The sequence below is a fragment of the Leucopleurus acutus genome (assembly GCF_964270905.1).
Source record: "Leucopleurus acutus genome assembly, chromosome: 11".
NCBI classification, from domain to species: domain Eukaryota; kingdom Metazoa; phylum Chordata; class Mammalia; order Artiodactyla; family Delphinidae; genus Leucopleurus; species Leucopleurus acutus.
The window spans coordinates 80,305,792-80,377,880 of NC_139152.1; the positions used below are offsets into that span (position 1 = coordinate 80,305,792).

General features: G+C 37.8%; 1 long non-coding RNA gene across 1 annotated transcript; it reads left to right on the forward strand.

Annotated features, from left to right (window-relative positions):
- The first annotated feature begins 39,744 nt into the window (after nt 1–39,744).
- Nucleotides 39,745–50,440, forward strand: LOC309969402. The gene is made up of 3 exons (XR_014326630.1): nt 39,745–39,806; nt 49,963–50,126; nt 50,224–50,440. It is a non-coding gene; the product is annotated as an uncharacterized lncRNA (long non-coding RNA).
- The last annotated feature ends 21,649 nt before the right edge of the window (nt 50,441–72,089 follow it).

Below are 72,089 nucleotides of genomic sequence, written 5' to 3' on the forward strand. Positions count from 1 at the left end.
GTACTCAACAAACAATCAGGAAAATATTAATACTTAACTCCTATTATTATGCTTATAGAATCACAGGTTAGTGTAGAAACAGTTCTGAGTCAAGAATGCCTAGGTAATCAGTGATGAATACAAATCTTCTAAATGAATGACTGCTTGCAAAGAATTCGGGTTTTGTCAAAAGTTGAAAGAAAAATTGACAGCTGCATAGGACTGTGTTTGGATTTCTTCTACTGTAATACAGCAAAGGCTTGGATATGACAACAAAAACTGAAAAGGTTTACAGTGGAAACTGAGAGTAACACTTGTCTTCTGCAGTAATGAACATCTTAAGCTTCTTACTGTGGTTCCTTTCATGAAAACCAAAAGTATATATGGTGACAATGCCATGTGTTACTAACCCTGTCATTCTTTTGACCCATCAGCTAACAAAACATAGTTGCTGTTGCACATTGATAATGGGTGGATAATACACAGGTGGCTCCCATTTTACTAAGATTACTTATTTTTATTCTTCTAGAGATTTCAATATAATACAAAGACAAATTTCAGAATTGGATTTAAGTTTTGATATCACTGCCATGACAGAGTTTTTGAAATGAATTTAAGAATAATTCTACCTATATAGATCTTATTGCCAAAAAAGGTTAAAAGTTTGATTCGTAAATTTTCTGATAGGACAGAAAGAAAATATTGTACGATCTAGGTACCTGAAAAGCAGTTTATTTTCTTACACATCGTCAAGAGGATAAATACACAATAAATTTAATACATGAAGGTGTGAACCATTTAAAATATTTATTGACTTCTGTATATATGAAGTCATTTTGTTACTAAAAATATTTATTTTAATAAAAGTGGCCATTATAGTTATTGTGGATATATTTAGTGGTAAATTATATTCTCAATATATATAAATTAGATAGGTAGACTGAAAAATATAAACATATATGACTACATAAGATTTTATATTGTAATATAATTGACAGTGATGTATTAGTTATCAAGCAATCTTGTTTACTGTCCAAATTTGTCCCATAAATATAGTTTATAAAATGGCTTAAATATCTACTGTCTTTATAAGCTATTTACCTAATTTGTAAAAGTAATCTTTGTGTTTAAAATGGTAGACATATTGAAATGAAAATAATGGTGAGTTTCTTTTCCTATCTGAACTCCCATCATTAATTTTCAGTGATTAATATAAAACATGTATGTATCAAAACATTTATTAACTTGATATTTACTGACTACTTTCTATAACCCAGGTGTTCTGCTAGGGTCAGGAGATAAAGAGATGAGTGAGATAAATTCTGTGTCCTAAAGGACTTCATTGTCAAGTCAGGGTGACAGGAAAATGGGTACATTGTCACACAAGGAATTAGAGAAGGTTTAGTTGGTTTCAGTAACTCTGTGGGGTAACTGGGAAAGGTTTTACCTAAAAAGATGAAATTCAAGCTATTTACTAAAAGATGCAGAATGCAGACATGGGGGGAAAGCATTCTAGGCAGAGAAAAAATAACACCTGCAAAGGTACCTCACAATTCTGGTGGGAATTTCAATATGGTGAGGCTTGGAGTGTATGTACATGTGAAGAAAGAGAGGTAATGAATTAGAAAGATGTGATGAAGCCAGATGGTGATGAGCTTTGAATGCAAACGAAAGGAATCTTAATTTTTAATCTCGTAGAAAATAGTCAGCCAATGTATATGATTGCATTTTTGTTTCTTAAACAGGCTTGCGTTTTGAAATGCTTAGTTGTTGTAATTATTACTATTATATTTAAGATAGTTAACTCTGCCAACTGTGGAAAAATGCATATACTGGCTAAAAGGATAAACAAGAGGGAAAGATAAGGAAGATTTTATCATTTTCTAGATGCCCAAATAATAAAGAGCTGATTTTAAGCATAATGATGAAATAAAGAAAAAAGGCTAGATACAATAAACATTTCTGAGTTAGTACTGATAAAAGTTAGTGACCAATTGAATGTGATGGGACAGAGAGAGGGAACCTTTAAGGATGGCACTGAATATTCTGGTGTAGAAGACTATAATGGATACTAATGCCATTACGGTTAATACTGGAAGAGAAAAATTTACTGGGGATGGGGAGGGAAATAAATATTAAATTTGAAATACTTGAAAAGAATCCTAGTATAGATCTCCAGAGATCAGTAATGTGGGTATGGAACTCAAAAGAGCTGTGACTGTTTCATTCTTATTTGTACCATTTGAGGCAGGTGAGTGTTTATAGTATTTATGTAACAGGCGAGTACCTTTCCCCCAAACCCCCAGTCTAGGGGAAGGGATGAAAGCATGGAAGAGTACCCACAGCTGGAAACTTAGCAAACTGGCTCACATTTAAAGGATGAGCATAATGGAAGAGTCTGTTAAAGGAGGCAGAACGAAGCCAGGGAAGACTTAGGGAAGAATGGATTTTGATCAGAAGGGAATCCTACTGGTGCCACATTTCACTAAGCTGCCAAGTAGTATGGAGATGAAGCATCAGCCTTTGGTTAGGAACAAGGAAGTTTACGGTCGTCTCAAAAAGATTGCATTAGTGGGAATGTAAGCCATATTATAAGGGGTGGAATAATAAATATGACTTGAGGAAGCTGAGCCAGTAAAGGCAAGCAGCCTACATTTTCTACACATTTGGTGTTGAAGGAAAGGAGGGAGATAGAATGGTAGCTACAAGTACTGGTAGGATCAAAGGAAGACTGTTGAGAAAGTAAGGGGTTTGAGAACATTTGTAGTGAGAGATGTTTGTAATGAAAGAGAAACAGATTACCTAATGGAGCAACTCCTGGTGGAGATGGAAGAGGATACTATCCACCTGGAAGAGGGACCTTGGAAAGGAAAATGTATACCTCTCTCCTCCCAGAGAGGAGGAAAGAAGCTCAAGACAGTTGTCAAAGGGTAAAATTAAGAGGTTTCTACCTTTTGGCTCTTTTATTCTTTAGGAAGTGAAGCAAGGTAGTCAGCTGACAGTTGACAAGAAGAGTAGTGAAGCTGCCTGGAGGACTTGGACAGAGAGGTGGGTAGGTGTAAGTGACGGGGTTTCTGAAGTCATCCCTTCGTAGTGGCACCAATCTGCCCAGTGCTGTAAGTTTTTTGAGCATCATTGACTAGCTTTGGAGCAGGAATAGAGAAAGAGCTATTCGTTAAATTACCCCAAGTTAGAAATTGATCCAGGGTTATGACAAAAGAACAGTAGGGCAAAATATAGGAGTCTGAAGGTGGTCATGTAGTTATGTAGGGTGGGAGAGACTAAATAGTCAAGATTTGTAACATTGCTTCTATTTTTACCACAATCTTGGAGGTTTAGGCAGAAAGACTTAATTTATTCAACTCAGCTTTAAAAGAAGACAAATATTTAGACAGGAATCAGCTTGTCTTCTTTACTAGATTCATCGTTGCGTAAGGTAGCATAAGTGGAGGAAACCTAGACTCATTGGCTTAATTTGCTTGAGCTTTTGTAGTAAAATGAGTTCTCAGAAATTTCATCCTTTGAATAGGATTTTAACCAGGAGACCATCATTACTTTGTCTCAACAGGTCTTTGAAATTCCTTGAATTCTCCCTTGCATTCTAGTTAGTAAGGGATAATAAAGATACACCTTTGAGAAAGGATAATTATAAATTTATTTAGGAAGATTCCACTGTAGGCATACAGCTGATACTAGAGTTCCTCTCTTCTGTTGGCATCTTAAGTCAAACCTTCAATTTACTGTCACAGAAATTTGTTGAAGTCTGCCTTCAAATAGAAAAAGCTCTTTCATTACTACATTCTCTGCGGTGTGACAAAGTGGACTATATACCGAACTTGCTGGTCCGATTCTGCTCTCAACCACTTAAATCCAAATATGTTCCTTCATATCTTAGGGCCACAATGTAATCAGCATAAAAAGAACTGCTTTCCTCCAAGGTTCAGGCTGAGAGCCTGAAATTTAGGAGAAATCATCTTATAATAAAATCCTCTTAGATGGACAATTAAGATGGTTTTACCTTCTCTCACTACCTTTCCCTTCCTCCTCCCCCCCTTACTAAATGAGGTTAGAATATTACAGAAGCAAATGTAAGTTGAATCAAGCATCTCATCCTTATGCATCACTCCAGTCCCCAGCACAAGTGCCCTAGCTTGACGTAGGTGACTCTCCTCTTTGCTCCTAGTGCAACCTCATTCATTCACGTGTTCCTGTAGTCAACAAATATCTATCGAGTGCCTACTGTGTGATAGTCACATTTCTGGGTACCGGTGACATCTGTGAACTTAAATGATTCCCTGTAATGCTATATTTACCCCGCTGTGTTGAAAGTTTACGCTCATGTTTATGTCTTATCCACTAGACTTGTACCTACCTGAAGGAAAGGGATTATGCCTTATTTCTTCAAATCCCCATAATCTACTGCAGTGTTTGACACAGAGTGGGTGACCAGAGATTTGCTGAGTAAATTAATTATTGTGAATAGCTCAGTTAACATGAGCACATTTACACTCTGAGACTTATAACGGAGGAGACATATTTACAGAAGACTTGGATTAACTGTCTCTTAAGATCTAGTGATCTGCCATGTGGGAATCAAAGAAATACATTTAATTAACTTGATTTGTTTGGTGACCTCAGAAATAAAGCAACTTTGCAATTTTGGTAAAAGTTACAGTTGAACTGTGAGAAACATTTTCTGAGAGTGCCAGCAACAGATGGAGGCATTAAAAAATCCTATTCATGAAAACCAGAGAGGGGCAGGTTAAAGCCGTAGAGAAAATAAAATCTTCGGTTTTCATCATTGCCATCTAATAGGTGATTTCTATGAGTCACTTATTTACTTTGTAATTGAACAAGTCATAAAAATGAATCGAGTATCCACAAATCTGTTGGAAATGAAGATGAGACCATCATGTGCTTTTATTTTCTAAGAAACTGAATTTTCAAGGCTCGGTACATTGTATGGTCATAATGCCGTTATTCAAACAAATGATTGTCCAGTTTGTCTCAGTAGAATCTTAGCCTATTTAAGGGGTATATTTTTCACTAAATTGGCATTGTTTGAATTCATTGGTCAAAACTGCCTTGATCTTTTATTACATAGGGAGTTACTTCCAGAAACCCAGTAAGTGATGGAAATATTTGTCATGCGTGTTTACTCTATGTGACACCCACCAAAATGGTCAAATTTTTTTAAAAAATTCAATTTATCACTAGTCTATTTTGGCTACTCCCACCACACAAGTAGATGTGGTGAAATTTTTTTTATGCACAATTTTTAAAAGTTAAATTTAACAGTTGATTTGTGATTGTGCAAAAAAATTATTCACATGGAGTCCACGATTGGGATCTTATTTCTCCTCTTGTAAACTTTTTTGTTTCCAACCTCTATCAGCTTCTTCAGTCATAAAGAATGAAAATTCAAAATTTGACATAAATTTCAAATTTGAAGTTTCTTTTATTATTTTGATCTCTAATTGAAACTCTAGAGCAGAGAAGGGAAATTATCTTAAGTAGAATTGTTTTCTACCGAGAACTTATAATAAACTCTTTGGGAAATCATACTTCTCCTCGTTATCAGGAATATACAAATTATTCTAGAGGGTCTCTCTTTAGAAATTCGTTGCCATTTTTCCCTTTCACATTATCTTTCAATTCTCCAAAGAAGGAGAGCATGGAATAGTGAAAAACATATAGGATTTGGTCCTGAGGTACCTGAATTTGAATCCTGACCCCAGAATTTACTTACGGTGTGAACCAGGGCAAATTGCTTCAGTTGTCTCATGTAGGAAACAATGAGTGTCATTTTGAAGAGTAAATGTAATAACTAATTATAGCAGGATTAAAAATGGAATAAAGTAACCTATAGAAAGATGTCCACTTTGTAGTTGAAAACTATGGGGTGTGACAATGACAAAATGGCTTTGAATCCATTGATTCATAGGCTAACCAGAGCCATTGCTTTATTGTCATCTTTTGTTCATGTATATGCATTTGGATATCATTTTAGCTATGGCAAGATGTGATCAAAACCAAGACAATACTCGGCAGATACAAAGCTCTATGTTTAGATTTTTAAAAATCAGTTTCATGAGTACAGAATGGAAGAGACCTGGCTTGTCAACAGTGCAAGTAAGGAAAGATGTAGCAGCTTTAAATGGCTGCTTTGTTCACAACATACATTTACCAAATGTTTATTGAGTGCATACTGTGTGCTCAGTGCTGAGGATGGAGCAGTAAACAAAACAGACAAGATGTCCTGCCTTCATAGAACTTCTCTTCTAATTGATCATGAACTCAACCCAAAACAAATCCAATGAAGCTACTGTGAGAGAGAAGGAAGGAGGGAATTTGCTTTTATACTGCAGTTTCCAACTATAGTAAACAGGGTTCTAATGTATTTTATGCTTATTGAACATACTTGTTTTATACTTTAAATAAACCTACTTTATTTTTGGTGATACAAATGAAAAGGGATATTGATAAATTGGAGTGACTTGGGACGACAATGCCATGAATTTTCTGAATTTACCATGTGTATGGTAAATGGTGTGCTAGGAGAAATGGGTGAAGAAACTATATAGGTTATGTCCAGAGACGAAAAGGGCCGGAAGAAGCGCCAGCTGACATTAAGCATGTAAGGGGTGGATTCAAAGGAAAGGCAAAGACTGACTTTACATTTTTCCAAATATAGGACTAGAAACAAAGAGTGGCAGTTCTTTAAAAAGTAGATTTCAGCTCAAGACAGCTAATTTTCTATTTAGAAGAGTTATTCTGTTGACAAGTGGTGGTCAAGGGTCAAGCTTCCTCTTTGCTGAAGGCCAGTCAGCAGAAGTTGGCAGATCAGGGTCAGGGGTCCTCTCTGAGTGGAAGACTGGCAAGATGTGCTTCTGATTCCCCAACTCTGCAACGCCGTTTTTGCTCCATAGTTAACCACTGCAGTAATTTAAAAGCGCAATAAAAATTGTGAATCACAACATTGTGCACCTGTAACTTACATAATATTGTATATCAACTATACTTCAATTAACAAAACAATTTTTTTTAAACCCCAGAGCCAGTGTATTTCTAATGAGAATATCTCTATAGGTTTCTTGCCTTTAAGGTTTCTTACAGTTTTGCAACTCTGAAAGTATCTCTTTACCTGGTAAATTTTAGAGGAAAAGAGAGTGAAGCCTTTCTTATTTATCAGCCATGTTCAAGAAATGTTTTCTTGGTGTATGATTTCACTTTTGTTTTTTAAAGTGGCGACCCCTTGGAGATTCGCCTGTCTAAATCCATTTTCTCGTCGGGATTGGAGATGACAGGTTATTCTTTTACCTAAATATTAATTTCTATGGCATATCTATGTATTTCATTGGCTGATCTTCTGTGAATTCTCCAAATTTCGATTAGCTTGTCCTAAACTCCTGGCAAGCTAAATTTCTCTAACAGTCTTCAATTCACTGCATTAAATGCCTGCTCAGCCTTGGAAGATACATTGATTTTTTTTCTCAGCAAAGTGACAAATACCATTTTCATGACTATAATAGAGATTGATTACATTTTATGGCACACAGAGAGAATGCTGATCTTAGTGAGACAACCTTGGGGCTTACAAAAATGAAAAAATCGTTTGAATTAATAATGAAGTTAATGAATTCATCTGTTGCTGATGAAGTAGAAGTATTTTGAGAAAAAATGAAGAGTTCTGCAGCTGCACAACCACTAAGAAGAATTAAGACCAGTTTCATTACTTTGGAGGTGCTGGTTTTGTGAAACCTTTTAAAAAGTTAATAGTACTTCTTCTTAAATGCAAAGCTATGGCATTAACCCCCAGCACACCTGGGCAGGTTGTTTCTGATATGACTTATGTAGCCTAAATTTAAAATCGAACCAGTTTCCTTTTTATCCTAAGCTTCTTAATGGTTAGGCTTAAACTAGGACAAGTGTTAATTTTTTTATTATTCTGCCTTGCTGTATATAACCTAAAAGGTGTTTAAAAAACAAACAAACAAAGAAAACACACACACATGTCATAAGCTTAATGCACGTAAAGGGTACGACTATGGTTTTTGAGAGCTAATAGAAATAAAAAACAAAGGTAAGTATTTTAAGGTGTTGAAATAAGCTATGGTGGACCTGGAAAACATTGCTAAAAAAAGATTATAGAATTACTTTCTCTGAAAAAAAAACCTTTAAAACAAGGACACCAGCTCATGTCTCTTTCGGAACCATATCCATTTATTCATCTTTTGTCCCGCTCAGCAAGCATTGTACCAAGCATCCCATCTAGCACATAGGAGGAGCACCACAGTATTTCTTAAATGAATGAACAAGTTTCCCTGATAGCAGAAAGAAATAAAAATCATCATAGCAAACAATGTTGGTCGAGCTACCAATATGTGCCCTGGAACTTTACCTATCTTTTTCTCAATTTTTGCAGTTCTTACATGACTACAGGGTGTTAAGTTCCAGGGCAGCGGTTGGGCCACTAGCATTGATAAAGCTGAAGAATATTTATGCGTATTCTGAAATATATGTTTATATGTTTGTTATAGTTATGAGGAGAAGCAACCAAACCTGAGGACTTGGGAAACACCAGAGAAATTATGGTGAATATTTTTGTGGCCCATTCTTTTATTCTGTGATTGTACTGCACATAGTAACACTGTTATTTAAAAAATATTTTCTAATTGTTTCATAGCTATATGCTTTGTCTCTTCTGTAAGCTTTTTGTTGGTAAATAATTTTTGGTCCATCCTAGATGTTCTTTGTATCAAACTGACTGTAACCTTGGATTCAGAAAGTACTAAAAGTCTTAGTCAGTGAAGGGATGAAATCTCCCGTTTTAACATATTTATGCCAAAATGATGCAGAAGCTACTCCAACAATAGTCGACCATATAGCTAGAGGAAACCTTTTGTATGATTTTATTTTATTGAACTTTCCAGTTTTACATTTATAGAAAGGATACTTTTGTTCGAGAACTCAGTGTTTGCTTAAGTATTCTCAGTTTGTAAAACATGACTTTAAAAGTAATTTAAATAAAATAAGAGCTATACGACTTACTAATTGCTGTCAAACTCTATGAAAACTCTGCAGTAAATAGTTTCCTATCTGCATAGGCTTGGTAAAGCTGTTCCTTTCACTATAACAGAACAGCCAGCAAAGGATACGTGTGCACCATTGGTGCTATTAAATATATAAAAATATGATTTACTTTACATCATAACTATTTTATATTTTACTTTTCCCCTCATGTTTCTTTAAATTAGCTAGAATTCAGATTAAAACCAGTTGCTGAAAACTTGGAAAATTAAACCTGGGAAATACATAAATCTACCTAACTATATAGAATTTCATGATGAAATTATGTGGGTTTTTTCCCTATAATGTTTGAGAGTTCAAAGATATTTCCTGACTTTTAAAAAGATACACAAATTAGTTAATTTTTTTAAAAAATTGCTATGTTGGTGTAGGGAAAAAAAACCCTCTTGAACATAGTATGAAGTTAGTGATTTAACTAGCATCTGTTGGATGAAATTATGAGAACAAATTGCTATTACACTTAAATGTAAAATAAATGTTCATATTCAACATTCCCATATAAGTTAGGATATTTTATGGGAGCTAAGCACCTAATAGTATTAAATTGGAGAATGAGTGAAGGTGGTCTTAATGAAAGGTATCTAATGGATGATTAAGTAGCATAATTACATAATTTAGTCTATGAGCGCTAATATTATGGGTATGTATTTATTTCATACTCTTTAAAAATGTAAATATAAAGTTTCCTCCATCAAGTAGAAAGATTGATAGATTAATTAAAATGGAAAGGTTTTTGTAAAGTAGAAGTCAGCATGTACATCTGTAACTTTTCTGGATGATTTTAAAAGCCTGCAGTTCCATTAAATTTTGAGAATTAATTAAAGTGAAAGGAAGCCAGTTTCCCCTCCACACCACCTTCGAAAGTGACAGTATTTTCAGAAGTTATTTAAAATCCTTGACAAGCATTTAATAGATTGTAAATACTGTATTTTTTAGCTACTTCAAAGTTAAATTTATAAGTTTATTTTTTAAGTTACAAAAGTGTATTTTCTCATTGATAAAAAAATCTAAGTGATACAGACATGTGTAAATTAAAAAGTGAAAACCCTACCCTTCACTTCTTGTTCCATTCTCCAATTCCGCCACAATTGAGCTTTTTCTGCAAGCAAAGAAATGTATGAATACACATTTCTTTTTTCATTAAACATTGAATTATTATATACATATTTTTCTACAATTTATATTTAAAATTATGCATCTTGAATATTATTCTACAATAACATAGATTTTCAGAATTTATAGCTATAACTGCATAGCTTTCTGTAATACTTATGTAACCTGATGTAACTAGTCCCTTATTAATGTTCATGTAAATTTTCTCCCCCTTTTTTTCTGAATAGTAATGATTATATGAGTATCTGTGTGTGTGCACGTGCATGTGATTTATCTATCCTCATGCGTCTCTGTAGTTGCTTTTCTAAGCTAGACTACTAGAAGCACTTTCTCTTTTGCTAAAGAGTGTGGGCATTTAAAATTTTGTTAGGTTTTACCTATTGCCCGTTGAAATAGTGTGTCGATTTAAACTCTCAAAATAGATAGTAATAGTCCTCTTTTCTCAATACCTTCATCAACAATGAATATTATTTATTCTCTTAATTTTTAAACTATGATAGTATTTATAGATGGCTTTCTAATTTCTCTAAGGATTAACCAAACTAATGTTTACCTGAAGGGTTAGAATTGAGTGAGAGCTTCTGAAAATGGGCACCTAAAACAGAATTATCAGAGGTAGAATAGTGTACTTTAAAAAGTTTTTTTTTTTAAGGGAATAGTAATGTCTTACCAAAATCAGTTGATCTTCAAAGTCAGTCTTTAAAACATATTGGAATATTGATATGTAGGAATTTCTGATAAGATTTTGGATTAAGGCCTTTTGAGAGAAATGAAAATATTGCTGTTTATTTGGAGCAAAGGTGATTATTATCACCACACATCTAGGTTAAAATAAGAAATTCTGTTTTGGACTTCTTGCCCAGACTTTCTTCTTGTCTCCCAATTTTCCCTTCCTTAAGTCCTTCTAATATATCCTTCAATTCACTTCTCCCCAAACACTTTAAATGTTCCCTGTTGCTTCTAAGCAATTAAAAATAATATCCTAACTTGCAAACTTGTTCAAAAATCCAGTTTCTCAGTTCTCATCCCTGAAGATTCTGATTCACAAAGTCTGGAGTGGGTCGGATCATCTGGGTTTTCCATAGGGATGCCAGATGATTCTCCAGACTGTATCTTGAGAAAGACTGGAGGAAACTAGTTTAGTACTAACAGAGACTTCTAATAATCACCTTTTAAACCTTTTCAACCTCACACTTAATGTCTCTCTAGCCAATGTCTCTCTAGCCAATTGAACGACATGCTGTCTCTCAAACTGGATTCTGGGTTCTTCTGTCTCTGTGCTTGTATCTCTTTCCCCCTGGAAAACCAATTCTCTCCTCTCCACCTCTATCTTTACCTTACCCCTCATGTCCTAACCTAATCCCACCTCTTGAACGAAGACTTCTATTTTCTCATCCCATAATGGTCCACTTCCGCAGCATTTATCCACATCGTGCATTTGGTGCTACGGTGTAGTATCGTTACTTACGGTTCATGTGTAATTCTCTGTATCTCTTATCGTGCCTTACACATAACCAATGCTAAAAATGTGTTGCTTGGCTGGTTGAGTGAGTGAGTGATAATGTAATTAGACTAATAGGGAGCAGGTCAGAGAATGTACTTCAACCCCATGAAGCCACTTCTTGACATTTTGCAACTTCTTCTACTCCTCAGAGGCTCCCTTGCTCTCATTTCAAATTGGATTGCTTGTTTTGGTGAATAAAACAAAAGCTAATGCTTACCATTTATTTGGCTCTGTTAATTACATATTTAAATCACCCTACATGCAGTGCTTGAGAACATTAATCCATAGCAGAGGCAGAGTTTAAAAATTATATGTGACATCTACTGATGCAACTCCGCACAATTTTTATCCCAGCAGGTGTAGGTTGCTAAAGGCCTAGATGTCTTAGCTTTCTTAAAGTAGGTTAGCTTTCTTAACAGAAAATTAATTTTTGTTCAGAATGGTTTCTTATCAGTAGCTACAACATAATACTGTGATGAGGTCTTTAGAATAAATATAACGTTTGTCACAAGTACAGCACTTGAAGTGCATTTGGTTTCTGTGCTCTATTCTTGCTATTTAGAACCAAATTATACAATTTAGCATAGGTATGAGTATAACCCAGCACTGTGTTCATAAAAAAATGGGATATACTTCGTGCTACTAAAAAACGATAATTTCCTGAAAATGGAACTAGCATATATTTACCAGTGTTATCTAAAATTGTCTCAAGAAAAACACTATTCATTTGATAAAAACTTAATCGCAAGGTAGGCATCTTCCTAATACTGTTTCATGACATAGGAAAATTGGCACTACTTTTCCTCAGTTTTGAAAAGCAAACACTTGGTAAGTCACCTTGGAAAAATGGAGTTGATTTATTAATTCGTCATTTTCCGGGACTGAAAATATCTTGACAAATAAAAAGACGTCCATCGGACATATATTCCGTTCTCTTCAAACTAGCAATTTAGAGCATAAGTGGAACGTCTTTGGCCAGGCTGGTCTCCTGTAGGTCTGACTGTGGAGGAGCAGGTGTGTGCTTCCAAAGTGTCCTTACAAGTGTCTCAGTGGGGCTTCCCTCCCATGCCTCCGCAGGAGACAGCTCATCTGTTTAATCCTTATGTTTTAGTCAACCTTTCTTATTAGGCAGACAGGGCTCTGAGGCTCAGCTGGATTTTGACTCTCTGAATGAATTGATGGGACTCTTTGATCTTAACTGTGTATTGCATCTGTTTCATTTTTCATCTTCACGCGTAGTCTTCCAAACTCCGATTCTAACTGGTGCTCTTAAAATAAATGGATAATTATACAAACAAACAAATAAAAATTGCCATTTAAAACTCAGCTACAAACTCCACTTTTCACGTTGGACATTTTTGTTGTTGTCGTCATAGTAAACTTTCTTGAAAAAAATCCCCAAAGCAGTTTAATGATGTTACTCTGTAAGGGACCACCAGACGTAAGAGTATTTCACTGTGTGTGTATGAGTGTGTATGTGTTTCGTGGGATCAGATTTGCACGGAAAATAAGAACGACTGATCTTTGCAATTTAGTATATTGTATGATAACGTAATATCTTAATAGACTATATTGAAGTAAGAGGCATACAACTTGCTTAGAAAAATCTATCGTAGAACTATAAAGATCCTGCTGGGGAATATTCCTCTTTTTGATGGGACTGAGAAAGACTGAGTTGCAGGGAAAATCAGGTAGAATCAGAACTCATCCACATGGAAAGATCATACTAGGTTATAGGACGCTAAAATAACATTTCTTTTAAACAAATTTCTAAAATGAAATATGTGTGTGTGAACCTGTGTGACGTGGGAACGGAGGAATGTTGAAGGGACAGCATGGATTGTTTCCTTCCCCACATTAAAGCAGATAAAGTTAGGATTAATTGAACCAGAAAATAGCAAGTTTTTATCTGAGTAACCTTTGATATTCTAATTTGGTATCTTGAAGACTTGTATTAATTCTTTTTATTTTGAATTCCCCACAGATCCTCATTTGTCTTTAAGTATACCATGATCTTGTGATGATAATGTAATGTCAAAGCTGTCAGAATAATTTCAGCTGAGCAAAAAACTGATGTCTCATAAGAGCCAGAAGCCCTTGAGAGTGTTATGAAAAGGTTTCTCTGCGAAAGGAGGAATATTGTGATATGACCTTCTAGTCTATTAAACATATACTTTATCCCAACATACATACACTAAATATACTAATAACTATTAGTGAATTGTCAGAATAAACATTTCCCTTAGAAATATTTAAAGTATATAAGGAATTTAATCCCTACTCGTAACCCTATCATCTTGCTGTTTTAAAAATATTCAGCTAACTTCCTTCCACTCAGAAGTACCCCTCAAACCCCTACGTGGTATTCAGCACCGACCTGGGGATTCTTTCATCACTATTCTTGTACTTGCCATATGGAATCTGAGAATAACTGTACAGGAAGGAAGTAGGGGCGTTTACGCAATCCTTCTTCAAGCACAACTACTCTAAACTCCTCACTAAAGCTAGTATTACTCCCCTCTAACCCGTTTGTCTAGCTTACTACCCTCTGGGATGTGCTTTCCTTGTATTTATTTACTTATTTACTTACTTACTTCTTTCCTACTTACTTATTTATTACTTAATGCTTCCGTTGGAAAAAGAAGATCTAGCAACCAGCCAAGCAAAGATATGTGGTCTCAATGAACTTCATTTAGGTTCCCTGTTTTTATTTCTTTTAGTTTCTTATCTCACATGCCTGATTGTTCTGTTTCTTCTGTAAAATTGAAACAAAAATGCTTACACTCTTAGTCTAGGTATACAATGCCTGATTGTAATGGTTCTGTGCTGCTTGAACTTCTGAAAGTTATGGCCTTGCCCACATGAAATGGATCGACACAAGCCAAAATCTTATTTTATTTCTATGCTTTTCTGTGATTTACAAGTCCTGAAAAGTTCCAGTTTATGTTAGAATACTGTTCATTTGGTTCACCAATGTAATTCTCAGGTCAATGCAGCTTACTGTATTAGAATTTATTTGAAAGACGCTACATTGCTACCTGCACATTTCCTTACGTTCATCAGTTCATACCCATATAATTATTAACCTGCCTTCTTATTGCTTCTTAAGAGTAATTGGGTAATTCATTTGACCTATGTTAATCCTACCTAAATGTGAAAGGTGATTTTCTTACATTATCCTCCAAAGAAGGGGAAAACATTTATAGGTGTATTGGTGGAGATATCGTTTCTAACTATTACCTGCCACTGAAATGCTCTTGTACAAAATACATGGCTCTCTGACCATGTATTTTGGTCTATGACTGTCATTGCATGACCTCAATTCTTGAATATCTGTTGCACCCATAAATTGTCAGAGAACCAGAAGTTACCCAAGGCTGTGTCATTTTCAACTCAGAAGTTTGAACGACTAATTAGTGCATCATGAAATCAACTTAGTACGTAGATCATAATCAGCATAAAAAGAGAAAAAAAAGAAATGTTAGAGCGTGTTGTGTATAATGAGACTAAGTATTGTTATCATGAACAAATTGTTTCAAAAATATTTTGAATGTATATGTGGTACTTGCTTGTGCTGTAAATATATTTTTTTTTACCATGGATCTCAGTTGTTTTCTTTTTAAAAGCCTGAAAAACCAAACCAAACCAAAAGTGAGCTGGATCTTATAGCTTCTAGTAAGGTTTTGCCTGTATGCTGGGCTTTAGAATTTAGAGTATTATTTTACCATATTCGAGTTATACTTTTCACCAGTTAACCTCAAGCAAATCAAATGAATTAGCTTATTGCAATATAAATAATAATGAAAGCTTAGCAAATGTTTCCAGAATTGTTAAGAGCTAGGCTATATCAGCACACTGAGGGTATAATATTCTTACCGATCAGACCATTTAGCTTTAAGTAGTTGTTTTAGAAACATGAATATTTAGTTACACAAGAGAAGCACAGAGACCACAGAAAAGGGATTTTGTTAATACCTTATTTTGTCATTGAGCCAGAGTAAATATAAACTTTGACTGTATACTTTTGTTATGACAAGAAAGAAAATAACAGTTATCACTCTTTTAAAATATCTCAAGGTTAAAATTTTTGCCTTTTCACTTAAAAAAGTCTTCCTAAATGTGATCCTTTCATTAGGAATGATATAATTGGGGATTTCCCCCTTGCCTTTGTATCCACCAGGAGTTAATGTAGAGAGGAAGCTCTGCTTGTCCTTTCATTGCACACTTGCATTTTATTTCATGACTGAGAAATGTAAGTGCTGCTCTGCGAGGTCAGCATGAGAGAGAGAAGAAAATTATCATTTGGTTGCGCACGTGTGTATATGGTGTAATATTTGTTGTCATGTCATTCTTACCCTCTGTAAAGTCCACAGTGGTGTGTAATTGGTACCCCGCAAGCAGCAGCACCAGAGTCACTTCAGAGCCTGTCAGAAACGTGGGCTGTCGGGCCCCACCCCAGACCTACCGAATCGAAATCCGCATTTTAACAAGATCGCCAAGGGAATTACATGATCATGAAATTTGAGAAGTGCTGGTATATAAGCTAAGTATTACCAATTGCTATATGGACGTGTATCCATTTCGTGGATAACATTTACTCTGGAAAAGAAAAATTAACAAGTGAGAAGAACCAGCAGTTTTTCACATCTTAGAGCAGCTGTGGACCATCTAACGGTGTTTATTATTAACAATGATGACCATGCTGCTGCTGCTGGTGAGAGCACCTATTATCAAGTGCTCCCACATCTTGGCCATTGTGTCTAGTACATCAAGTAACACATTTAAGCAGCTTCTTTCTCCTACCAGTTGGATGCTGTTTTACAGATGAGGCAGTAGAGGCCAAAGGTTGCCTAAGATCACCCTGGTGTGAATCCAGGCCTTCCAATGGCTAACATCTGTGACTGGTAGTCTCACCTTTTAAAAGTAAAAATGCCTTATTTGTTTCGACTAGGGAGAAAACTTGCCACTTGAAAGATTCCTATGAAGGTATCAATTGACACTTGTTTAGATAATATTTTTAATTAACAGTGAGTTTTCAAATCTGTATATTTGAAAAGACAAGAAAAGCCTTAAGTTTTAAGCCCACATCAAACTTTAGGGTTATCAGTTCACAATCTATTATATACTGGGGGCGTGTAGCTGCTGTGTTGCATCTTGTGCCGCCTTGGCTCTAGACATTCTGCTGGCATCTAGGGAACTTAGCCTTGAGAGCAAACTGCCTATCTGAGGACAAACAATTGTACATTTGTAACATGAATAGAAGACGCCTTACTTGAAACAACTCTAAAATTGTACAGAATGTAGGAATGCAGTTTGTCTTTCATGTGCTGAATTAAATCCTTTATAAGGATGACATCTTTTGAGAAAGGAGATGCTGTAGGAATGTCAACATTTTGGCATTTACTGCGTGAGGAAAATCAACTTACGTAAAAAATGCTATCAATAGCTTGAAATATTTTTTCTTTTACTTTGTGTCTATATGAGGTGATGGATGTTCACTAAACTTATTGTGGCAATCATTTCACGACGTACGTAAGCCAAATCGTTTTGCTGTATACCTTAAATTTATACAGTGCTGTATGCAATTATGCACCAATAAAACTGGAAGAAAAAAACAAATTATGTAGAACTGGAAAAAATAGCATTAAGATGAGAGTTGGAAGCAAAACTTGACAAGGTCATGTTATGGTTCAGAAAAACAGTGTGTCCTTCAGATCAACTGGGCAAACATAAGCTGGTGAACCATGTCCAGTAACACGGGGAAATGGAGGGTGTCTGGGCTTTTTTGTAAAGAAGCAAAGATATACTGACTGCACATTCAAGTAGGGATAATGAAAAAAATTTTAAGTGTTAAATTTGTTAATGTTTTAATATATATATATATATATATATATATATATATGCATAAATTCATACAATAGCAAAGAATATATTGTGAAAAGTAGTTCTTCCTCCACTCCTGCTCTCCAAGCCCCAGTTTCCATACTGAAGCAATCATTGTTAGTAGTTTCTTGTGTATTTTTCAAAGATATTCTCTTTATATACAAGCTTTATGTACAAAATCCTTATTAAACAAAATGATAACATATAGTACACATGGTTCTGCACCACTCTTCTTTCACTTAAAATGTATCCTAGAAATAATTCCATGTCAGTACTTTGTTCATTTTAATGCCATGCAGCATTCTAAGGTATGGCTATAACATAACTTATTTAACCAGTTACCTTTGGTGATTTTCTTTAGATCATCCTCAGTCTTTTGCTATTACAAAGAGTACTGCAACTAGGATTACTGTCCATGTAATGTCAAGCATATGTAATCTATGTATTCTTAGGTCTTCGTGTACCCAGTAATCAATGTATGTACAAGTCTGTATTCTGCTCTTTTCATTCAACATAGTCATAAGAATTTGGTTTTCTCAGTCATCCTCATTATCACATAATGACTGCATACAAGTAATTGCCATAATTTATTTAATAATTTCCCTCTTTGGGAACATTAGTTTGTTTGCATTTTCTCTTATAGATACTACAGTGATGAAAAACTTTGTGTATGTAACATATTTTATTCTCTTGGAATTTTCTGGAGGAAAGTTCCTTTTTTCTCTCAAAGTGTAAAGAGCTTTTTGACTCATTTTGAAATTCTGAGTCAGAATTATTTTCATAGGAGCAGATAGCATTATTGAAATGCTTGTTTTGGAATCTTATGAGAAATGTCTATTTTGAATTATTTTTAGGTATGAACTCCTTTTCAGTATTTTAAAGATATAATTTTGAATGAATATATGCCTAATTAATATATAGCCATCAGCATAAGGCCAAAGGAGTGATTTTTTTTGCATTATTAATTTTTAAAGTCAGCAAATTAGGCCTTGAGGGAGGGTGTATGCAACAGAAGTGTTCATTTTTCATCAACATGTATTTCTTGAGAAACTACTATGTGCCAGACCCCATGATGGTCACTAAGGCTATGACGATGAACGTGATGGGCACAGCTCACTTCCTAGCGGAGCAATTCTAAAAGCCACATCTAAGATTCTTTGTCCTTGATGTTGTGTTACAACACACTCTTGTTCTCCAACATTTCCAGTTTCTTTGTTCTTTTGCTTTTAGGGTATCTGACTCATTTCTTAATATCAGCCCAAGATGTGAAGAGTAAAGAATATCTTACTCTCAGAAAGATATATATATATATACACACACACACACATATATATATGTATGTATATAGTTTAAGAATCCCTGAAGCCATATTTTCCCTTACCTTTCTGATATTGAAGAAACCCTTTGTCGTCTTAGGATGAAAATATCTTTCTCTGTAGTTTGTGGGATCCCTAAATCATCTTATCCTCATTGTATATATTTTAGATTGCACCTAAATACATTTATCTTTTCAGCAATTTAGCCTAAATAAACCACGGGCAGGGACTTCGGACCCTCTGTTACAGGAACATCTTCATGTGAAAATAAAATGTAAATTTAGGCTACATACCATGATTGATTAATACAGTGCATGAGAACTGCAATTTTCACAGGTCAAGATAACCATTTTGCTCCCCTTTAGGGAACCAAATATAAAGAATCTCTATGTAAAATTGCACTTCAAAATTGCATTTTAACTTTTCACCAAAATCTTTCATTCCAGAAAGACCCACTAATTTCTTGATGAATATAACTTTATTATTATAGTGTATATTATTCTTTTTTAAACACTGTAGTGCAAACTTTTTACTTCATTGATGCTTAAACATTTCAATGGGAGAAAATAACTCTTTAGTAGATATTACATCAGTTTAAAGGTTACCAAGCATCAAGCTCTTCACTGACCAAGTGAATATTTCACTTTCAAAGATATCGTCATATCATTTTTTAGGAACTTTACGTGTGCTACCTAATATGCATTTAAATTTTACTAAATTCTGTATATGTTTGTGTATATCTACACATTTCTCTATGATTCAGTAGACTGACCTTTAGAAGGGAAAATGTGTATTAGGATGTAATGATACCTGTCTCTCAATCTAAGGTTGTATAAGTTATTGTTACCAGAGATACCCAAATTCGTTTCTCATTATTCTGTGTAAATATGATTTGAACTTTTATGTCAGGATATGTTCCAGGAGTTGGAATTTATAGAGTACTCTTCTTGGTGAAAAAGGAAAGGGTGGAGACAACTTCTTAATGTCAGAATACCGCTTCCATAAGTTGACTTAAAGCTATTTAGCCATTAAGCTGGCTCCTCCTGGTAACAATCTGCTCATAAGCCATTACCAAGGTAGCACAAAGGTGGAAAAGAAAATACAAAGGCATCTGAAAATGGAACTCTGGTAGATTTTTTAAATTCTCCTCATTCTATTATCCCATATCCTTAATGTTGAGATTGAAGTCCTCCTTATTGCCACTTTGCACATACCCTACTGTTTGAACTAAAAACCCTAGGAACTCCATGTCTGAGGTCTGAGTGTATTCTTGGTCCCAAATCAATCTTGTCACTTCTCGGAAAGCAATGCAAGATAATAAGTAGTATTCACCTGATTGCTTTCCTGCTCCGAGACAGCTGGTGACGCGTGTCTTCCTGATAACCAGGAGTTTCAGATCTAAGGCAGGGATAAAGGGAAGCTGGGAGCTTGCGGAATCTAAATTTGACAGTCGATGGCTGAGGAGAGGGTCAGAAGGGATAGAATCTGTGACACGTATGAGAAAGGAACAAAATTTATCTGCTCTGGTTGCAATGATTAGATGTCTCTTTGTCTGGCTTTCTTACAGTGGTTGACTGATTGTACCTGCCAGCTGGCTAATATCATAATTAACAAAGTTGCTACTACGTCTGCAAAGTTAAATCGAAAAATTTGCCAGTGATATGATGTCATTGTCACAAAGATCACAAGGGACTCGGAGTCGACTTTTGCTCAAGGTGGAACGGCGAAGCTGTGTAGGCAAAATGAGAAATCTCAAACTTGTTCAGCAAAGGTAGGTTTCTTTCATAATCCAACCTCCTGGGCTTTCTTATTAAGACTTTTGTTTGATGGTTAGTGGGCTTTTTTTTGGTTGTGTGACTAAAATGATTCAGATAAAGATCCACATGCTTCTTGAGCACTTACAGCACATTCTCAGGAAGCTTTGGGTTTTTTCCAAATATAGAAATTCAGAAATATAATGAAATAGCTTTTGATGCTGAGAATGGAATATAAAGCAATGTATTTGCCTGTTGTTGTGTCTAGCTAATCTTTATCAGTTTACAGACTATTTGGTAACAAATATCAATTGAGCATTTATATCGTATAGCACTTGGAATTATTTTGCCCAACAACATAAAAGCCATTACTTTGCTTTATTCTATTGTGTCAACCTAGTTATAGGAGTGAAAAAAAAACAAGCGTAGTTATAGGATATGTAGAGGTTCTATTTCAGTTTCAAGAAATGCTCAAAGTGGGGAGAAAAGGGCTGAGGTCTTGACTTAAGTCAAACACAGTGATTGGGGCTTTTTCTTTATAACACTTAGAAAGACTGGTATCTTTTGAAATCATGTGCTATTCCTCAATGTCTGTCTGGCCATTGACGTTTATACCTGTATTTTCTTTTTACTGTGATTTGCTTTGCTTGCTTGATTGAATATTCACGCTCTGGGGAGTTTCCCGTATGATAGCCTTCACATACTGCTAATTAATGGATGTGAATTATTGATAAGGAGGGGCATGTGCCTCTGTGCTTCCTCTGAGTACAGAGAGAGAGAAAAGCATCTCAAAAAATATGCAGAAGGCAAAGTTTGGGTTATTTATGCTGTGTCACAGCACAGCTATAATACCAAGGCAATCGATTTGCAATGTAACTGGGGACAAACGCTAAGGTCCTTTTACTTTCCCCCCATGGTCATCCGAGCATTGTATCATGGCAGAAAAGCACAGTAATTTGTTTCTTGTCCATTGCTATTTATCTTTTGTGTTAATAGCAGTTTTGAAACATCCTGAAATAACATTTTAGAAACAAATTAATGCACAGCACGTATATTTTTTAATAAGCCTGTAAACTTTCTCCTGGTTTTATTCTTAACCACGGGAGACTAGATATTTTGAATATACTCATTTTAAAATTTGACAATCAGATTTCATATTCTCAAATTTAAAAAATGAATCCTTTTATGGGATTATAAATTGTAAAGCCTTTAAGGGTCTGGATAATTTACAAGACTGTTTATTGAAATTTTGGTTAGATTTTGACTTAACATATCTCCAATCTTCACTAAAATTTAATGACGTTGATAAGAAAAACTGAAAGTTGAGGTTTAAATCATTATTTTATTATATTCTGGACATCATTTTCGGAAGAGACTGTTATTTTCCTGATAAAGGCTCTCTTTCTTTTTTTTTCTTTGACTTTACATCTCTCCCTTCCTAGTATCTGGTACATAATAGGCACTCGATATATATTTATTGAGTGAATGAATTAATGAATTTGAGTCTTTCTACTGCTATTCAAATATGGTTAACATTTGCTGTCTCCAAATCAATAACTTTTGTATGCAGTAAACATTATAGACAGAAACAAGTAGGTGAATGGCACAATCACAGACAACAGGGAGGATTACGTTCCTAAAATAATATAATGTTGTTTTAACCTAAACCTCCATAATATTTTGTGTAATTGAGATTTGCTATTGTAAGAACTCAGCTGGAGGAGCAAAGGTCTATGAGGATTAGAAAGGGCTAGGAAAGTGGTTCACAGCTGATGCACCCGTTCTTTTAAACAGGATTATCTCCTGAGATGTGTAGAAATGAACTTTTGTCAGAGTTTCAAAGGAATTAATATTTTTGGTAAAATGTGCTAATGTAGAGAGTTAGAAGATTAGTGATGCATAATGAAGGCAATGCATTCTTTCACATGGAAATAGGGATATAATAAATGTCCTGCAGGTGATTGGGGCTGTAGCAATTTTATTCAAGATTAAAGTTTGATTGACCTTTGTTGGGGTGATTAACCCTTCTGAAATTAAAAGCCAGAGCTGAATTATTCTGACCAATTTAAATGCAAACATTGAGCAGGTCGTATGTCATTCAAATAATAATAATAATAAACCCTCCTATTTTAATTTTCATTTTTGCACGTCTGAATGAGATGCTGCTTTGGAAGGATTACAGCTCAGGCAAAAGCATGCTGGTGGCAGAGAATACAGAATAACATATAGATAATTGGGAACATGTGGGAAGAGTCCCAGGCATTATCCCCCCCCCCATTCAAAACATCAAAACCACCACCCCAACAAAAGGAGGGAGCCTGAAAGCAATCTCCACACACTGAAAATCTGTGCTCTCAGTAGAAAAACAGTCTGGGAATAGCCTGAAAATTCTAGGAATAAATAACAGTGACATCTCTATTCTAATCCAGTGCCAACCACCTAAACTGCATATTAGATCCACATTAAATCCATATGACGTCTTCTGAAAATGGGGGCTTTGGGGTACAGTTGCTTACGAAGCTGTTCATAAAAGTTGACTGTTTCCGATGACAGGAATTTCATTCCCCATGGTCTCTGATAGTCTATGGATAGAGTTGGTATTTTCAAAAACATTTTAAGAGGAGCAAACCCTAGTTATTTACCAAGCTATGCAATGATTTGGTTTTATTTTTCTTTTTTAAATTTTCTTGAAGCCTTGTGAAAAGTTGAGTATTCACGTCGCTTCAAAACACTGTTTCCATTTTTCATACCATATTAAATGTTTTTATTCCTAAGTCAGTGAATATTTTTAGTTTTAGGTCCACCACATGGTGAACGCATCTTCCTTTTATGTGTCTGTGGACTATTAAAATGATAATAAAGGTTCTCTTCCTTCCATATGTAATTTATTTCTCGCACTTTTCATCAAAGGAGTTACTCTGAATGTGTCAAGGTAGAAAAGTCCAAGGTATTGTAGTGTAAAAATTAAGAAGCCCGAGGTGTTATAGTTTCTTTTAGTACATGCTTTTCATGTACTCTTTTAATGTCCTTTTGAACAATGGGCTTCTACTCCAGGCCTATGAAGAAAGTCAAAGATGAAAAACTTGTGATAGACCGACTGAGATTATTCAGCTGGCAAAGTGACTCCGACATCCTCCAGAGAGCGGGATAATACCTTGCAGCATAGATTAATAACATGTTTAACTAAGATCTGTTTTCTATAAGGATAATTTCCTAATTCTTAATCGCGGGGCCAGTATTCAACCATAAATGGTAAACAAATACTTTCTGTACCTTGCCTGATAAAGTGTAGACTATCAGCTTTAGTTTTGGTACATTGAATTGTCAAACTTTTTAAAAAATCCAGCTGTTCCATGATAATACTTTCACTAAAAAAAATCAACACTACCATTAAATCAAATCCCTAAAATAAACATTACTAATTCTTCAGATATAAGTCAATAATCTTCTCTAATTTGATTATTCTTGTTTTACTCTTACCAGAACTGAATGAAAATAATTTGGAACATTATAATGTATTGTAAATGCAGCATTTTCTAAGCATAAAATGCTAATGGGCCAAACTACTGATAACATCTCGGTGTTGCCATTAATACTCAGCAGTCTTTTCCATAAAAGAAAATCATGGCACGAGAAGAGAAAGTCATACTGTCTTAGGGTAGAAAAGATAACTGGTGAAAGAGCAAGGTCAAATAGATTATATTTTGTTAAATCCCAAATCCAATCATTTGTTTTGCTTCAGTGTGTTTAGAAGACATTTTTATTTCTTTGTTGCCTTTGTTTCTGGCAATCTGTTTCCCTCTAATCCATCCAGTCCCAGACCTGACATTTTCGCTTTTAGTTATGAGATAACATTCTTTGCCATTAACAGGCCAAAATTAATCCGTCTGATATTTTCATGGGGCACACATTCTAGTTGGAGTCCTTCTGTTCAAAAAAGCATACGGTTTTAAAAGTGACTGGTGGCATTATTTTATACATTGCATGTTATTTGCTAGTCAACAATTTAATTCAATTCCACAAAAATGTAGAGGAGGGCTACCATGAGCAATTTTATTGTTCTGGGCTGAAGGGAGAGAACAAGTGGCAAACTCGAGGATTTTCAGCATTTTAAAAACCAGTAAGAGTGAAAAACTAGGCAGGAATTTTTCAAGATGTTATTCTCTTTAACAGACACTCATTCTAGAATAAAATTAGTGGGTTATGTCAGTCCAATGAGTTAATTTTTGTAATTTGTTTGGCAAAACAATACGCTCTCAAGACAATAAATGCTCTAATGTTGACTTTCTGGCTAATTGTGAAGGTTAGTTCCCTAGCTTTAGTTTTCAAGTGAATTGGAAGGCCCCCTAATAGAGTGCAGTGGCCTCTGGCCTATTGACGCATTCCCTGCTATTTATGTTAAATGATCACACCACCTCTACATAATACCTTGGAAGCTGGAGAACTGCTTAATGATAACTTTGACTAAAATGCCTTTAGCATTAGTATTTCTGGAGCCATCACTGTCTGACCTTTATTCCATTTCAACATTTATTGAGCACCTCCTATGTTCCAGGTACCCCCTCCAAACAAGGGAGTTGGGTCTATGAGCCACATTTTATGAACCAGAAACTAAGACTCAGGGTGGAGAGTGATTTGCCTGAAGTCACATAGCAAGTCAACGGCACAACCTGGGTCGGAAGCTGGTGCCGTATTTCAAGGTCTTTGAGGCCAGAGCTGCCCTTGCATTGTCCGTAGTGTTCACTTTGCCAAAACTTGGTTATTGTGCACACAGGATATTTACCACTTTCCCCAGATGAAGGAATTTCCTAAGTCACAGGAACTACAATGAAAGAATTAATTCTCTCCTGATTCATTGCTAAGGAAGTAAGAGAAGAGGTGGTTTAGAACGACACAGATTATTCACTGGCGTGTCCGGGCAATGAATGTCACTTAGTTGGCTCATTTCATGGAGAACAGAAATTGTCCTCCGCAAATACTGATCATTTAGTTCATTGAAAACCAGTCTTCAGGCTCTTTTAAAATTGTCTTTAAAATGTGTGTGCTTACCTATCTTCCATTTAAAATTCATAAATAATTGTGTCTAACAGAGTCCGAGTCAGAGGAACCTCCATCCCACCTCATCTACTGTCATTGGTTGAATAGTTGGACAACCACTGATAAATGTGCCTCCAGATTTTATAATTCCTGCCCTTGAAACTGGATATGAGCACAGAGTCTGTTAGATTTCTACTCCATAGGGTATTGTCCAATTGTTTATGCCAATTGAGTTTAAAGGAATATATGGAGACATTTTTTAATAAATATTTTAAAAATATGAGTTCTATGGGGTGACTGCAATATGAGAAAAATACATCATGCTACTTGGCAAAAACAATTTTGCTTCTCATTTCCTGATTTATTATGAGAATAAAGGAATTAGCATGGGTTAGACAAAAAGTAAACCTCTGAAAAATTGGCCTAGGAGGTCCCAAAAGTTTGGGATTGACAGATAAATTTTTCCATTGGAGACTTGTTCCACCTTTTGAAAGTTGGTTCTTTTGGTCTACAAATTCTCAGAGCATGGCTCAGAGAACTGTGATGGGTCCAAATTCATCTCTGTATCTACCCATAGTGCCTAGAAAAGTGCCTGATACAGGTAGGTACTGAGGAAATGTTTGTTAAATTGGATTGAAAGTGACTATTACCACTAAATAATGCTAGGCATGCTGAAATCAATACTTCACTTAAAGGCCTGGTGTCTGCACTAAGAAATAAACTAAGAAATAAAGTTTCAGACTTTCAAACTTAAAAGTCTGAAAAGGGAAGAGAGAAGTTGAGAGAGAGAGATGTAGAGATAGTTATAGCTATATTCTCATATCTACGTCAGGATGTTTTTTAAAATGGCCCAATTTTCTCCTTTACTTAGCTTTACCTCTAGGCCTATCAACCTATCCCAGCCCTGACTTGTTAGTCACTAGTTAGTCACTTAAAACCTACCGACAGTGAAGCTAGTTTTCCTGAACTGATTAGAGTATTTAATCAAAATGATCAGATTGGATTATGTCTATAGGAAAACAGGGAGAATAATTCACAATATTCATTTTGAAAATGCATGAAAAAGCAACTAAAGGGCATTGTGTAGAACCAGGAAAGTTTAAGAGTATTTGCAGGAAAATAAGAAATTACTATTGTGATTCTAACTGCAAATGAAAGTACTTTGCAGCAGAGAAAATTAAAGTGTGTGATAAGACAATACATACTGAGAGCATCTTCCCTAAGAGTTGCTATGCAGGATGGGAGAGCAAGTTTGACCAACATCTCTTCTAATGAGATAAATATTTGAGCATTCATTAACCATTTGAGTCCTGCGTGATGATGATTAAACCCTTAGGCAGATGTGAATCAACTTTACTATGTGGAAACATTGAGGAAAACATTTATGAAAAATATGACCCAATTTCCGAAAATACAGGCCAATTAAAGTTCGAGATTTAATTTAGGGATTTTTACTCTGTCTGCATGATGTATATATTAATGATGATGTCTCTCCTCTCATTCTTCATCTTCTTAAGCAAAAGGGGATTTTTACTTATTGACATATTACTGAAGAATCTAGTTTTTCTCCAAAATTACACTTTTTTTTGCATAAATGTGCCTAATTACCTGAATTCAGTTTTGATTAGCAGTGTTAATTGATGCAGCTGTGGATGGGATCTGTTTACCTAAATTACCATGTGCAAACAGCAATATGTCTGGAAGTGAATATGCTAAACTGAAAATACTAATTAGCTAAGACAGATTGTTATTCAAGTCACATCGTGGAGCTTTCTAATGAAAGCCTGGATGTGTCAGGGCTTTATGATATTCAGACAGAAATGTCTATATTACATATGATTTCTAAATTTAATTCATAAGAACAGATGGGATGTCAGCCAGTGTTCTTCTGCCTTATTCCAGTATTAATGTGAATATTTTACTCAACTAGAGATATATTCATATGGCTTTTTTTGCTAAGAAACTGGTTGTGTGCTTTGACAGTGTGTCAGTTCTGTGCATTCAGAGTCATCTATTTCTTGACCAGTATATTCCTAGATTATATCCACCTACTGTCCCAAAGATGAAGATAAATAAACCACCTTGCACGTTTAATCACATCAACTGGCTAATTTAATGAAATCAAATAGCAGAAAGTTTAGTTAAATAGACAGCATACACTGAGTTGTATTTTATGGGTGTTTTCTTCTTGCATCCCAAATTAATAATAATAATAAAAGTTTGATCAAAGGATTCTTAAGAATCAGCAAGCAGTTTGCAGGGCTGAAAGGTGATTTCTCACTGTCTTCAGATTGCCCGGCATCTTTAATCATTTAAAAATGAATAGAAAAGCAGTGCTTATTTTCAGGCGCCCAGTTTTAAAGTATTACAGCTTTTTTTGTCTGAGGTTACCATTACCTTTGTCCTAAAGCATGATCTGCTTTGCTTAAGGATTCTCTCCAAAGAAAGCATTAATCTTTTACTGTCTGCTCAGGCAGGCACTCAGCGCTCATTAATGGCAATGTAACTTAGAGGTACCCAAAGATTATAGTACAAATCCTGCACATCATATAGTGAAGAAATAATGGACCCATATTCTTTTTCCCAAGAGGCAAAATAACTGTGCTTACTGCATAATGTCTCTTCTTCCCAAAGGCTGTGAAAATAAGGCCTCTTGACTCAAACTTAAGAGTTTAAGATCCCTTATTAGATATTTTAAGATGCCATGAGCAAAATGGGGATAATTTTCATGATGCAAATTTGAACATAATTATAGTTTGGCATATTTAATTTAGGTTTAAGTGAGAATTATAATTACCAAAAATTGAATTATTTCAATTATGCTAATTTCTATCCCCAAAGTTTTATGTAATTTGAGTTCTCTAATATAGGTTTAGACCCAGCAAAATTACAATGGAATCTAGTACTAAAAATAAGGAATTTGTGAAAATGACTCTGCTCTAGTTACATTTTAGCTGCAAAAAATGTTAAAGCACTGTTAACTAGCCCAGGAGAACATGCAGTGCTTGAAATACCTTAAATCAAAGTAGAAAGAAGGAACATTACACACTGCTTGGACCATTTGCATTCCATTTTCTGTATCAATACCAATTGTAGTATATTATTGCTATTTGTTGTCTAATCAATAAGGCTAATCCCAGTATTTTTAAAATAAAATTCATGTATGTTACAGTTATGGTTATTTAATAAGTACACTTTGAAAAGTCACCTTCAGAATTGTCTTCCCTTTTATTATCATTTTACCATTAGTCTTTTCAAAGAGGCTTAATATAAAATTCCTTTATTCTCAGAATTTCTTTATTCTTGAAAACTTGGAAGGTTTTCTTTCCCAGTAGGTAATGGTAGTTTGCTGCATTGTTCTGTAGACAGTCCAAGAGATTTACTGTTATAGAACCAAAGTGTGTGTGTGTGTGTGTGTGTGTGTGTGTGTGTGTGTGTGTGTACACACACATTCATAAAATCACCTAAGTGAAGAGTTGAATTCGGACACTAGTCAGTCAACCAGTTTGATTGTCGGGTGTGTTTACTTTCTGTGCTGCTGGATTCACCAGAGCAACTGCTGAATTAATGTAAGTCTGCTTTCCAAGCATAGATAAAAGAAGAAAATCCTCTCTATAAAGTTCAGCCATCTATTCTATTCAAAGCAGTGTTTAGGGAACCTTTGCTCACCATTAGATTCCCTAAAGATTGTAGTAAAAGTTTCTTTTTGTCTCCACGTGGAGACATGAACTTGTTCTGTGTCAGAATCTTTTCTAGAATCTTTGTTGACGCATGTGTGCATGTCTACGTAATAACCTTAAAATGGGAAAACAGGTCAGTGATGTGAAATGTAAAATGGAGTTAAGGAGTTTTATCAGACATTCCAATGAATTGTCTTTAGGCAAATCACTTAACTTCAGGGTGCAAATTAGTTAATTTTAAGAATAAATATAGTCCTCTTTCTGACTTATTAAGGATTTATCACTTGTGCCCAAGGTTCAATGGATCTGTAAATGAAACGTAGGAATCTTTTCTTTGAACTCTAATTGGCATGTGGGGGAAGCAGGTCAGACTGAGCTAAAGGCTGAGGGACTTAATCCTTTGAAGAAATTTTGATTTAGTTTTATTGCTTCTAAGTATTACTAATATATTCTAAGATTAATTTGACTCTTTCACTGCTTCGTGTGTGCTGGTTTCTTTTCAGAAGGATAGTTTGTAGGCTCCCTGAGGGATGTTTTTTACTTCTTTATTAAATCTCCCCTCTGCCTTCACGCAGCTTTATCACAGGAGGAGGGGTATGCACACAGGTTCTCGTTGAATGAACTGTGGTTACCACTGAGTAAAACTCATGGTCATTAACCCCATTTATAAATCTCAGTAACTTAAGTTACAGGATCCCATGTATTATCTGACCCAGGGGCTGTAAGACATTTAAAACATTTTTAAGCTTCTGGTTATTTTGAAAAAAATCGCATATTTTTGATCAGTTTATGTTTTGGTCAAAGGAACCCTAACATTTCACAAAGGATAGAATTCATTTGAACTTGCTCCCTGAAAACGATAACTAACCTATGCTACACTTGAATTCATGCAAATTTCAAATGAATGGGATTTGAATGGGTACACAAAGCTTAGTAGACAGGCAGACCTAAATGCAGATTTTGCCTGTCATGTGTCAGCCATGTGATCTTGGGGCATTTTCTCAATTCTTCTGGGCCTTAGTTTACCCACGTAACAGAGAGAGAATGATACCTACTTATAGTGGTGTTATGAAGAATAAATTATATAATGTATGTAAACACCTTAACTCGATGCCTGTCATCAAGTTGACAATAAATAATAGATACAATTACTGTATAAAATATAGTTGCTCCATATTAAAAACCAACAGACACAATTAGAGAAATACTTTTAATGTGGCATTCATTGACTCTTAAAGTTGTATGCAGTAAATTGATTCAGATTTCCCACCAGTATATATACAAGCCTGTTTATCCCAGGTATATAGGTACACATGGCGTATGTATACACATACACATATCATTTATATAGGAATGAAATTAAACACCCAGCTTCCCAAGGTATGTAGTTCATGAACCTTCTTTCTTATAGCTATCTAACACTTTATAGCTCAAAAACTATTCTGTACACATTATCACATATAATCTTCACAGTAACAGGATAAGGCAAATGGCATTACATTCTTCTTTATAAATGAGATATGCAGAGATGTTAAGTGACTTACCCAATGTCTCTTACTACAGTGAGGGACAGGGCAGGGGGATAGCGGGGAATAAAGGAAGGAAAATACACTCAGAGTCTTTATCTGGGCTGTTTGGAGAAAAGAAGCTAATGATGCTGTTTCTCCATGAGAATATTACTCGATTTAAGTATAGGACCCAGGGATGAGTGTATTATGAAATCCAGGACATTACCCAGGTTTTGACAGGTGGAGTGGAATTTGTTTCTCCTCAACAAAACTTTAGTAAGATATTCTGACTCATTGATTGTTCATAATAGTTAGACATTATCATTTCCACAGATACTACCAGGGCTTATGTGGAAATGAGGTGGGCCTTATTTGGAAAAGCTGGGGCCAGGAACTGAGGTCTCCCTCAGGCCTGGAAAAAGACCCAGAGGTCTAAACATGGGTGCAAGTCTAGGGATTTCTTAAGATATTAGCACCTGGAGCCAGATTTCTGAAAAATGTATTCTTCCTTCATGTAAGGAGCTAGGATAAGAGAGGGGAAATGACCCCAAAAATGCCATTTCACCCATTTATAATTTGTTATGTTGGGTTAAAATATTTCACTGATTCAACAAATATCTTACAGGTACCTTGTATTTGTGAGATATTGCAAAAAGCACTGTAGGTATATAGAATAGGGATATAGAAACATAAGACGCAGTGCCTTCAAGAATTTTACATAACTATCCTATCCTTGCATACCTATTATTGCAACAGCAATATAGTTTAGGTGGTAAATTCTTCCTCCTTTAATTCTAAAATTATTGGTATCAAGTAATGCGTTTGTCCATTCATATGTGCATTCAACGAGCATTTTATTCCTTCCTGCACTGAGTAGTGGAATATGAATGTAGCTTTTGAAATTGGATGGGCTGGGTATACATCATTATTTCTCCTCTAATTAAAGGTGGGGCAAATAATTTAAATCTTCAGCTTGCTTATCTGTATAAAATTGGGTTGATCATAAAAAGATTGATATGGGAATTGACAATATTCATAAGGCACTTCCCACTGTGCAGGGCACACACAAGTGTTTTATTTCTTGAAAGTGAATGCTCTTCCACTCAAGGGTTGTTAAAATAGTTGGAATGGATATACACATACCTAGAGCAACTAGAGAATTCTAACATGTGAGTAAGTACACTCTAACATGGTCCAGACTCCATAGGTGCTGACGGAATTTAGAAACAGGAAGGGTCTTTTAGAGAAAGAGAAAACAGTAGCAAAAATGCTTTCTGAACAGGGTGGTGTCGAGATTCTAGCCATGCCTTTCCCAGTATATGCAGCCTGATGAGCATCTCCCTGGAGACCATTGTTAATTTAGGAACCTACAACATCTGTGCAGTTTAAATAAGACCAGAGCCCAAATCCAAAACCACATAGAACACGATTTCTTATTCAGTGTGGTTGAATAGGACAACACCCATCCCTGGGCTTTGATTCGTAAACTACATGGACCTAATTGACACCGGTTGTTGCCTTTTCAGATAGCATGCATGGTAGAGTTTTGGTGTATTTGGACTTGTTCAGGCCTCTTATGTCCAGAAGTTCCAAATTACTTTTTTGCCATTAGCTTGTCAAGCTTGTCTTAAGCCCACTTAATGAGGTCTGCCAGTGGAATGCCTTTCATGTTCTGTGGCCTTTATGCTTTAGTCTCAGCTACTCTCAACTGTGGCTAAGTTAATGAAGTTGCCACAGTGCTCGCTTGTCTGCTGCTTTTGAAAACACACCTCGTATGTGTTTGGGTATTTAAATTCTGTTTTCTGGCTTTTAGGGTTTATATCCTCGTAGTGCATTCAAGTGCTATGGAAATAAGACCAGATGGATGTGACAACCAGCCATTCGGGAAATTACATACACATTACATTTTAGAAAACCAGTGTACATATGTCTTTCTGGATGCATTCATATGCTGGATTATTTTTGTTGCATCCAAATGGTTGGGATTTCAATGAACCAGTTACCTAGAATGTCAGCTGGAGAATTCCTTTCGGAGGAAAAGTATAGCCTGCAATGAGCCATTTTGTCAAACCCAGTTGAATATGGAGACAGAGTAAAGGTCACTCTGCATTTCTCTGCCTTCCTTTAGTTTTCTCCTTAGTACTCTTCACTACAGACATTATATTATAAATTTGTCTATCATCCCCCTAGAATGTGAACTCTATAAGGAGAGGAAATTTTTCTGCTTTGTTTAATACTGCAGTGCTTGATACATGGTAAGCATGCTGTATGTAATAGTGAATAAATTGACTATCACTGAGATAATGAAATGGTATTTAATTCCCCCTTGTGCTAAAACCAGCATAACATGGAGATTTTCTTTTGTCTCTTAAATGATGAACATATGATTGTGAATAATGATGATGATGATCATACCTAACACTTATATAATGTTTACTATGTGCCAGGCACTGTTCTAAGCATCACAGGAACCTTTGGTGGGGGGACTGTTATTTTATGGATGGGGGATCTGAAGCACAAATACTATGGTGTGACAGAGCCCAGGTCCAAACTCATCAGCCTGCCCTTCGACAGTTGATGTGCTGTTAAAATGTGGCTTCCAGGGCTTGAAAATAAGTCATCTCAGGAGTTTATCCACCCTTTCGATTAGCAAAAATCATCACATAACCATGATTTATTAGTTCTGTGCTATTCTTAAATATGCTATTCACTTCAACACAGTGGTGCAAGGAGAATTACTCATATTTCGCCCTAAGAAGTGGGAATCTATAGAGGCAATCACTTCTTGTATTTTGTATTACCCTCTTCATTGATTTGCCTGTCTACTTACTCTTCTGTGGAAAGGGGAAGACTAGATGACAAATGCTGTAAATAAATATTTCAAGTTTCTGTGCTCATTAAAATATTATGTTAACAAGCCCAAAGCATAATGTCAAGCTAAGTGAACTATTGGCACTGGGGATTCTACCTTGGCTTACTCATGGTTACTCAAGTTTTATTCTTGCTAACACAAATGGTGATGGAATAATCAATTTTAGATTTGAAATCAAAACATAGAACTTTTAGCAACAAGTGTGTCAGTCCAACTGGGTTTATTTAGGTTGATTAAAGATTAGTTTCTATAACTCAGCACAGACCTCCCATGGTGGTGTATGCTTTGTCCCAGGTGAGTGCCAGAAAAGAATTGTTAATTCCCTACTAATTGGCAAAAATCACCTCCAGACACATAGGTAATCAGGGAGTGAACAGTATATAGAATGTAACGTATAACAGATCTTCAGAAGAATAGCACAGTTTTGAGGGATGCATTTGTGTACTGAGGGAACAGTGTTCCACAGCCATAGGGACCATATCTTCACTAGAAGTGGGAATTATGTTCATTACCTGTATATTTCCCTGAAACCTTTCCTATTGTCTATCCACCTAGCTGTATTATTTTACCAATTCATTCAAATTAATCTTCCTGCCTTCCTTCTTTTCCTGAATTTATCAGTTCCATGAAATCTCATTCAGAAATGAAATAGCTTTATTTTGGGTTTACATAGTCCTACATATTCCTTTTATATAATACACATTTATATGGTGTGCAATTTTAATATTACCTAATATGGTAGGATATCAATTCCTGCCCCTACTAACTGAATGAGATAATGAATGCAGAATTACTTAGCAATACTGAGCACATGGTAAGAAAGCCCAATAAATGACATCCGTTGTTAGGCATCAATTCCTTGTAAACATACTCAAATACACCGGAAGAAAACTGAAGAAATCCATTTTGCACAAGAACTTTTGGATGAGCCCATGATTTTTCTCATTCAGGGTCAGATAAACAAAATCATACGTTTATGACTTAAATTACACTCTTGGATTTTATCATCATACTCTCTCTAGTCTGCTTCCTCATACCTTCCCTTTTATATATTATGAAATGAATTGGTCCTCGTCTAACAATCATCATCATCATTATCATCATCATCACCATGATAACTGTATCTCAGAAAAACACTTAACAATATTTACAGAGTACTTTACAGTTTATACGGCACCTCCTGTTAACGTTTTCTTCTTTCCACAACACTCTGTGGTTGACATTGCAAGTACAGAGGAAAGAAATCATGTTGCTAGTGTTGGACACATCTAAGATTCAGAGTCTAACTCTCAGATTGTACATCACAATGATAAATGGGAGATCTGTGCAATTATTAGCACTGTACAGAATTTTTAATAACACCTGCAGGCATGTCCCACCTTTAGAGAACAAATGTTGGAAAAGACTTTTTTGAACTATTCAGTGATTGAGCCTGACCTTAAGGAATGTAGACATTCTCTCCTGTGTCTCTTCCCCTATCACTTCCAGTTAGTGACCTTGGAAAGGGTTCTCAGACCTTGGCTTTCAGCTGCCCCCAAGCTCTTCTAGCAGGCAGAAGGCAAGCAGGTATTCAGGGTATAGGGCTAGATGTATTTGCTTTTTCATCAGGATCGTAATGCGGCAAGGCCAGAAATATGACAGGTCTCGGCATTTTTTAAAGACTTAATTTTTTTAGAGCAGTTTTAGATTTACAATAAAATTGAAAAGAAGGTACAGAGATTTCCCATATGAGCTCTCCTCTTACCCATGCATAGCCTCTCGCATTATCAATATCACTCACCAGGACAATACATTTTTTACCAAGGATGAACGAACCTACATTGACATATCGTAATAACCCAAAGTTCATAGTTTACCTTAGAGTTCACTCTTGGTGGTGTACATTCTGTGGGTTTGGACAAATGCATAATGACATGCGTCCATCAGTATAACATCATACAGAGTACTTTTATTGCCCTAAAATCCCCTGCTCTGCCTATTCACCTCTCCCCTCCCCAGCCCTACCCCTGGCAACCACTGATCTTTTTCTGGGTCCATAGTTTTGCCTTTTCCAGAACTTCATATAGTATTGTCTTCTTTCACTTAGTAATGTGCATTTGGGGTTCCTTGATGTCTTTTCTGGTTTGATAGCTCATTTGTTTTTAGTGCTGAATACAATTACATTGTTTGGATGTACCACTGTTTATTTATGCATTTACCTATGTAAGGACATCTTGGTTGCTCAGGTCATGGAACTGATGAGGAAAAAAAATCCTAGGGATGAAAAAGTTCTACTCATTAATGTTGCTAATATTGCACTGTTACTATGACTCCACACAAGTATGTCCAACAGCTCTAGAGCTGAAGAGATGAATGGGACATGGTTTTTACAAACTATATGTGTCATTGGGTGGCATGAGAAATGGGAATGTGCCAGTTCTTATTTAAACAACAGTTCACCAGGTGACAAAACATTCAAGGTAACGGTAAGGACTTATCTTTGGGTGCAATGTTGAGAGCTTAGTCATTGCAGGCACAAGAGGAAGTGGGAAATGGAAGAGGATGATTTAAGAGAACTGAAGGAGATATGCCTCAATCATTATTATCATCAAAAACGCTTGTTCTTTTTCTATCATATATCCCAAATTGGATGCCGTCTTTATCCTCGAAGGGCTTATATCTTAGAAGGACATTGCTGTTTTGTTAACTTATTTTCCTAGTCATTGAGAATATTTGAAGAATATATATGTTTGATGGTAAAGGTTTAATCTTTCACATCTATATTTTTAATCAAGGAAATGTTGGTGTCAAAGTAAATTTTTGTGACTTTGACTATTCTGTTGTGGTGGGAGTGAAGAAAAATATTTTGATCGTATAAAGAACAAATGAAGAAAAGTCTACTAACCGAACATTAAAAATAACCAGTGGAGGTTGACTTGAAAGGTTTATATTTATTTGATCAAGCTCTAACTGACTCTAAGTTCCGAAAGCAGAAACTTTGGGAAAGAATGATTTGGGAACATCGACAAAATGGAAAAAAGATATTAGATTTTGCAGAAATACAGGGCTGCTCATTCCCTGCTACTCACCTCGAATGGTTTAAAACTCTGAAAATGATTCTAGAACAAACACATCTGCACATCATTAGCTTTAAAACCAGGCCCTGTAACAAGTCGAAATATCCTTATTGGAACAAATCGGTAGAGCCTCAAATCCTTCTTGGATTTCAGAAGAGAACATGTTTTACCTTACCATGTGACTGGTAGAGTGTTGAGAATACCTTTTGTATACATGTGTTTTTATTTGATTTGTGAAACAGGCCCTTTCCTTTTATAGCCAGAGGAGCCATTCTCGGAAGGCATGCAGGCAATCAAAGTATTTTCAAATCCCGAAAGCCAAAGAAACGCTAGCTTTTGGTTTATTCACTGGGCTGTGTTTTTCTGAACATTTTCTTTTTTAAACTGGCCCTAAAGGGCAGTAAACTAGACCTCTATTAGGCCTAAGCGAATAGAAATGATGAGGATTAAATGACATTCAGCAGGAATGTCATGCAGATGATGTCTGTCTCAAGACGAATGGCCCATGAGGTAAGTTTAAACAGGAAAAGGTAAACAGAGGGCCATCACTACGTGTTCACACCAATCAAAACTTACTCACCGACACGTTTACTGCAAACTCAACTAGGTAGCATATTTGTCAAGAAAACACGCATATGAGGGGTTTTCTTTCTTAGTTTCCCCCCATTCCAGTCTCCTTACTATGTATCAGCAGTGTGCTAGGTCTTGATGAGGCAATATAAACCTTCAAGAAACTGATGGGTATTTATTACTGAAAATGTAACTGTTGACATAGAAGCAGGTATTAATAACAAAGGGTAAAAGTTCAAGACCTGTGCTCCACAGAAAGAGAGTGAGGGGATGTAAGCGAAGTTGGAATTTCAAATCTCTACAGAATTCAGTATTTTGTAACGAATGTTTCCTTTGCCATTTTATATGCCAGGAGACCAAAACACACAATGGTTGTTAAATAATTAGCATCCATTAAAAGTTCAAAGTTGAAAATGAATTGAGAAAATCAAATGGTATTATTGGCAAAGGAACCTTTCTTAGAGCTCTAAATGCTATATTGACAGCCATTAAAAGTAACGAAATATTATAAGAACTGAAATAATGTCGACGGTGTCCAAATATGGGGACATAGCCTGTGTTTTGACAGTCCAACATGGGAATTGTTCAGGGAATTCACCTGTGTCGGATAATTTAAGATGTGGTTGACAAATCCTTACTACCTTTGAATCATATAAAATATTTGTGGACTACGGTCAGTTGCTGCAAAGTTAAATTTAAACCCACACTCTTGGCTTCATGAAATGAAATATTTCCGTAGGATCTTTATTTTCTTGACTTTATTATTTCCGGTGCAATTTATACTGCCACCTACATAACCCCCTGCCACCAGGGATCCAAGACCGAACATATTTTGTGGCACCTCTCCTTAATAAGTGTCTTTTGGCCATACATTCACCCACATACATGCCAAGTGGGGTTGGGAAAGTGTGGTTGGAAAGTAGGCTTACCAAATCTCAGAAACCCCAGATTATGGAGTTTTCGCTAAAGCCATCGAGGGAGGTGAGTTGAGCTACCTTTACTGAGCATGTACTATATTCCAGTTTACATATACAGGTTTCCCCCTGCTGTCTGAAAGTAGAGCATTTCTATGAAACCTTTCATAGGCCAAAATGGTGAAAAGCAAAGAAGCAATCATCTTAGGATACATCTTGGTAACTGATGCACAAAATAAATTGAGGTAAAGCACAGATGTTCACAAACACAGTTCAAAGCTATGGCGGCTTGTTGCTGAGATGCTGAGTGTAGTTCCCAGGGAAGGGGCTTGGCGATGCCACTCTTGCTGCTGGGATGCACTGCCTCTAGAATGGCTCATTGCAAAACAAACACTGAATACTCTTTTCACTTTTCTCCTTTTTTCGTAAAAGTGAAAATCCCCTTCGGATTTCTTTCAATTAGTAAAACAAAAAACAGGTATTAAGTGTAGATCTTTCATAAAAGTGAATTGGCCTAAACTTTCAAAAATCAGAGGATACCTATATGACCTCTGATTGATACACAACAACCCAGAAAAGTAGACAACACTCTCACTATTTTATAGACGAGAAAAGTGAAACCAAGTGTGTTTAATAAACTTTCCAAGGTTACCCAGATCAGATTTTTAAATGAGGGTTGACTCTAAAGACCATATTCTTCCTAGGACAACACACCATGGTCTCTTACTACCTTGAGAGGCTGTACCAATTGAAAGTACAAAAAGAATCAATGGTGTTTATGGTCCACTGTTAACAAACACGAAGCCCTGACCCACTGGCCCCTCAGTCCTCTTGGTAATTGAAATCACCAGGCCTGGCATTTCTTATGCCGTCTAGGGGAAGATAGAAAGTCAGCTAAAGGAGGGAAAAAAACACAGAAGAAGAGAATATTAGCTCTGTTTATTTGGTGGTGGCTCTTCGAGGAAATAAAAGGACGATACATGTTTTCCTCCTAATTTTTCTGTTTAAAAGTGAACCCGGGGTTGCAGGGGAAATGCCTGGGGTGAAGGGCCAATAGAGAATATTGATGCTGTGATAACGAGCAAAGGGGAGTTGGTTTGGGGCTTATTTCTCCATCACCCTAGTCATTCCATCCTTCACAGAATGAGAATGTTCTGTTCGGCTTCCAGGCTGGGGTTGTCATGTGAGAAGTGTACGTTAATTTCATCTTTTCTCATAACTTTCTTTTGGGGATAAGCATTTTGGTTTTCTGCTGTTTATTATTTCAAAGGCATCTATATGCTAATATGTTTTATGCTAATTATATTCATGTTTTCCCCTTAGGTTATGCTTCGTATCATCCACCAGGGAGGATCATATCTCTTGAAAACTTTCAAATTTGATTTTGAAAATTATTCAGAAAATTTAAGCCATGCTATCTCTCAGTGTAGGAAAGCATAGGCTCTGGAGATTCCTATAATTCAAAGAAAATGGACTGGGATAACATCTGAGTTCTCATGCTGCCAAAATCCTCCTGAGGAGAACAGCCAGGTACACAAAGCATTTAACATTGTGGCATTGAAATGTGGGAAGAATAATTAAAAGAAGAATCTAATAACAGGTTTTCAGAAATCACTAAATTACTGTTTGATCCAGAGAGGAGAAAGGAAAGACTGTTTTCATTCTCCATCGCATCTGAAGTGTGCTAACTGCTTCCATTACTATGAGTACCGTATTTTAATTGTATGTCATCACTCCTTAGTGTCATTTCTAGAAAGTTAATTGTCATGATATTAATGCCTGAAACTGAGTTTGTGCTTACAGGAAGAATCAGGTGAGAGAGGATTTCATACAATAAGCTAGCTTGATGTTTTCTTCCAGTTTTTTTTATTACAGAGATTTTTTTTTTCCGAAATTGCAACTGGGGGAGTAGGTTGCAATTTAAAAAAAAAAAACATAGGAGTGAGCCAATTAATCGTCTTAAAAAAACCTTTATGCAGGCATCTTCATCTGAGGATAACCAAGGCATAGAAACTGATTTTTCAACATGAGATATTAAAACCTTGGGGAGTATTTTACAGTTTTCCTTTGGTCAGGAAATGGACTTCTTTTGTCCCCAAGCACTTCAGGGGTGCAAAGAAAAGGCCCCCAAATCCCACTCCTCTGCATTGTTCTCTGCCCTGCTCTGTGCTTAAGAAAAGCAAGGATTCAGAAGCACTGGGGGATTCCCACTCCAGACTTCAGTTCATTTTGTGACTCGTCTTTTCTCTCTCCGCCTTTGATAGCTGCACCTCATTTCATTTCTATTTTTTAAATGCTTTCACTTTTAGACCTCAGTCGTGTCTTCATCCTGCAAGAAGTAGAGCCCAGCTGCTGCTATTTCTCCTCTTGCTTCACTTTAATGCCTCTTGAGCTCTAAGGTAACTTTGTCAGTAGGAGAGTTCCCTTTCGGGGTCTCCTTCTGGAAGGGGGCAGGGCAAGTAAGCTAGGCTCTCCTCCAGACAGAAGGGGCTCAGAGTCAGCCTCCAAAAGGCAGGAGAAGACAGGTACCAGGACGACCTGTTTTGGAACAGCCAACCAGCATTTCAACACGTAACAGTCTTCACCTCTCTCCAAATAGGAAGAATCATTGCTGGGGATACGTTTGGTAAATTGGTTAGAATCAGTGATTGTCCGTTAAAGGTAAAATAACATTTTGTTGAAACCTGGCTGTGTTTGGTACATTCTGTTGAAATAAAAGACCTACAGTAGTTTATGTGCTAAACCTTTGTGACCCATCATTATTTTCTTTTCATTCTACTTACTTGTCGGTGACAATAACAAAATAGCTAACCATTTTCCCTTTAAAAGTTGTGTTTAGAGAAGGATCCCTTGACCTAACACATTCCATATTTTTTTCTTTTAACATCTTTATTGGAGTATAATTGCTTTACAATGGTGTGTTAGTTTCTGCTTCATAACAAAGTGAATCAGCTATAGGTATACATACATCCCCATATCTCCTCCCTCTTGCATCTCCCTCCCACCCTCCCTATCCCACCCCTCTAGGTGGTCACAAAGCACCGAGCTGATCTCCCTGTGCTATGAGGCTGCTTCCCACTAGCTAGCTGTTTTACATTTGGTAGTGTATATATGTCCATGCCACTCTCTCACTTCATCCCAGCTTACCCTTCCCCCTCCCCGTGTCCTCAAGTCCATTCTCTATGTCTGCATCTTTATTCCTGTCCTGCCCCTAAGTTCTTCAGAACCTTTTTTTTTTTTAAATTCCATATATATGTGTTAACATACAGTATTTGTTTTTCTCTTTCTGACTTACTTCACTCTGTATGACAGATTCTAGGTCCATCCACCTCACTACAGATAACTCAATTTTGTTTCTTTTTATGGCTGGGTAATATTCCATTGTATATACGTGCCACATCTTCTTTATCCATTCATCTGTCGATGGACACTTAGGTTGTTTCCATCTCTGGGCTATTGTAAATAGAGCTGCAATGAACATCGTGGTACATGACTCTTTTTGAATTTTGGTCTTCTCAGGGTATATGCCCAGTAGTGGGATTGCTGTGTCGTATGGTAGTTCTATTTTTAGTTTTTTAAGGAACCTCCATACTGTTCTCCATAGTGACTGTATCAATTTACATTCCCACCAACAGTGCAAGAGGGTCCCCTTTTCTTCACACCCTCTCCAGCATTTATTGTTTGTAGATTTTTTGATGATGGCCATTCTGACCGGTGTGCAGTGATACAGTAATCAAGACAGTATGGTACTGGCACAAAAACAGAAATATAGATCAATGGAACAGGATAGAAAGCCCAGAGATAAACCCACGCACGTATGGTCACCTTATTTTTGATAAAGGAGGCAAGAATATACAATGGAAAAAAGACAGCCTCTTCAATAAGTGGTGCTGGGAAAACTGGACAGCTACATGTAAAAGAATGAAATTAGAAGACTCTCTAACACCATACACAAAAATAAACTCAAAATGGATTAAAGACCTAAATGTAAGGCCAGACACTATAAAACCCTTAGAGGAAAACATAGGCAGAACAGTCTATGACATAAATGACGGCAAGATCCTTTTTGACCCACCTCCTAGAGAAATGGAAATAAAAACAAAAATAAACAAATGGGACCTAATGACACTTAAAAGCTTTTGCACAGCAAAGGAAACCATAAACAAGACGAAAAGACAACCCTCAGAATGGGAGAAAATATTTGCAGGTACAGCAAAGACGAAAACGAAGCAACTGACAAAGAATTAATCTCCAAAATTTACAAGCAACTCATGCAGCTCAATATCAAAACAACAAGCAACCCAATCCAAAAATGGGCAGAAGACCTAAACAGACATTTCTCCAAAGAAGACATACAGATGGCCAACGAACACATGAAAGGATGCTCAACATCACTAATCATGAGAGAAATGCAAATCAAAACACATTCCATCTTAATGCAGCCCAGCTAAGAAAAAACTTTCTCTTCTTGCTCTTCTCTGAACATAAGTCAAAGGTAATTCAAATAGAAAAGCAATTCGCGTACAATTAGGCTCCAGAATTTATGAGGTGTAGATGAGCCATGTAATTTGATTAAGGAGGCTGCTATGAGTGTATTATTCCGTTGGAGAACTAAATTCTGTGAGGACAGAAAAGAGGTCTATCAGCAACCGTTAGCCTGTAGTAACTCTAGAAGGTGGCTGCAGTTGGCGGACTTGAAGCAGACATTTGGTGGGCTTCACTTGGTCTATCTGAGCAGTGAAATTGGCTCAGCACAGCTCCAGAAATGCTGTATGATCCGAGAAGAGTAGCACAGCTGGGTCCTGAGCATGGTTAAAAGTACACGGCGTTGAAATGATAGAGACTAGAATCAGAGAAACTGGATTTGCATCCCGCATCAATACCTGCTAATTGTCTGACCTGGATGAGTTTCTTGGCCTCCTGAGCCCCATTCTCCCCATGGGTGAAATGGGAGGAAAAAAAAAAATTACACTTACTTTTTTAAGTTGGCTGTGAGGATTAAATGTGTGCATGGTGCCCACACCTAGTAAATACTCAGTTAATGGTCATTACTTCTATTATCATCATTATTCTTACTGGTCAATGATACTTGTAGGATTTTTATTATCATTATCACCATTAATGATGTTAATGGCTATGTGACAGGTTCAAAATTTTTCCTTATGGAGAACTTCAGTAGTTGAAATTCAAAGATGCATACACTGGGTACTTTTGCTGCTAGTAATACAGGTCCTGTGAAATGAAGATGTGGACAGGCTCAAGCTTTAAATGATTCACTGGAATCCTCTGGAATTCCAGTGATTCACTGGAAGCCTTTATACCACCGCAAACTTTCAGTAAATACTTTTTTGGTGGTCAAAGCTAAGATTTTGCACAGGATGGAAAAATTTTTAAGGCCTCCAAATGTTATTGCTTGTATTAACCAATGCCAAATATTCAGTAAGATAGGAAAAAAAGTCACTTAGCATCTCAATATTTTTACCCTCACTGCCAAGAATTCTGATGTCTAGCTAATGAGCTGGCTTTTTCACTTGTCTTTTCCATACCTGAGATTATGAAAATCTTCTAGTCTTGCTGGTATTAGTGGCCTTGTTGATTACAGGGTACAATTTGAAATTCCTGAATCTCATGAGGTGTGGAATTGCTCGGACCGAAGGCCTTCTAGAGGAAAAGCCACCTTGCTGGTTGAAAAGCCCTAGTGAGCTGCCAGGCCATCTTCATGGAGCCAGAGCTTCATGTGAAAGCGCACAGTCAGGTCTCAAGGCCATTAAAAAGTTCAGCCTCGCTTGCTAAATGGGAGGAGCGTAAATGGTCTGTGCTTGCCTCCAAACACATGGCTGTTCCCAGACAGAAAAGTCAGACATTAATTAAACCATTGCAGGGTTAGAATGGATCATGCCATTCTGTTTTGAAAAGTCAGCTTTGACTTCTACTTGCATGCCAAAAAAAAAAAAAAAAACCCACAAATGCATTTGCTAACGAAGGTTCTTATTGCATGCAAGTCACATTTAAAGTAAAAGAGAAATCTTTTTTCTTTGTATGTAGAATGGCTCTAATCACAACAGAGCCTTCATGAAAACAATATCTTGAGTGTATGCTTATATGTTTTATTTAATTTTCATCCTTTGTATTTAATTTTTAATTTAATTTTCCTCCTGTGGATTTCCCTCTTTCATGAAGCCATCCCCCAAAGTAAATGCTTACAATAAATTAACATCCATACCCTGGTGTATTTTAAGGTGTTTCATTTTAAATGTTCACACTTGGATTAAAGTGTGGTATCATTTACCTTCACAATGCTTAGCATATAGTAAAGGGTAAATAAATAGCAATTACAATAAAATAGCCTTATTAGAACTATAGTGATACTTTCCTAGATTTCATTTCCATTCTGTCATTCTTCAGTGAAGTTGGTGTAATTTCTCCTTGAATGGGCAAGACTTAGGATTGTTCACAGTCACAAGGAAGAGCACAAAATAAGAGAGATTTTCATTTATAAGGTTGCCTTTCTCTTATCTGCTAGTCTTGCCTCCCAGACTGTCTGTCTGTCTCTGGAAAGCCAAGTCAATAAAAATGATGAGAGTTGGCATCTCACAAATGGATACCCTTAAACCATGAAGTAGTAATGCTGTGCAGGAAATATTTTTCTGACCTTTTCAAATTGCATCCAACTGTCTCGGGAATTTCTCAGTGACTAGAGGTAATAAGGTTCAATCCGTTTTACTGGCTGGCTTCAAATTTAGTTCTGCCGAATCTCTAACTTATCAATTCTTTGCATCTTGGCTCTGGAATCCATTCAGCACAGAAATCCATGCACCTAACCTTCTCTCCCCTACTCAGGTTTTGCTAAAGGATCACGCTGTGGAATCTACAACCATGACAACCCTCCACTTACTGCCCCTTCAAAAACGAAATATTAGCGTGGGGAAAATGAGTGGGCATAATGTCTTGTCAGAAGCCCTTGTTTAATTAGCTTGTAGACTTTAACTCCCTCTTACCTCTCAGTTTTTACCTATGTGATTTATGCCTCAGTAATCTTCATTATATAAAACTTTCTCCACTTCACTATACCAAGGCACCCTATAGAATATTAAAGAAGCAAAAATATGTGAATTTCTTTTGTGTTAAGTTGATTTTGGTTTTTCTTCTGTGAGTCCAAATGCGATGAACACACTCCCTTAGTAAGGATGGGAGTCATCCAAGTGTGACTTGCTAAAAGGCAGCTGGGCGGCCCCATTCTTCACTGTGTTCCCTGAAGGAGAACAGAAAACAGAAGCTGGGGACACATTTCTTGACCTCACCAAAGTGTTGGATGTCAGGAAGCCTTGACGAGGAGTTAAAAAGCTTGTCTTACTTTTCATATTTAGAGCATCTCTGTGCTGAATGTGATGCGGGGGGAGATGTCAGTGTTTTCTCATTTGTAGGAAACACCAAATTCAACACATTTTGTCACTCCCATCCATTGCCTTTGTACTGCCTTCTTCAGTGGTGATTAGAATCCTGGCTGGAAGTTCCTGTGGTCAGTGGAGCTTGGAGCCTTTTTCTGGAGCCTCTCTGTTCATGGGCAAACAGCCACCAGGAAGAGGAAATCTTTTTGAAGTTGTCCTTCTAAGAATCTGTATTTGCTTGTGCAGTAATTGTCAAGTTTGATCATCATAAGATATTTGGCTTTATAAAACTGGACTGAATGTCAATATTATGACATAGCGTGAGTGTGTTTCGTGTTTGGGAATTGCAATCATTGTTGCTTTTTTTGTGGTCATCCATTTACAATGCTTGGCGTCAGTTTACTTATCTCTTGTAAAAATAAAATACAGTGTGTGTGTGTGTGTGTGTGTGTGTGTGTGTGTGAACAAAGAAAAAAAAATGAGATTATTTCAAACATCCCTATTCGGAAAATAGGTTTAGAGGGAAGAGGACAAAGGGCAGACTTTTTTTTCATAGCTATGTATTTTTTTTTTTCTTGAAAGAAACTGAATCTACTTATACCAAAGTTCATCTTCATAATATAGCTTAACTTTTCCATTTTAGAAAACACAAATAATGATGTTGATGAAAGTTAAAAAGAAGCTTACAAAGTATGTTTAAGGACATGAGTGTTTTTTGTCATTGCTATTTTGTCACTTGAAAGTCAGTTCATCTTGACAGAGTCACAGTCCTGATTTTGTCCCCTTACAACCTGGGTATATGGTTAGCTGGCATTTTTTTTGGTAGAGATGAGGCATTTTGGTGGTTTTGCATTATCAGATTACCTAGCATTTGCAATGCAGCACCGTGATTTTTATCACTAGCTGGGGAAGAATGAAGACTTGCAGAGGAGGTAACTAGAGCAGGTCTGTTCCTTGAATGCAGCTGCATACACCCGATAGGTTGTTAATGCAGGTGCGTGTCAGGTGTGTGCACATCTGCATGTATGTTGCAGCCATGTGTGAGGAGTGCACGATAACTTGAATTTGGGGTCAGAAGGCAACAACTCCAAAACCAAATGGATTCCAGTTTCTCCCTGGAAATGATATCTCAGTAAATTGGAAACTTGACTATACTGACAAACCCTTTCAAAACAAGAGTAGCTTAGGGACTTCCCTGGCGGTCCAGTGGTTAAGACCCTCTGCACTTCCGATGCAGGGAGCCTGGGTTCGATCCCCGGTCAGGGTGAAAAACAAAACAGAGTAGCTTAGCCAACTAGCTCTGATTATTACACATTTGGTGCCTCCTTTTCCCCATTTCTAAATAAACCATCTTTCCTACCCTTCAGGACCTGGAGTTAAAACAAAATCAGTGTCCAGCCCTTCCACTGAAAGTGTAAAGTGATTTGAGTCTGGTGAAAGAAAGGAGCGAGGGTGTGCCAGGTTTCATTTGGAATGAGTTATTTTGCTTTGCTGAGTGTTCTTAGAGTTTGGGGGAATGGTTTGGGAGCTAATCAGGAACCTCCAGGTAAAGAGGCACAAGGGGAATGAGTAGTCTAGTGTCTAGTTAGCAGTGCTGTGAATACTAATAGCTGCTCCGTATTGACTGCTGTCTACCAGGTGTGTCATTGGTAACTCACAGCCTCCCTTAATCTTCCTAGGAGCCCCATAAGACAGGCACAACTGTCTTTGATTTACAGGGGCCGAAAGTGAGGCTTAGAATGGTTAAAACTGAGTTTGCTTGTAAGTGGCAGGGGCACTGTATGAAGAGAATTATTTTTATATGGAAAAGAAAGAATTCATTTACTGAACTCAGTGAGTTTTTGACATTTTCTCCTCCTCTACCACCTCTTCCTCCTTTCTTCTTCTTTGCTTTTCCTTCTCCTATTCTTTTCTCAAAGAAGGAATGAAATGAGGCCAAAACGGTAAAGCACTGCCCCACTGTGTCTTCAACAAGACAGCCATTCTTCTCTCCATCGTCATAGAGTTGCCTTCAGTAGAACTACATATATAATTATTCTGAAAGTTTAATAAGAGCCAAGCGTTCTGGCTAGTGGCTTAAGTTACCTTATACATAAGGTAGTTTTTTATTACCTTAAAATAATAATACAGAGGCAGAAGCTCACATTCAACCCTGTCTAATCTATCTTTCATCTGTGGTAATGATTTACCAGGATGAAAGGATGGATGTAGAAAGCGGAAGTTCAAAGCTGTTTTTGTGAGTAATCCAGTAAAACCTACTTCTATAAATGTAATCTTTCTAAATCAGGATGTCTAGGAAACTGAATTCCTTCAAATATACATTTGAAGGATCTTTTCTCTTCTTCTATTTTCTTCACGTCTCAATATTACAAACATAAATATTCTCGATTGCCAAAGCAGGCTTGCTATTGTGGCCTTAGCTCAATGACGACATCGACACATAAGGATTACATTTCATTCTCACAGTGATGCCTGATGTACTTTAATTTGTTTCTCCGTGAAGGGGCTCGGTTATTTATTCTGGGTAAACTGGGCTTGTGTTGCCACAGCTCCACTTGCTGTCTGATGCCAAGGCCAGCAACCTGATGGGGCCTCATTTCTCCCTGGCACGTCAGGCAGAAAATTGATTCAAATCTAAGCCAAGTGGTAGAATCTCAAAAGCTCTGTCACCACTGTTCACGGCAAATATATTTCTTCCTAGAGTGGGTGTTCTGAAATTGTGGTCTGTATCTCACTTGAAATAAATAAGCCCCTTGAAAAAATTTCGAACAGGACTACACAGGAAAGGCAGCATGGCTTTAGATGGAAATATGATTTCAAGGTTGGTCTGTCTGTCTGTCTGTCTCTGTCTCTGTCTCTCTGAGGTCTCTTGAAAATGCATGTGATCCCAGTACAGAGTTCTTCCATGAAAGCCTTTATGTTTTGCACAAGGCCCCTCCGACTCCCACTATCACCCTTATTGGAAATAAACTCAAAATAATATAAACAAACAGGAATAGATTGTTCTGAAATGATCTGCCAGACACGGTTCATCTTCAACACTTTGCTTTCCATTACTGCTGAAGGAAGGGAAATGACAGCATCAGCTTTAAATCTGTAGACTGAGTAGTGGGCCCCTGCCTGTGCTTCTGTGATATAGTGGCAATCTCCACTTATTGTCGGGGTTCAGCAGTATTTATTATTCCCTAATTGGAACCCCACTGATACGCTGGGGGATTTCCTCTCCATGGCAAGGCAATATATCCATATAGACATAGAGCATAGCCACCGTGGCCTATTGTAATACTGTAGTCAGAAATATCAACATTGGGATCAAAATTAAACCAACACCTAGGCTAGTGGAGTTTCTAGACTGCCTTTTGATATTATTAGGAACTCACCATTTTTCTGTGTTTATCTTTGGACTTAAAGTGATGTCAGCAGATATTCAAATTGAATACACTTTATCACAATGTTTCCTCTTCTGTTTTAATTCCTCACTGCATTGCTTTCAAAAGTGAGGAGAACACTGGCAACATTACCAAAGATTACACATTACAAGGACACAACAATCACCAGAGGTCCGGGCACTCTATATAGAAATGTTACTGTTTTATTCTATCTTTATTCTACTTTCTATCTTTTTAGGTGCATCAGTGTAAGGTCAACTTTAGGAAAAGGCCTGGAAAGCCTTAATTTTACTAAAATTAAGTTAATTAAAATGAAATTAACAAGTAAATCCCTTTTATCTTAATTTTCGGTGCCAAAACAGGTTTCCTTACTTTGGACATCAGAGGGCCCCTTCATTGTGTTTATTTATGGTCACAGCACTTGCATTCGCTTCTCCCTTGTGCTATTTTTATTTTTGTCATTGGAGTCCGTGAAGACCTAATCATCAGTCCTCTAATTTTCCAGAAAAAAAATGTTGATTTATCGAACTGGCTGCAGAAAAGGAAGAAGAAGAAGATCAATCTGACATTGTAGGTTAATAGTAGGAAACAAAACACATTCATAATTAGAGGAGAAAAGGACTTTTCTTGTTCATTCCAGTTTATAATAAAAAGCCCCTCGCCAAAGTGTCTTAGAAAATAATGCATTCGGACTGAGTCGAATTACCGCCTAGCAGATTCTATTTATCTGTAGCTTAAAAAGCAGCTGCGTTTTTGTAAAAAGCAATGAATGTGGCAGTCCTACTTAAAGGTAGAAGAAAAAGAACACCCCTTGTTTTGTAATAAGGGGATTTTCCATTTAAAAGAGAGAGCGAGCCTGTTGTGTGAAGTACGATTATTACATTCACTGTATTCTATCTCACCCACCAGGAGGCTAATAATGAAGGGACCAGAGAAGGAGGCCAGTGCTACGAGGGTTATCTCTCAGCCTCAGATGCTGGATAAGTCGAAGAAGGCAGAATCGCTTTTGGATGACATTCAGAAAGGCCGGAGTGATTATTTGGAAGAGAAAAGCCTGCCTATTCTTTTCCAAGGTAAACAGTTCATTTCATCTGTCAACTGCATGTTTTATTATAAAAATATGTTTATATAAAGATATCTATGAAGTTTGCCTTTAAAAAATTATTTTAGGTGCCTGAATATTCCCCCAGCCTGCCTGTCGGTCCACTGATGAATTACTAGCAACCTGCCTTAGACAAAGGATGCACTCGGAGCCCCGCCACACCTTAAGCCACGCTCTGAAGGATCTGCCCAGCTCACTTTTAATCATGAGCAAGGAATTACCCACATGGAGTCAGCAGAAAATGAGAAAGTAAAGCTCGTGATGCGAATAATTCCAGCAAGTGCCAAGGGGCTAGTTGAGGAATGGCTTCACGAGGTGAATATCTTCAGCTTGTACTTAGGGTTTGGGTAGCGTATAATCATTTTCTCTTTTAGGAGCAATGACTGTCGTAAGTGTCCTTCCCAGCTAAGAGCGCTTAGAGCATTTGTCAGGCTGTTGACAGATGTGATACCCGTCTCGTCCTTGTTGTTATTTACTGTGACTAATTTTACATCTGCAAATATGCAGCAACCCACTGGGGCCGGGAGGCTGTCGAGCCCGTGGCTGTGAATAGCTGTGTGTATTTGTGTGAGTGCCTGTCCGGTAATCTCCGTCTCTGTGTGCGTATGTGCCCTTGTTCTCGTCTTCTCTCTGTTGTGCACGTAGGCGGGGAGGATTGGCCAGCCAGCAGGTTCTCAGATGTGATCCGAGGCTTTCCTTTGATATTTGGACCAGGAAAAAAAATGATCGTGTCACATCATGATGAATGGTCAATCTGAATTTTCAATTCATACAGAAGGCGAAGGGGGAGGAGAGTATGAGCTCAGTGATGAGACTAACCTTTTCCCTTTGGGCAGAGCATGATTCAAATTAAACATCGCGTTCAGTATGAAATTTGAAGGCCTTTTTTTTTTTTTCTTGTGCCTGGTTTAACTCCTTGATGGGCTGCTCTTTCAGGGAGGATCCCTTCTGTCCACCTCTGTGCCTGAGTCTATTCCTAGCAGCAGCCCGTAGTTCCTCTTCCTTTGTTCTATTTTTCTGAAGGTCAGGTCCAAAAGAAACCAAGAAAAGCATATTTTACTATCTTCAAAACTCTGTTATTCACAAGATAACATTCTCCCTAAAACATGTTATTTCTTGATATCCCAAACTAATATCTTAAATAAACAAACAAATAAATAATGTTCTAGTTTTAAGGGTAATTTTGCCGGAGAGGAGGGGGAGGGAGAGCGAGGGATCCTTTCGAAAGACCCTTCAAGGGTCCTCTGCTGTAGACCAGTGTCTGCTGGCAGAGGGAGCCTCAGAGGAAGAGCAGCAAACAAAAAGCCCAGATTTGCTCTCACTTCCCTAGTTCCCCACATAACTGAGTCACAGGATCGCCATGCCAACCTGCAGCAACTATGGCCTCAAGCAAGCATGTGCCGGGACTCTTTGAAACCGCCCTTCAGTACTTACTGGTCCAAGGACTCAGGCCCAAATGTGTAGAAAGAACTGCTGTCCGTGGACACGCGAGGCTGCTTGCCCATCTGGGTACATCCTTGCTGCCTCTGTTAGGCACCAGCAGGACTGAAGATGTGACTGATTCTCTTTCTGGAGTTTGGTGGCTTGTGGGGAAAGGGATAGTATTGAAAAGGCTAAGAGACAAGGTCATTCTTCCAATGCATCTTCAGAAGGAAAATGTTAGGGCTTTTAAATTCCTTTCCTACAGGGAAGAGGGTTGTGGTCGAGGACCTGAGGCAGCTGGGGGTGGAGGTTGAGGTGGGAGGGGGATGGGAGGTGGAAACAGAGGAGTAGCTGTGTTTATTTTAATACATCTCATTTAACCCTCACCTAAAAACAAATTGGAGAGGTTTGGGAGTGCATTAATCTGGACCCAGTTAGCAAGTCTTTCTCCTTCAAAAGTGCAACCTGAGATTAATGAATATAAACTAGAGTTTCAGATGCAGTGCTTAAATCATTTGCATGTTTCATGCATGATAATTGAATTTATGTCTGCACTTCCTTTCACTTACCTATTTCCAGTTCTGTCCCTGTGAGTCACAAAAAGCAAGATTTCATTCTCCTAACCTCTGGGTTGGAAGAGCTTGCCTAGACCTTACTCCTAATGAGAAACTCAGGCGCTTGTTTCTTTTATTTGAATTTGAATAATACGATATTTTTCACAAAGCGGAGGCCAGGGCTTAATAGTCTGGGATGCTGTTTTGGGAGTTGGTAAGTAGGCACTCCAAGTTTATTTTTGAGAGGCCAGAAAATCCATGGGAACTGAAGGCACTGAGTTTTCAGTGGTCCCAGAGAATTGGGTTTCAGTGTGGCCACTTTTAAGTGTATTACTAATGCCAAAAGCAAGGTCACTTTAATCAGCATAAAGAATGTTCTTGGACTCTGCACCGGAGTTACTTAGATCACAGGGATTTAGTGCACAGTATCGTTTCTGGCATAGTTAGATATTTGCTTCCGTAGTTGGGGGAGGGGATGGTGTCAGCCTCCACGAAGGTCTGTAGATGGTAGCACTTGTAGTCCCTTAGCATGCTATGGTTTTCCTTCTTTTTTTTTCTTTCTTTTTTGTTATTTAGGTGTAGAAGGCTTAATGCTGACTTAGTGCAAGCGGATGCTAAGGCCCTCCTCCCCACCTGCTCCAACATGAAAAGCCTAAAAGCTGGCAGTGGGTATGAAAGAATGCTTCCTAGGGAAAAAGTTGAAGCCAGAGGCTTGAAATAATCCCCCTGGGTTCAGTTTGTATCAGTGGTTTGTCTGTCTTCTGTGTTTCCTCATGTGTTTCCAAGTCCAATGTCAAAGTAATGAGCTTTTCTCCAGGAATTGTCCCCAATGTCCTTTGTTTTTGGTGAATTCAGTGGTTGAGTGTTGCTGAGTGTCTTCTGGTCTCGTTTCCTGGTCCTTGTAGCTAAGCATGTCGTTGAAGGGTAAAATCTTGTTAATTTGTGATGTCACAATTTAAGTGTGTTTCCTGTCACTTATGTGTAGTTTAAAATGTTCCTTAAAATAGCGTGAAATGATTGGTTAGCTTTGAAATGGTGGTGAAGTCATGTGAAGAAAATAAGTTTTGCATCCGACCAAGATAAATTCACTCTAGTGCTTTATGGCTTTTTATTCCTATGTGATAGTAATAAAGTCTCATGTAGGGATGGAAGCCATGAAATACATTGTGAAAAATCATCAACTAAGAAGGGGCCATCAGTATAGAAAACGGTAGCCTGTGGAGCTGTGAACGTGGAGAAATGATTTAGCATATAGCTTTGCTATGTGTGTGGTGTTTCTTTGAGTTTCTTTATCCTGAGATTTTGACAGCTAAGGAATTTAGGTTACAAGAGTTGATTCATCTTTGTAATCATTGATTTACATGCACATTTGGGTTTGCACGTTTCTGTTTATCACATATTTTTCTCCGTTTTCTATTAGCGAATGTGCTCTAGGGGGACTATTTATAACCCGCCAATCTGGGAGGCAGCATTTGGTCCTCCTATGCCTCCTTTCTCCTGATGTGGTCTTTCTTCTGAAACAAAGAAGAAATAGTCAAATCAGATTTGCCCTCTTGGAAATGTGGTCCAGATTGCTCTACTCCCAAGCTCCAAAAAAGGTAGACATTGGGTGGGCTAGATCCACACCTCCTCAGATCCATGGAGCCACTGAGAGTTGTTTCCAGCTTTACAGGTGTAGTATAGTCGAGAAACTCCGGGTGTCAGGGGAAAGGGGGGCTTTGGAGCAGAGTTGGGTTCTAATCGCTCTGCCACTTCAACTTCAGGAACTGGGGCAAGTCATTTAAGCTCTGTGAGCCTCTTTATCTTTAAAATGTGGAGAAGTAATGCACCTCGGGGGGATATTGTAAGGATTAAAGGAGCCTTAGGCATACCAATGCCTAACAAAGCATTGAGCATGTCAAAAAACAGTTCATGAAATATTACGTTTTCCCCATCCTCTGTCTCTTCCCTCTTTTGTGCCCTGTTCTCCCCCTCTCCCCTCAGATGTCAGTCTAAAACCAGCCCCTTTTAGAGAGAAAAGACTAGAGTGCCTAATAAAATACAAGCAAGGCAACTAAAAAAAAAAAAGAATGCCTAGTTGCCTCCTTTCCATATGTGGCTGAAATCTCTCTGTTGGATCAATAGTTTAATTTTTTTCCTTGAACTGTTTTAACGATGATCGACCTATTTTCACTGCTACTGTTTTCTGTATATTTATTTTTGCTTGATTGTTTTAATATTGACTATTGACCTCTACTCATTTTTACTGGTTTTCTGTATTTTTTTTCAATGAGAATTCCAATAAAACTTATTTTTGTTATCTTTTGCCTCTCCATTTCCTCCACACAATGGGATTTCAGCCTGTGCTCTGAAAATGTCTGGGCTGCTCCAGAAAGATAAATGATGCCTTTTCCTTCGAAACTGCCCACTGGTACTACCAGGAGAACTCTGTCCTCCCTTCATTTGCATATCAGTGTGCTTGGGGAAACTGATCAATTTAGTTGTAACTTTGATGCTAGTATAACTTTTAAACGTACAGAAATTATAACAGACTTTATCACTAAAGTCTATAGAATAATTGTGGATAAGTAAAAGGACTTCACAAGTACACAAATGCTGAAACTTTAACAATTACAGAATAATATAAGTGTATTGCTATAAAAAATAGAGTATAGTGAAAATCTGTGACACCGTATTTGTATCCAGAGTTCTTTTATTATAACTGAATTCGTTCTTTAAACCTCATTCTTACTCCTATATATCCAGATCCTAGTAATATCCCTGATCCTTAGTAATTACTCAAATATTAGTGGATTAATTAATGAGAAAGGAGAGGAAGGAAGAAGATGGGGGTAGGGAAATAAAGAAGTAAAAGGCCATATCACCATAAGATGTAGACTGTATGGTTAGGAACGTAGGGCATACACACTCAGTTAAAGGTCTACTAAGAGAGTGTAATTCTGGAGTAGGGCAGATACTACTAGGACATTCAAGATAAAATGTAATGAGTGACATATACAAAATTAAGCATTCAGAGCACGGAAAGTTCCCTAGAATCAGGGAAAGATCTATGTCAGGATTTAGGACATCAGCCAAATTTCCAAAGGCAAGAGTCAAGGACTTAAAAATTAATTTATCAAGGAATTTATGAAAAGCTCAAGTGAGCATTTCTTGGAAATTTTTCCAACGTATGAAGTATTCAACCCTGAAACACATATTTACTTCTAAATATCTTCACAAGTGCCGTTAGAAACAGATAGTAGATTTTAATGGACACACTTAGATTAGTTAATTACTGCTGAATCCCAGTGGGCTGCATTTAACTCTTACCCATGTGAGACAGGACAAGTCTAGACTACCAGCATGCCTCTGATTTCAAGGATGGCCATGTATTTGCCCAGTCTTTCCCCTCCTTTATTTTTGTATGGTTGTCTTTAAACTCCAGTACTTGCTGTAACTATGAGGCAACTTGCGCAAAAGTGGTTGCCTGCAAGAAGGGCTCAGCATCCCCCAAAGCGCCAGATATTGAATGTGTCACAAGCCTTTCAGGGTGATTGTTTGACAGTAAATCTCGCAGTCTATTCCTATGTCAAGTGCAACAGAATGCTGCAATGAAGAGCGATTTCACTCAACAAGTGAATGAGGAAAGCTCTGTGTCACCAGTGGTCATGGCACAAGCAGGAGGCAAGAGCATCAGAAAAGAATGAGAGTGTGAATATGGGGCAGAACAATGCTTCTCGCTTTGTTTCCTTCCCATATCTTTATCAGAAGTTTCACTTCATCAGAGGTTTCACCAACAATAGTATCTTAATCAATGGAGGATAATATCTATGGGATCTGGATTTGGGCAGCTTAAGAAAAGCTACACATTGCCCTATACATTCAAATCCCAAAATGGTGCTATGGAATTATAAGGCTTCCTATTTGGTGAAATAAAGAGTTCAGAATTCTTCTCTTGTTCTTTGGATAGCCCCGGGGACTCTGAAGCCATGGTTCAAATAGCAAAGCCCCATGTCTTTAGTCACAATTTGGACCTTGCCAAGTAGGCATGTACTCTGAGTCGTCTTTGCCCGAGTGAGAACGGACTTATGCTGACCCCCACTCTCACCTGCCTACCTTTATGACCAAAGTCACTCACACCTGCATGTCAGGCATGACTGAGTGGGAGGTTCATCACTAGCTCTGGATCAGAGTGGGGTCTTCACAGGAGAACAGAGCCCAGGACCTCAGTGAGCACCAAATAACATGACCCTCTTGGTCATGAGCTTCAGGTCTTCCATCTCTAAACCGTTCTTGGAACTGGATCTCCCAAGCATAGCTACCCCAGACCCTGTATTTATAGATTAAACTGTCCTTGGATTTGAAACACTGGTGGTCAAAGTGTGGAGGGGGATGGGGTTTGAAGAGATCTTTCATGATGCTACTGGATGGCTCTGCCCTTCACAACATTCCGTGAAACAGACCCCCTAGACATGTGACAATCTGCTGCCTGACCTCCTCAACTTTCTTTTCACCTTTAGTCGTCCTCGAGATGAATATAAAATAAACTGGTTGGTTTAAGGTAATAATATTAGCAGCCCTCCTGTTTCATTCTTTCATTCCATTAGCGCTTTTCTCTTTCATATGTTTAATTAGGCATGACGAAGTAAAACTTTCTAGCCAAGAGACATAAAAATATTCTGGGAATATGTTTTAATAGGGAATATATAAGTAATTTATTGGTCATCCAAAATCAGGTTACACAAAGAGGGCTCAATAAATATCGATGACTTAATTGCTTGCTGAATCAAGTTCAAAGTGCTTACTGTAACCCACAGGGCTCCACCAGGTCTGCATTTGTCCTCTCTTTCTGACGTCATCTCCTGCCCTTCGTCCACCCAGCCCAGCCTTGTGGATTTTGTTGTATTTCCTGAATATACCAAATGAACTTCTACTGCAGAGCCTTTGAAATTGCCATTCCCTCTACCTAAAACCCTCTTCCTGGAAATCTACAGGTCTCACCCTCTCGTTGCCTCAAGTCTCTGCTCAAAAGTCACTTTATCAGTGAGACTTCTCAAGTGACTATGCCCTATAAAATAATAAGTCCCATGTATGTATATAAAACATATATATATAACATACACAACTGAGTCACTTTGCTGTATACCTGAAACTAACATAACATTGTAAATTAACTCTACCTCAATAAAAAAAAAATAAGTCCCCTCCTTCTCCATACTCCCACCACCTTATCCAGATTCATTTTTCTCCACAGATAACACTTTTCATTATCTAATATACTACATATTTACCTGATTTTTAAAAATGGATTGATTGCTTTTCCTCACTAGAACATAAGCTCCAGGAGGCCAGGGGATGGACCTGTCTCTTTTGTTTACTGCTTCATCACCAGAGTCTAGAATCACGTCTGCACATAGTAGACACTCAAATACTTGTTCAAAGTCATTTTCATCGGGCACTTCCTGGCATCTGTGTGTCGAGATACTGACAATATATATCCTAACAGCAAAGAATCACTTGTATTTCTCATCATTCAAATTAACCACGCTTTAAGCATTATCTTCTCGTAAGACAAAAATTTTACTTTTCCAGTTTCCCCTCTCATAAGTAATAGTGTGATGTGCATCTTTGTCCGTCAGATTTAATCCAAATTCTTCCCTAGGAAAAGTTCTTAGTTGTGGAATTACTGAGCCAGAAGTTAATGGGCGTCTTTATGGCTCTTTATTTCTATTACCAAATTGCTTTCCAGGCAGGTTGTACCAATCCACACTCCAAGCAGAAGGAAAATGTCAGAAAATTTTTGTTTGACTTTTTTTTGAGCTGCATCACACTGATTTCTACCAAGTTAACCAGATTCCCTTGCTCTCTCAGTTCTTTTGATTGATTCCTCCTGAGAATGTCAAATTGTGCTATTTTTATTTACATTTTGAACTTTGATTCTAGATCTAGAATGAAAGAAATTACTTTAGAAATGGAAGGAAGTCAGAACTTATATTTTCCAATTCCTCTATTATACACAGGAACAGTGAATTTCCAAGCAAGGCTGGGAGTGAGGGACACAGGGCTGCTGGCTCTCAGGTCAGCACCTAAAAATATGTGAAAACAGTGAGTCAGCTCACAGGAATCAGAGTACACCATGCTACCTCTGAACTATTGGTGTCTACCTGTTCCTCATTAAAATTCATGTCAAAATGTCCACAAGAGTATCTCTTGATGTTGAGAGATTAGTGATATTTATGGTGAGTAGGATATCACTTTTAACTTGAACTACCTGTACTACTGGCTGTGTTAACTTGTTCTGGAATCCTTTGTTTATCTCAGTCTCTCTTGCACAATCTGGCCCCTTCACATTTACCTTCTTTCTGAATTTCATAGTTACAAGACATCCAAGAAACGAGTAGCATTTGCTGCATTTCTTTGAATATAAGTAAAACAATTAGGTAACTGGTCTTTTTAACCAAAGAAGAATGTTTTGTGCTTCTCTGAGCTAACATGAAATTATCATTTGGGCACTGTGGGAATGACTATTCAAACCAGCTCGTACATTGATAAAAATCTACGCACCTTTGAAGACACCTGTCTCATGTATAAACACATATAACCTCCCATTTCTCTCTAGAGAAATGTACACTAATGAAAAACTTAGAATTGTATCTTGCCATTCCTTTAAAATCCTCAAAACTGGTCCCGTATTTTTCTTCTCACATGTATATGCCCTCGTAAGATCTCTTTTCAGATGAGGTGTTCTTACCTTATTCATGGATTGAAATGTTCCAAGAGTGCCATAAGTGAAGATCAAACAGTGCTTAACATCCGTGGTCAACAAGATTAATAGAGCTCTGTTTATTCCAGAAAGATCTTGAGGGATCAATCAATTGATAGCTTAAATAGGGCACTGTGTCCTGATAAAAAGCACTTGTATGTGAATATATGTCTTAGCTTCGGTGCCTCCTCTAAATGCAGGAATTCTGAAATTCCAAACTATTTATGGAGAATACACTGTTATTTACTGATAGGCATTAATATCTCCCAAGAAAATGTAGGAGCCCAGGTAAAATAAACAAATAGCTCAAATTGACAGGAAACTTCCAAAGGGAAACAGAAAGAATGGATTTAATAGTCACTCACCATAGCTGTGTGGGATAGATGTGTACATGTGGGCCTATGAGTTTGTTTCAGGAGCACAAATTTATTTTAAATTCAAGGGCAGAAAGTTGTGAGGCTCCCCTGAAAGAAACCAGACTTGAAACAAGTAACACTCGTGATTTTGAAAATTTTATTTTTACTTTAAATATGTATTTCTTAGTTATGGCCCCTTCTTATTTAGATTATAGGAAATAATTTCAATAAATATTTTCCGCAGTTTTATCAAATCCAAATCTTTAAAGCCAATGGACCCCCAACATCTGTCAGCAGCTATGCCCTCTCTAGTCTAGTTAATAACCTTTTCTTAGATATTCAAAACTTCATCCCCTCTCCCTCCATTTCTACACTCTCTTTCCCTTCAAGGTGCACAGAAACTCAAAACAACAATAATCCACCAGCCTGTTTCAGGCCGTGTCGTTTATAGACATCATCTTGATTAATCCTCTCAGCAATCTCACCAGGAAGTTTTTGTCCTCATTTTTTTTTTTTCTTCAGATTTAGAAACTGAGGGGCTGAGAGATTGTGATTCACCAGCTGCTTTTCACATACTCATTATGTCCCTGGTGTCCATCCTCAACCCCAGGGCATGACTCACACCAGGTGTGCCAGTTGTTGAGATATTGTGTCTCAGCTCCAGACCCCCTTCTATGTCTTGTATATGGTGATACTATAGGGTCCCCTACTCCTTCTCAGAGGATTGGGATTGGAGTGATTGCCCAGCCCACCCTACACACACACACACACACACACACACACACACACACACACACACACATCCCCTTCCTCATTTCCTCTAATGGTTGAGCCTCCCCAGGAAAGAGAGGATTTGTGACCCTGTCCCCCATCACTCCATGCCCCGAGCCACCCCAGCTGCTGTTTTCTGTCTATTGTTGCCAACATTTTCCCATAATTCTTGCTAAAGGTCAGAAAGATGCTAGAAAGGGCAGAGCGGGCCTTAACGGGGCTAAATGTCCTCTGAGTACCTGAGCAGTGAGCTTCCTGCCTCACATGAGGGAAGCAGGGTGCCGAGGGTCCCTGGGTGCCTTGGGGAGGCTTTCTAGACCTCCCCCACTTCCTTGTGTAGAGAGTGCAGTTGATGAAGGTCTGTAGCCTAATTCTGCTAGGGCAAGTGACACCAAGAATAAAGGAGAGTGCTAGAGCAGATATTTCAAAGTGACTCAGCGTCCTTTTGCAAGCCACACAAGGAGCTTTCTGTATTCACAGAGTACATTGACCGATGGTGGCTAGCGAACATGACAGGAGAATCACAATCAGAGGGCCCAACTCTGCCCCTGGCTAGATGTGTGAGCATGTGAAGGTCACTCGCTCTCTTGACCCAAGTTCCTCATCTGTAATCTGAGATAATTTCCATCCTCACTCCGGGTGGTTTGGAGGCTCAGCTCAAGAGATACATAAACAGAAATGCTTTCGTGAAATACAGCACTTTGGAGGTGTAGCATCTAGAGGGTTACTAGGTTGGAAATTGACACAAAATGGGAAAAATGTAATTTCACTTGAAATGGAACTTGGCGATTTTAAGTTCATTCACTGGTTCATATACCAAGCCCCGTACCAGGGGATGGGACGTTGCCAAGAGCAAGGCAGGCGCAGTCCTCAGTGGGGACTAATGGCACTGGAGGAAGACACAGACAGAGCCTGCGGTCAAAGTAGAATGAGGGTTATGAAAAGGGGCTGGGGCTCGGTGGGTATATGGAGGGCTCCATTTGGAGGATCAGAAAAGGCGTCCTAGAGACGCAACATTTAATCCTGGTTTCAGAGGTGGGAGGCCACAACTTCCTGAATACCCTATAACTCTCCCATTCTCTGATACTCTCCTACTCCCTGATTTACACACCTTAAAAAAAAAAGTCCAGTCATTCCTTCTACTGTCACACAGATGTAAAAATAAAATTAAAAGGAATTCTTAGTCTAAGGATGATAACTGTTTACACAAAGCATTTTCCAATCTGCTCCTCCTTGGCTAGCTGAGCAGGGCTCAGTATCTACTGAACCGTGTTTGGGACATGCAACGCCATTTCTCCTGGTGGGTATAAAACGGGAGCCATGGGCTTCCCTGGTGGCGCGGTGGTTGAGAGTCCGCCTGCCGATGCAGGGGACACGGGTTCGTGCCCCGGTCCGGGAGGATCCCACATGCCGCGGAGCGGCTGCGCCCGTGAGCCATGGCCGCTGAGCCTGCGCGTCCGGAGCCTGTGCTCCGCAGCGGGAGAGGTCACAGCAGTGAGAGGCCCGCGTACCGGAAAAAAAAAAAATAATAAAATAAAATTAAAAATCAAACGGGAGCCATATCTCCATGTCTTTGATGGGATAGAAATACATTTTCCTGTGGCTGCAAAAACAAACCAGGTTTTTAAAGTCAACCCCTCCAACTACTTTCCTAAATAAATCTCACCTCTCCTACATGCACCAAGCTTTCTCAGAGAATTGTCATTGTGTGGACAAGTTATTTAACCTCTCTAGGGAGGAACACTAAAACCACAGGGTGCTTCTCATGGGTTGTTGTAAGAGCTAAATGAATTATAACTTAAAATAGTGCCTGGAACATAGTAAATGTTAGACAAGTGTAGCCAATATTATTATGATTATAATCACCATCTCCTTCTTCCTACCTCCTACTTACTCTCAGTTCACTACAGCTTGCTTATAACCCAGGACTCACATCTGTATACAGTTATTGTTAAGGTCACCAATAACCTCCATGTAGCTGAATCTAAGGGGCTATTTCAGTTCTCATTTTACTGACGTCTCCATAGTGATCTAGCCTGTTGATCAGAGCCTTTAAACATGTATATTCTCTTCTGTTGACATCTATGACACAACAATTTCCTATTTTCCCTTTTATATCTCTGGCTATGGCTCCATTTCTTTTGTTGGCTTTTTAATATTTAATATGAAGTTACTCAAGATTTGGGCCTGGGTCTTTTCCTCTTCTCTCCCTAGGTAAGCCTCTTTAGGCCTGTGGCTTCATAACTTCTTGCCTATCTCTTCTCTTAGTGCCAAATCCACATACATAACTACCTTCCACTACATTCACTAGGATGTTTCAAATGTATATCATTTGCAACACGTTCAAAACAAATTAGTTTTCTTCTACCCTAAACCTGGGCCTCCTCTACAGTTTCCAATATCTGTGAATTATATCCACTGCATAAAGTAGAAATCCAGGAATAATCCTTGGTATAGTTCTTACCCCATTTCCTTTATTTTAATTGGAGTATAATTGATTTACAATGTTATGTTTCTGGCGTACAGCAAAGTGATTCAGATGTATATATATATACATATGTATGTGTGTGTATATATATATATGTCTGTATATATAGAGTCGTTTTTATATTCTTTTCCACTACAGTTTATTATAAGATATTGATTGTGCTATACAGTAGGACCTTGTTGTTTATGTTTTATATATAATAGCTTGTATCTGCTAATCCCAAACTCCTAATTTATCCCTCCCCCCACCCCATTTCTAATTTCAAGTTATATCTTTTAGGTATCTATTGATTCCATCCACTTTTCTCTGACCCCACTGCCACGACCCAAGGTCAATGCCAGAATGACTGCAGTAGCCTGCAGCTTGGCATTTCTGACCTATTCTGCACCCTCTCTGGGTATTCAGTCTCACAGCACAGCCAGACATAGCTCTTCATATTCAAAACTGACATGTCAACTTCCTCTCCTTCTTAAAACCTTTTTAGTGTTTTCCAATGCTGTTAGAAGAAAGGCCAAAGTCATCACCATGCCTTCCAAAGTACTACAGGATCTGGCCCCTGGCCTCCCTGTCCCCCTTGCTCTGTGCACTCTGTTCTCCTTCATGCCCCTCAGTCCTTTAAACAAGTTTGTACTTTCCCACCTCTTTACACTCATGGCTGCCTCCATCTGGAAGGCTCTCCAGTTCACCGCTCCACCTCCATCTTTCTAGGAAGGGACGTCTAGTCAAACTTTAGACTCTCCTCCTCCCATACGCCACCTCCCCAGCTTCCCATGCTAGATCAGGTTCATCTGTTACATATTCCCACAGAAGTGTGAGCCTTTTTTTCAGGAATTTTGACTCAGTTTGTAATTATTCATTGTGTAATTAATTAATGTTCTTATCCCCAAATATAACTTAGGCTCTGTGAAAGAAAGGGCTTTTTCTGGTGTTGCTTCTGTTTTCCTCGAGCAACTTATCAGAGGACCTATTATCTAGAAGGTACTCAACATTTGCTGAATAATTGAGTGAATGTTTTCCCCATCCTGGGTTATCAGAGTATTTCATGTTTCTTTTCAAAACCCTCAAATCCCCTCCAAAGCTTGATCTTACCACATTCTAAGAAAGATTTGAAGATTATAATTAAATTTTTTGGCTAAAACATAGCAAGGGTTTCTTTTAAATAGATGTGGTTTCCCTATAAAAGTGAGATTCATTAAAGCACAAGTTGGGGCTTCCCTGGTGGCGCAGTGGTTGAGAGTCCACCTGCCGATGCAGGGGACGCGGGTTTGTGCCCCGGTCTGGGAAGATCCCACATGCCGCGGAGCGGCTGGGCCCGTGAGCCGTGGCCGCTGAGCCTGCGCGTCCGGAGCCTACACATCCGGAGCCTGTGCGCCACAACAGGAGAGGCCACGGCGGTGAGAGGCCCGCGTACCGCAAAAAAAAAAAAAAAAAGAAAAAAGAAAAAGCACAAGTTGAAAGAATGTGTGTAAACAGCATCAAATGAAGTACCCAAGATTCAAATAGGAGAGAAGCCACAATTAATTTGAAATCTAAATTGTATTTGTGCATCAACAAAGTTAGAGAAAAACAAGTCATTAAGTAATTGCTATTGTGACATAGATTCATGCTATAGTTGAAGTACTTTGCACAGCTGTAATCTCAAACTACCTTGAGGTTTGCCGCGTTCTTTAATTTTCTGATTGACTAAATGGATTATTTGACATTTTGGCAGATCATTGAAATTACAGAATAACAAAGACTTCTTTCATTCCTCATTATTTGCTCTCTCTGAGCTTAATGCAAATTCTTTACAAAGGTATGATACTTCCTTTTCTATAATTTTATTTCAGTGTTGTAGTTTTATTGATAATAGTAGCAGTTCCTACACAAAAATTTCACATTATTAACTTAGCATTCTCTCTAATTAAAATGTAATGCATAATAAGATATGGACTTCATATCATATTCAGACTTTTATCTTCTTGTCATTTGTACAGAGAACTGTGTACTTTTATATTCTTGTCATTGGAACAAAGGATTTAAAAAAAAAACAAACACTCACTGATGATGGAAAATTTCTTCAGTTCTAGCTGCCAGTGCATCCTTTGGGAGATTAGGTATTTCCAGGTGGCCAGTTAAGTGATGGTTTGGACAGTGTTTACATTGATTAGACTGGCCAGAGGAGGGCTTTTAGGTTCCAGGCTCATTTTCTCTAGTCTATTCAGTTAGTACTGATTATATAAATATATAATAGTTGTCACTCGTCCACTGGGACACCCACAGACCTCTATTTACAACCTCCATCCAACTTCTAACTTGGGTAAAGTTCCTTAGGGCAACCTCGCTAATCAGGTTCTCATGCCCACCCAAGGACAGAGCGTATTTGTCACCTGGCTGATTGCCTAGGAAGGCAACCCCAACAAAGGTACATTGAGTTTCTACTAAGTGATAGGAGCTGGTCTAGGCATTAGAAATAGACACTGAAAAGACACCAAGTTCTCTTTAGCACAAGATACTCAGACTCAAGTGGGGAAAATAATTGTAATGTAGTATAATAACTGCTATCTTGAACAATTTAACCATCCCCTACCCAACTTGGCAAGCAGGGAAGGCTTGTCAAGGAACTAACATCTCAGCTGAGATTTGAAGGAGAAATAGGAGGAAATGCAGGGAAAAGGGGTGGAGGGGGAATACGCAGCATTCAGAATGAAGCAGCAGTGTATGTTAAGGTTGGAAACATCATCCACCGTCACAAGATTCAAGATATGTAATCAATTCCAATTCAGTGCATCCCAAGCACAGGCTATAAGAGGGATAGCTTAAAAAGAGGTGATTCAAGTAGAGAACTGAAGGGTGTGTCAAATAAGGAGCTCAATTTTATCTCTTATGCAGCAGAGAGCCACTTAAGATTCTGAGACAGGGAACACCATGGTCAGCTCTGCTTCTCAGGAAGATCTCTCTGATTGCAGGGGTGGGAGGAAAAGATAAGATGGAGAAAAGGAGACCCATTTGGAGGTTAACGCAGTAATCCACTACTGTGCTAATCAACCTACTATAGTAGCAGTGGAGATGGAGACCTCAGGGGACAGATAGGAAAGCTATTTAGGAGGAATATTAGGCAGGAATTTGCAACCACCTAATGCAGACAGGGAAGGAGGAGTGGAGTTGAGGGCAATGCTTAGGCTTCCTTGGGCTCCTGCGTGGGTGGCATCAGTCCCGGAGATAACACAGGCTTCCTATTGGCAGTGCGAATTAAAAATAGGTAGATACGCTCCTGGATCCTGGAAACTTTAAGCAAAAGGGATCCGTAGCATTCATTAGCTGGTCCCTTTCCTGTCTGTGCAAGAGGTTTGAGCCTGTGGCCTTTTTCCTCCAAGGGAGTCTTCAATTAGGTGGCCCTTTGTCTTCTCAGGACACCCTCCCTCCTGAATTTCTCTTTTGTTAACACATTTCAGATTGTGCTGTAGTTGTCCCTTAACTGTTTTCCTCAGCAGAACACGTTTCGGGCAGGAACAGTGTCTCATGACTCATTACTCAGACATTTGTAATGTCTGAGTTTACTCATTTACAATTTACTCATTACTCAGACAAGGTACTCAACATCCATCGTGTCTCTTAGGTGTCAGGCACTAATCACGCTCAGGACCTTCCACAGTGCTTGGCACACAGGGGACCCACAATGAATGTTTGAGGCATTGAATTCAGGCCAGCATTTGACTTGATTGGCTACTAGTCAAAGATCTTCACTCTCATGTGAGGAAATCTCAGAGTGTGAAATTTTTGCAGACAGGTTGTCTAGACTAGCCTTTCTACGCATGTGGACCAAGGACCAAAACTATTGACGTCACCTGGGAGCTTGTTAGAAACACAGAATCTGAGGCCCCACTCTGACCCACTGAATTAGAATCTGTGTCGTAATAAGGGCCCTGGGAGATCAGTTGCACAGTAAAGTTTGAGAAGCCTGGCTCTGGAGAGTCGGTGTGAATTGCTGTGGCCCGCAGTTGAGTTGTGTACACATGGTGATTCCCCAGTACTTGTGATTATCCCTCAGCGTGCTCCAGTCCAAGCTAAACTTTCTTGGAGGAGTCTATGTGTAGCAGGTTTCAGACCACAGACATAAGAAATCCAATGAGGGAGAAATTATTTAAGGATGAGATTCCGGAAGAAGGCTTCATGTAAAAAAGGTTATCTTGAGGGATGAATACGATAATTTTTAAACTTAATTAATCATACATTTGATGATAAAAATTAAAATGGTAAATATTTTAAAAAATATGTAAACCCTTCCCCAAATCCCATCATTCTTTTATTTCTATATTGTTTTCTCCCTTTTTGTGTCTATGGGCATACATATTTCTCATGCTAAAGCAGAACTATTCAATAGAAATGTAATGTGAGCCACAAATTCAAGCCAGACATATAATTATAAATTTCTCAAGATCCACATTATAAAAATTAAAAAGATACAGGTGAAAGTAATTTTAACAACATTTTATTTAACATATTATATACAAATATTTTCAATACAAAATTAATGAGATTAATTCATATGTAAATACAGCCTTTTGCATGCTAGTTCTTCAAAATCCAGTATGTATTTTACACTTAATACAAATCTTAGTTCAGACTGGCCTTATTTCAAGTGCTTTATGGCCACATATGGCTGGTGGCTACCACATTGGCAACATCATTCTAGAAGGTATGATCTACACAGGACATTTAAGGGATTCAGAAATAGTGAATATATATTAACTATTATTATTGTTGTTGTTTTCTTGTCTTTGTTGTTAAAATAGAGATCTGGTTAAGACAAATCCCATAGAGTCAGACCACCGTGTGGATTACCCCAAATACTGGGTTAAGGGCTTTGAATTTTATTTAACGGCCATGAGAAAGCACTGGCAATTTTGAGTAAAAATGCCAACTGGGCTGTGTTAGATGAATTGGAAGAAAGGGCAGTTGGAGGTGAGAAGACCAATTAGAAGTCCAAGAGAGAGGTAATTATGGTGTGGATTCCAGCCAAGGCAGGGGAAATGGGAGGAAAGGAACAAAGGGGATAATGTTCACAAAGACATGGTGATTAATTTCATTTGGAATAGGGGTAGAGAAACAATAGAGTCAAAGATGACTCTGTGGCAGATGGGAAGGTCGGGGGAAGAGTTCGTCTAGGGTGTATGGAGTGATTCTGTTCAGGTTTATACATGTTGAATTTGAGATCTAAGTAAGATGACGTCCTGATCCAAACATCTAGCAGGTAATGATTGGTATGTGGTCTTGGAGTTTATCTAAAGGAAGGGTTAAAACCAAAGAAGAAAGTAGAGAACATAACAGAGGAGATCTGTAGGGGAATATGAAAACTGTCTTTAAATACCTAACGAATTGATATTTGGGAAAATGATCACAGTTTACCAGTGCAGCTCTGAAAAGCAAAAATGGCATTAGTCAGAAAAGTCATAGAGAGGCAGAGTTTAGCTTCATATGTAAATAAATTACCTAACATTTAGATAATGGTCCATTCATAGAATAAGTGGCCTCAAAAGGTAGTAAATTCCTTGGCCCTTTTTAGAGCAGACATTTAGAAATAAAAGCACATGTAGATACAAATCAGATGTCTCTCTTCCTTTCTAACAAGACATTGCATCATTTCTGTAAGAGCTTATCTAAACTCCAGTCTTAAACACATACCCTGAGTAGACTGTTAACCTCTACTAAACTCCTTTATTCATAAGTGGCTGTGCTTATGCCATCCCCATTCATAGTTTAACCACTGGCAGACAGGTTTGATTAGCCTACCTGGAGTCATCCTTCCTCTGCTTCTCTCTGAGCCTTTCTGACAGAGAATTCTCTCATCACATGGCTCTTCTGTTCTCCAGCCAGGGACCTATCTTCTTTTGGCTTTCTTCACTCTCTTCTACCACTGATATCTATTAAAAGGGCATGAAAGCTTCGGCTTCTAGGAAGATTTCATTACTTCCTTTACTCCTCCTCCCTCTTGTTAGATTGAATCAGAACCAATAAAAAGAACATTTAGTCAATTATGGGGTTAAGTTGTGGTATGAGTTTGGTATGATGTGAAAAGAAGTAAAATGTGAACCTTCATGAGGCTGCATGGTCTCTCTCTCCTTCCCCTTTCCCTCCCTCCCTCTCTCTCTCTTTCCTCCCTCTTCCTTCTCTTCCTTCTTGTTTCCTCTTGGATCTTTTTCTTACTTTGGCTTGACATTGGAAATACTGGTGGTTGGTTAGAAATAGGCTTAATATCCCACTAAGAATAAGAATTCTTTCTCTTCCATCCTCATCTTTTTACAAAACAAGCAGGATTCTGGGAGGATTTGGGACATGCCAGATGATACCATTGTGTTTCCTCTTTTAGTTTTAGGCACAAATCCTGAAAGCAAAAGTTTTGTGGATCCACGTGGCCCAGGTTATTAACTAAAACCTCCTCCATTAGAGTACAGTGTAGTCGGTAAGAGCACAGACTCTGGAGTCAGGCAGCCAGGTTCAGTCCTGGCTCTACCGCTCATTAGCCATGTGTCCTGGGTCAGATTGCTTAACCTCTGTGTTTCTCCCATTCCTAACCTGTAAAACAGGGATGAATTATTTCTGCAGTTGTGTGGCTTGCACTGAGAGTAAAGCAGTATCCAAACAGATGACATTCCTGTTCTGATAGAGTTTGCATTCTAGCAAAGAAGACAAAACACAAACAAATAAATATATGATTTGTTGAGTAGTGATAAGAGCAAAGAAGAAAAGCAATACAAGTTAAAGTGATAGAGAGTGATGGAAGGGGTACTAGTCTATGGAACAATCAGGTAAAGCCTTTGTAAGGAATCATGTCCCAGCAAAGACCTTGCATATAGCTGGGTGATGCATGTCCAAGCTGAGGGAATGGCAGGTGTAAGGTTCCAGTGAGGGAAGCTTCTCTGGGTGCTCAAGGAATAGTAAGGACCAGCATAACTGGAGTAAAGTAAGGGAGGAGAAAGTGGCAGAAGATGAAGTGAGGAAATAGAGAACAGATCATTTTGGGCTGTAGGCCATGGATGTTGGATGGTGTTCTAAGTGAAATGGAAAGCCATTAGAGAAGAGTCAGAGGTGACTGCAAAGTATTTTGCCAGTGCAGTTAGAATTCTGCATAAAGTTGTCATTTACTGAGGTGAGGGAAGATAGAGGGAGAAGCAAAATGGGGAGATCAAGTGCTTATAACCAGACACATTAAATTTGAGATGCCTATTAAATTTTTAATTGAAAAAGTCAAGTAGCAAGTTTAATATATACCTTTGGACTTTAAATGGTGTGGTTGCTGTGAGTCCATATGAGATGAGAACTAAGAATTGACCACTGAGTTTGATAACAAAGAGGTCATTCATGACCTAGACAGGAATATTTCAATGTTTTAATATTTCAGTATTTCAATGCAAGGATGAAAACTTGACAGCAGTGAGTTAGAGAGATAATGGGAAGATTCTGCTTCTGGCTATGATGATTGAGCTTATATCAAACCAGTCTCCTGCTGAAATAACTAGAAAAGCTGGATTAAAAAAAAATCTCTTTGAAGATATTTGAGGTAATACTAAGACTGACAGTACTGGAGAAGCCAAGAAGAGAAGAGAAAGGAAGTACATGGAGGGAACCTCAATATTTGTTGCTGTCTTTTTTTCCCCATTTAAGGCATTTGCCTATTCATAAGTGGTACTGAGTAGAGGCTAGGAGACAAGAAGAAAGTGATAGCCAAGGAATTAAGAAGCTGACTGGACCTATGGACAGTCTAACGGAGCTGCAGAGAAAAAATTAGAGAGAGAGCTGGTGAATAGCTCAGGATTTCATGTGGAGACCCTGAAGGGCCTCATCCTGAGAGCAAGAACAACCAGAAACAGACCAAACTTCCCAAAGAGTAAGCCCAGCTTCTACTCACCTCAGTCACAGCCTGCAGTAAGAGTCTTCCAAAAGCAATAATAAATCCTCTGGAGCAGAGTGTCCAAGAGAACCTTTCATGAGGAGGTAAATGTTCTCTATCTATGCTTCTAATGAGGTAGCCACCAGCCACATGTGGCTAGTGAGCGCTTGAAATGAGACTAGTATAACCAAAGAAATAATTGTTCATTTTATTAATTTTAATTTAAATTAATTTAAGTTTAGATGGCCTCATGTGCTATTGGACAGTGTAGCTCTGGAGGAAAATAATATATTTAGAGCCTCAAATTATCTGTATAATTTTTCACACATCATGTCTACTTTCAACCAAAAATTACCAGGCATGTCAGAATATAAGAGCAAATGACCAAAAGACAAGAGAAAGAAATTATTAAGAGGAACCATAGATGATCCAAATGGATTAACTATGATTAATATATTTTAAAAACTTAATGAAGAGATGGGGAATTTCAGCAGAACACTGGTACTAGAAAAAATAGAAATAAATGGAAATTCTAGAATAGAAAATTTTAAAACTCAGTAGATGAGTTTAATCATAGAATAGAAACAACTTATGAGAAGATTAGGAAACTAGAAGACAGATCATTAGAAAGTGGATTGAAGTACAGGGAAAGAAGAATGGAAAATATAGAAAAACATCCATATGTCATATGAAACACAGTGAAAAGGTCTAACATACATGTAATTGAAGTACCAGAAGGAGAGGAGAAAGAATGGGGTATAAACAATCATTCAAGGCATAAAAATTTCCAAAACTGAGGAGAGGCTTCAGACCATATTCAGGAGGGGTGAGCTATGATGGTATAAATTTCAGAGTCATGGGCTCAAACAGTCTATCGGTTCTTAGACTAAATGAATGAAAGCACTGTATCTCTTACCTAACCAGTAGAAGCTGGCATAAATCGATGCACAGTGCTGGATTAGTTATCAGGTTACCCCTATAAATCTAAGTAGTTGATCTTATTAGAATAACCACAGTTAGAAAAATTAAACACAACAGAACGATGCCTTGAAGAAAACATAAATGAAAACACTGATTTTGTGTTGAATACCTGACTGCCCTCCTTACCACACTGGAAACTTGCAGCATAAAAAAGATGTGCCAATTCTAAATTCTTATTCACCTCCATTTCGTTTTAAGAAAATAGACTGGACCATATACTTTAATCTGCCTCCTGGTTCTCTTTTCCATATTAATCAGAAGTACCTCACTTACTTTAACTTCTTTTTTAGGGAAAGAATGCAGAGAATGAAAGTACCAACAATGAACCAGATACTTAGAATGGAAAGCTTACATAAAAGTAAAATAATGGAAGGAGAAAGGACCTAAAGGTTATTTAGTTCAGGGAGTTCTGGAGGGCTTGGAAGAAGGATGGGACAAAATAGGGGTGGGAAAAAGGTCTACAGGGGCTCTTCTGATTTCCTTCTTCAGCCAGAGATGTCCCGCGTGTTCAATTATGGTTTTATTTGAAGAAATGTTTCGACTGATTACATGAAGGTAAAAAAAAAAATACTTTTCAAATTAAACGGCTGCCACTGGTCTAGTCCTACCCACTCCGTGAGGAAACTGCCTCAGAGAAGAGAACAGCAAAGCTTTAAATTACAATTGTGTGGAGCTTCAAAGCAAACTTTTTTTTTTTTTTTTTTGGCTGCAAAAAATACCTCCCAAGCTTTATCCAGCAAGAGTACTCAC